This window comes from Arvicola amphibius, chromosome 4 (assembly GCF_903992535.2).
Source record: "Arvicola amphibius chromosome 4, mArvAmp1.2, whole genome shotgun sequence".
In the NCBI taxonomy this organism is placed as follows: domain Eukaryota; kingdom Metazoa; phylum Chordata; class Mammalia; order Rodentia; family Cricetidae; genus Arvicola; species Arvicola amphibius.
The window spans coordinates 34258391-34329326 of NC_052050.1; the positions used below are offsets into that span (position 1 = coordinate 34258391).

General features: G+C 47.5%; 1 protein-coding gene and 1 non-coding gene across 2 annotated transcripts; both read left to right on the forward strand.

The window, feature by feature from the left end:
• The first annotated feature begins 818 nt into the window (after positions 1-818).
• On the forward strand, positions 819-957 carry LOC119813855. The gene has a single exon (XR_005285299.1).
• A 3654-nt stretch (positions 958-4611) lies between these two features.
• On the forward strand, positions 4612-58989 carry Ypel2 (yippee like 2). Its single transcript, XM_038327150.2, has 5 exons — positions 4612-4841; positions 25332-25645; positions 53590-53633; positions 54890-54998; positions 57396-58989. The coding sequence occupies exons 2-5, from the start codon at positions 25529-25531 to the stop codon at positions 57483-57485; spliced, it is 360 nt and encodes a 119-aa protein (XP_038183078.1). The 5' UTR covers positions 4612-4841; positions 25332-25528; the 3' UTR covers positions 57486-58989.
• Positions 58990-70936: the final 11947 nt, after the last annotated feature.

Below are 70936 nucleotides of genomic sequence, written 5' to 3' on the forward strand. Positions count from 1 at the left end.
AAGCTAAATTGAAAAAGTATAACAACAGGTTTATTTGAGCAAAGCAACTCCCAGATGGGTTCTCCAGTCCCAGAGATTGGGGCCAGAGAAGTCACACACCTGAATTAAAGCAAGATTATATAGGCTGTAGGTGAGGGTGATGACGTGTCTGTCACAAACTGGGTTTCTGTCTACATATAGTCAAAAGCTGAATGCTTTAGACTGGGATGTGGGCAGCTGATAACTTCAGGGGAGGAAGCTGCAGTGGCCACCATGAATGTAGAACTGGGATTTTTGGTGCCTTCCCTTTGTTCAGAGACTTAGTAAGTGGGGTTTGGAGAAAGAGAGAAAGACAGAGAGACTGAGAAAGGGGGCTCTCCAGATCATGTAGGGGTGAGCAGGAGGTTCCAACCGAACACTAAGGACCTGAGTTTGACCCTTGGAGTTTAGGGGCAACTTAGCCAGAAGTTCTCAGGTCAGGTAGCCTGGAGCATACAGCGAAAAGAAAGAACAAGAGTGATCTACTCAACAAGGTGGCAGCTGGCACGTGAGGGCTCTCCGGTAGCGGACAATGCTTATGCCATGTCTCTCTAATCTGTAATCTCCCTTTGCTTTGAATGAAATTATCTTGAAGGGCTGGAAGGGTGGCCGAGAGGTTAAGATCACTAGCTGTCCTCCCAGAGGATCAGGGTTCCACCCACTGCATCCACATGGGGGGGGGCTCACAACTGCCTGCAGCTCCAGCTACAGGCAATGGAACACCTTCTTTAGTCCTCCGTCAGCACCACACACACGTGGTGGTGCATGTGCACACAGTTATACACACTAAAAAACCAGTTAATAGAAGTTTCAGAGTCAATTATGTAGACAAATGAGAAAATATCTTTGGTCTGCAGAAGGCAGAGATCCTACATAAATATGGATGTCTCTGTCTGACTTGGACAGCTGGCTAAGGCTGATCATTCCCCTCTGCACAATTTTTTGAAATGCCACTCTAAATATTATATTGTTTCCCTTATTATTTTGCTCACTATCTCTGTGGATTAAGTGTACTGGATTATAGCAGCAAACAAAACAACAAAAAAGAAGAAAGGAAACCAAGTACAGCTACTTCTTTAATCTCTCGCTACATTTCTCTTTCTACTTTTGTAAAGCAAACAAAACCAAGGTGGAATTAGAGAACTGAGCCCCACAAGTTGTTTTTTCACGGCTTCTACATACATACACATACACACAGAGCAAAATAAATATGCTTTAAAAATCGACCTTGAAGGCAGAGGCAGGCGGATCTCTGTGAGTTCGAGACCAGCCTGGTCTACAAGAGCTAGTTCCAGGACAGGCTCCAAAGCTGCAGAGAAACCCTGTCTCGAAAAACAAACAAAAAAAAAAAAAAGCAAAAAATCGACCTTGAAAAATGAAAAGAGAAGCCAGCCATGGTGGCACATGCCTTTAATCCCAGCATTCCAGAAGCAGAGGCATGCAGATCTCTGTGAGTCAAGGCTAGTCTGATCTACATACTGAGTTTTTGTCTCAAAAAACAAAACAAACAAATAAATATAAAATGAGAAAACAAAAACAAAAAACCAAAAGTGACTTTGTTCACAGCAATAGCAGCACACACGTGGCAAAACTGGGGACACAGGATTGATAATCAAAGCTAACGGAAAAGAATGGGTGAAGGCTTTGGGAATGAATAAACTTGGCTTGGCACCACACAGAGGAGTAAAACTCCCTGAGACAGCCAGCCTGATAATATGCCTGTGAGACCAGGAACCTTCTAACTTTTATTGCCACAGTTCTTCTTCTTCTTCTTCTTCTTCTTCTTCTTCTTCTTCTTCTTCTTCTTCTTCTTCTTCTTCTTCTTCCTCTTCCTCTCCTCCTCCTTCTCTTTCTTTCCTTCCTTCCTTCCTTCCTTCCTTTCTTTCTTTCTTTCCTTTTTTTGTTTCTTTGTTTGAGACAGGGTTTCTCTATCTAACAGTCCTAGCTGTCCCGGAACTAGATCTTGTAGACCAGGCTGGCCTCACAGAGATGGGCATGACTCTGTCTCCTGAGTGCTGGGATTACAGGCACGTCCCACCACCGCCCGGCTTCTTTTTTTAAACTGAGTCTTTTGGCTCTGAGTACATTTGTTGCTGTCTTTTGTACACATTGCTTCATCTCTGTTGCTGCCCTCGGGATAAATATCTGTCTAGTCCATTGCTTCTTTCCTCTCTATAGGTTCTCAGAACACAGTCTCATCAAGCAGGAAATGGTACTGAAGCCAGCAGTGAGGAAACCTACTGACGGCCAGAGAAGGTGTTTGGGTTTACAGAGGAGAAGCAACTTCTAGCATAAAGGCCAATTACCCCCCACCCACCCCCCCTCCGCCACCCGCCGCTTCTTGGTTTCTGTTCTACTCACAAAGCTTGGCCCCTTTGCCTGGGAGGAGGCAGATCAGATCTGGCTTAATCTTTTTTTTTTTTTTTTTCTTTTTTGCCAGCAAGCTGATTCTATTGTTTTCCAGCGGGTGGTTCTTGTTGCCTCTTCAATTGCCTGCAATCACACAGCACGCCTGCAGGGGTCCTCAGAGCACCCCACACCACTCGGGTCTTCTTTAGCTAATGTTATCTTTTATTTAAACAGAAAACAGTAGCCTTCAATTTTGTTACATAACATACCAGTATCCTAGGGTGTACAGGATCTACTTTTAGGGAGTAGGGGATCTGTAGATACAAATATATTCACTAATACAATATTGCAGAAATGTAACAAATTTGATTTTCTAGGTTTTTGTTTTTGGTTTTTTTATTCCAGACAGGGTTTCTCTGTTCTGGCTGTCCAGGACAACTCATTTTTCAGACCAGGCTGGCTGGCCTTGAACTCACTGAGATCTGCCTGCCTCTACTTCCCCACCGCCCAGCTGATTTTTCTGGTTCTTTATTTGAAACTTGAGAGTTGGAAGGGACTTCAGAAACCATCTTATTTCAGCCTCCTTATTTATTTTCACAGTAATAGGAATTGATTCTAGAGCCTCAAGCACAGCAGGCAAGAGGCCTGTGAGCCCCATCTCCAGCCCCTTATTTCAGGCTGTGGGAACTAAGGCCTAAGGACACAAAGTAACTTATCCAGGAGGCAGCCTGGGCTGGTAATCAAATCTGAAGAATTTAATATATGTCCTTAAAGCTTAAACCTTTCAAGTTTGTGATTAATTAGCTGAAGGCTTTTTGCACCCAGAATTTAGACTTCTCAAAGTAATCAATTGTAAACAATGACGGTGTTCTTACACTGAAACTGTTACCTACCAGCGATTATGAGACAGTTTTGGTTTTACTAACTTTGGGACTGCATTTATACCTAACCATGTGATGTCCATTAACTGAAGACAACTTGGTTGATTGAATGTATATTAGAAACAGCTGGGTGGAGTTCCAGGTGACTTTTTGAGTTACCTGTGGATCTACCCAAACACCATACTGGGTTTATGCAATAATTACTGCAGGGCATGAGACAGAAGTTACCTGGGCCTCCTGCAGCACCTCACAGCCAGAAACGCACTTTTTTTCACCTAACCTAGGCAGGCTAGGAACTGGTTTCTCAGTTGAGCATGACCTTGAACTTCGGATCCTTTTTCTGGCTCCACTTCACAAGCACTTGCATGATAAGGCATGGACTACCCTGCCCAACTACCATGTATTTTCTTATTTTCTCCTTTCTAAAATGTTAATGAAAACATGTTTTTGCTCCCACGCCATGCAGAACCCCAGTGGAAAGGCTAGACCTGCTCTGTCCTCTGTCTCTGGCAGGAATTCTTTATCAAATTGACCTGTTTTCCTGCTGGAAGACTCTGCCCCACTCCACCCACCTGGTACCTCCCTGGATTTCCCGACTGTCAGGAGTTTATTTTTTAACCTTCTCTTCCTTGAAAAGCACCACCCCACTGACCCAGAATGCCGACTCCTCCTCTTTGGTCAGTTTGACCATTCTTATTCTACTTTCTGGTTATGTTAAGCGACCTCATTAACTTCTGAAGACCCTGGAAAACCTATTGCTATAGGGCACCCCAATTTCTCTAAAGTCCTTCTGCATGCTCTTCCACCCCCAGTACTGGGATTGAACCCAGAGCCTGGCACACACCAGACCGTCCTTTTCTGGTTTTATCTGGTCGAAATGACTAGCGGGTCAGAGGGAATTGTCTCTCTGTTTCTGAGCAGGGCATGGGTGGGCCTGCTGAGACTGCTCCTATCTTATTAAATCCACTTGCCTTGAAGTCTGAGGGCCACTTCTGGTAACTTAGGCTCTGGGTCAGGAATTAAAACCAAAGGGAGGAAGAAATTACTATCTAGGTTTTCCAAGAAGTACTGTAAATCCCACGTCCCATCGTAGCCCCGGGTCCTGGGAATCGCAGTAAACCCAAACAGCCTCCGGTCTCAGAGAGCTCACCCATCCCAATCCTCTCTCCTCCCAGCCCCGCCCGCTAGCTGCCCGGACTGGCGGGACCAGGACCTCGCCACACTCCTCGCACGCGCGCCCCACCAGGGCAGAGGGGCGGGTGGGGGTTGGGGGCGGGAGGCAAGGGAAGCAGGGGCGGAGTTCCGTCCTCCGCTGATTGGCTCCTCGCTGATGGGCTGCGGCCGTGCCGGACCAACCGGTGGCGTGTTGCTATGTGCTGAGCCGATGGGATAGGCGCGGGGGCGCGTCTGTCACCCGGCAAGCCCCCGGCCCGGACTCGGAGGGATGCGGAGCGGCAGTGGCGGCGGCGGTGGCGGAGACTGTGGCTTTAAGAGCGCACAGGGAGCGCCAGAGTCAGCCGTGCAGTCCTTCGTCGCCAAGCACACCAGAGCAGCCGAGCCTGGCGCTGGCGGGACCGGGCAGCTTGCCGCCAGGTAAAGGGATCGCTGGCCGGTTGCGCGTGGGCGTGGGGCGCTGTCCGCGCGGCTTCGAGCTGTTCGCCTTGGAGGCGGTCGGGCTCCCGCACAGCACGCAGCCCAGCTCGGTTGGGGCGATGCTGGGGAGGTCCCTCGGGATTTCCCCAAGGGTTCTTGGGGCGCCAGGGGCGGGGAGCGGGCTGCCGCGGCCACGTGACCGGTTTGTTTACAAACACTGGCGCGCGCTCCGAGTTCGGGGCTTGGGGAAGACAGCGAGCTGACTGGCTGTGGTGGAGACCGGCGTGTCTGGGCTCTGCCACTTCCCTTGTTTGGCTTGATTTCCCCCGCGGGTGGCACACGGTGACACCGGGCTGTGTGGTCTGTCTCCACCGAGACTCTTGGGTCTGGGGCACACGGCCCTCAAAAGTCCCCGGAGTGCTACGCCAGCCCCCGGCCGAGGGAACCGCAGCGAGTTCCTGCCTGGACGCTTCCCGGCACCTCCCCAGCGGCCTTGCCAAGGGGTGGGCGCGAACTCTGCTGCCAGACCCGCTGCGGGGGCCTCTGCGGAGGGTTCCTCTCCGGAGCTGGCTCCTGTCTCTCCCTGCTTCAAGTTTCACCTGCTTGCTTGCTGACTCCTTTCGGGTGATGATTTTCCTGAAAGAGTGGGGGCACACGACAATACTCGCGTCTTGTGACTGGCACTAAGGAGGGGGACCACGCCTGCTCCTTGGACCCCTTGTGCAAACAACTGCCTGCCACCTCTTGACCTCACTTTTACCTAGCGTTTTAGAAAGCTGAGTGGGCATCCCCCGGTTTACCCAACCGTCCACATTCCGGCCTGGACATGGCAAATTGGTCTACTCAGAAGCTCTGCTGGGTGTTTGGGTTTTTTTTTTTTTTTTTTTTTTTTGCCTCCTTGTTGATTGATTTGTTGTTGCCACGTTGGAGTGTCTTTGAGCTACTGAGTTGGAAAGGCTAAGGGCTAACAAGGGCCCTAGCTACTAGTCTTTTGTCCTGTCGTTCTAGCAAGATGGGCTCTGCCCAGAGCTTTGGACAAGACTAGGATTACTTTTCTGTATCCCATTTACAGAACATTAGAGACACAAGGGAATTACAGAAAATCTCAGGCTTGTAGCTCTGCGATAGTCTGGTTTGGGGGTTTAGAATCTGATCAATAAGATGGGGTTCACACTTTCCCACCTTTTTGCCACACACTGCCATAGGCTTTACCTGAATCCAGCCAACTTTATTTGCTTTTAATGCTGATAGTCTTACCTCCAAGGAAGTTTCATTCTTTTTAAATAATGTTTTTAAAATTCTGTAATTTACAAAATAATGACTTTATTATGACATTTTCATACATATGTGTCTTTGTGCCTGGTTCATACTCAACTATGACAATTTCCCCATTTTTGTCCTGTGCTGTGAAGTGAGTGGCAGTGAGTTCTTTACACTAATAGCAAGCCCAGCATGAGGAGAGCTGGGTAAACTTCATTTTGACTTCTACGATTTGCTCCCTACTTCATGACAGGGTCAAAATGGGATGGAGTAGGAGCCTGGGCTTATGCCCTGCCTCAGTTGGGCTCTGCCTTCGCAGTTTAGAATTCAGTAACACCATTTCTTGGATCTGATCTCTCTGCTTGAATTGAGGTAGGGATGGAAAATAAAGTTTTCCTAGCTAGCGATAGTGGTATACAACTAAGCCCTGAACTCTTGGAGGTAGAGGCAGGGGAATCACTAAGGCTAGCCTGGTCTGTATAAAGGGATTCCAGGCTAGACAGGGCTATGTAAGGAGATGCTCTTGTCTCCGAAAATAAACAAAAACCTTTCAGTTCTTTAGAACCACTATGTTCAAACTTTCGTGGGATCCGCAGTAAGGAATATGTGCACTGGTCAGCTATTGAAAGTTTTGGGAAGTGGTAACTATTACCCACAGTACTTGCAGTGTGCTGGGATGTTTGTTTTCCCGCTTCATTAGAAAAAAATCAACTGGTGGTCATGACTCATTAATTTGATTTCCTAACCAAATGGGTCACGACCTTCAGTTTGAGAAACATTGGTTTAGGGCGGAGGTCCTCTAGCCTGAATGCACGATGGCTAGAGTAGGGTTTAGAAATAGAGTGGTTAAAAGAAATGCATATGCGTATCTGTATTTCCTGTACATTAAACATATATGCATATGTATAGCGTGTTAATTACTCCTCTCATACTACAGCCCAGGCTGGCCTGGAACACCCTGAATAGCCCCAACCTCATCCTCCATAGTGTAGAAATTACAGGCATTAGGCCCCACACACCTGCTTAGAGTTGCTAGTTGGGGGTGCCCTTTGTTAACAAGTGGCCATTAGAGGACAATGCAGGGACAACTCCCTGGTCTCCCGGGAGTTGATGTGAAGTGCAAAGTCAGGAAGCTGTCCCATACTTGGGTGCAAGCTTTCAGATCACTCAGCTCCTAGCTGTCGCCCTTTGAAAGGGGCCCTGGCATGGTGGCTACACCTTTGGTTCCACCACTCAGGGGGCAGAGGCAGTCAGATCTCTTGTTCTGCATAATAGCTTGTTCCAGAGCCGCTGGCACTACAGAGTGGGACCATGCTCAAAAACTTAGGTAAACAGGCAGCCCTTGCACCCTGCTCCACTCCAGCTCCCGGGAAGCTGCTGCTCCTGTCTCTGTAGCACTGGATGCTTCTGAGTGCGTGGGGGGTTGGAGATGTGAGCGGTGCTGACGCTGACGAGCTGCTGTGCTCTTCACAAATTGTGTGCGTTTTCGTTGTCATAATGATGTTAATGGTTTTGAGGCAGTCGGTGCCTGGGGGATTAACAACTGGCCAGCAGAAGAAAGGTTTGATTTTGTTTTGTGTCTGGCTGGTATTCCAGACTGTGTAGCCCGAGGGAAAGGCAGGCTGTGACTTTATTTTGATTTGGGGGTTTAGGGGTGGGTGGGTGGGCGGAATCAGGGACTTGTCTATCATCAGATGTTAATAAGAGACTAAAGTTCCCAGCTCTCTTGCCTAGTCAGCTGTCTCTTTGAATTTGCATGGGCACAGTGTGTGCAGGTGGGTCTTCTTAGTCATTTGGTTCCTGATGCCTTTACCTCTGCCTTTAAGCACAGACACACAGAAACACGCCAGTGGAGCTATACAGTCAATTTCGCTTACTTTGTCCAAACAGGTTGGTGGAAGAGGTTTCTTTGAATTAAAGCTGTAGTTTAGCTTTACAAAGGACACTTAATTATCCAAATTCAGATTCTCCGGTCCTTCTTGGCAACGAAGTGCCTTCTAGGAGAGCGTTCACTGGGAGATTGTTTAAATTAACTTTAATAACACTCCATTTGGCCTAGCTGCTCATATTCAGCATAGCCAGTTTTGAGCACAGAGAAAAAATGAAAGCAAGAGTGGCAAGGGCTAACAAGTCTTAGGAAAAGCAGAGGGGAAGGATTGGAAAGGAGATCAGGCACAGTTCCCTTTGTAAACTACCTCAGCCTTTCTCCAGGTCTACAAACCAAACCACTGGGTCCTCTTGACAGGTACAAAGCATCATCTTGAATTCTAGCCCACAGTGATGGAGAGAGGCCATCAGCGCCCTCCGGCCCGCCTGCCTGCCAAAGGTATTTTGTTTGGGCTGACAGGTTTTTGGTGATGTTCTCCATAACAAAAGGTGCTGTCTGCTGGGGTCTGTGAAAGATCGCGTCTTCCCGTATTTCCCTGTGGGCTGCAGTAATTTCTTCCTCATTCTTGTCAGCAGGGTGCAGCTTCGTTCTCTGTGCCCTCCCCCCCCTTCGCCCCACCTTATCACCTGCCTTTCTGCCCTCATTTCTGCTGCAGCGACTTGGGCCTTTCTGAAACATGCCATGCTCACAAGCTGTCTTCAGAAGGCTTGCTCTGTGCCCAGGCTGGCTTTGCCCTCTTGGTCCTCAAGCCTCTACCACTGCCTGCTGGGATTGTAGGTGTACGTCACCACACCCAATTTTTTTCCCCTTTCTGGGTCACAGCATTTTCTTTTCAAAGATTTTTTTCACTTGTATGAGTGTTTTGTCTGCATGTATTTATGGTGCCAGATTAGAAGAGTATTACATTCCCCTGGAACTGGAGTTCTGATGGTTATGGACCACCATGTGGGTGCTGGGAACCAAACCCGGGGCCTCTACAAGAGCAACAAGAGACATAATCTCTAACCTTGCTTGTTCATGTTTGCCTTGGTTTTTTTTTTTTTTCTTTTTTCTTTTTTCTTTTTTGTTTTTGAGACAGGGTTTGTCTGTAGCTTTGGAGCCTGTCCTGGAACTAGAACTTGTAGACCAGGCTGGCCTTGAATCACAGTACTGCCTCTGCCTCCCAAGTGCTGGGATTAAAGGTGTGCACCACCATCTTTCAGCTTGTTTGTTTTTTCTACTGTTCCTTTCCTTTTCCAGAGGAAAACCCGCCCCTCCCTGACTGGTTACCAGCAGCTGCTCTTTGCCCACAGGCTTTTTTAATCCCTTAACTTTGTTTTGACAGGGTCTCTCCTATCTGAGGCTGGTCTTGAAATTTACGTCTGGCCTCTATCTCCCTACTGGTGTAATTACAGGCTGAGTTCACGTCTTGCTGGTCTCCCGATGTCATGCATGCTAAGCTACATCCCCAGCCTCCAACTTTCTTATTTTTAAAATTCATTTACTGTCATGTGGAAATTTATTGTTTACTTGTTTATTGGAATGGAATATTGAGCATCGATTCCCTGCTGATAATACTTGGCATTCAGCAGGTACTGGATAAATAAATACCTGTTGGTTAAAAGCGTAATGCCCAAAGAAGCCAGCCAAGCTTTAAGCTTTAATCTCTATAGAGCAGGAAGCCTTTTTTTTTTTTTTTTTTTTTTTTTTTTTTTTTTGAGGCAGGTTTTCTTTGTTGCCTTGCTTGGCCTCCAGCTCACAGAGATCCACCAGCCTCTGCTTCCCTAGTGCTGGGATTAAAGGTGTGCAACTATTTCTAAGAGAATACGAGAATGAAGAATTTTTTTGTCTCTTTCTTGGAATGAAGATAGTATTTTCTGATTTTCTTTCACACCTTGCATTTTCCGCAGTATTTTTTTTTAATTCCTTTATTCCATTTATAGGTTGCCAGTCTCTGAAAGCTCCACAGTCTCTCATTGTTAATAAACATCTCTTGCCTCTTCCACTGACCTCACTCTGGTCCGCGCTGGGTTTTCTTTTCTTTTTTCCCTGACATGCATTAGCATTTCTATCAGTAATCACACATTTCATTAATACCAGCAGGCCCTACAGTGGAGATGAGGGCCTGGCTGTGGAATCAGAAAGAACCGGATAATTAGCTCTGTGACCTTGGGCAATCTAAATCTTTGGTCCTTATTTGTAAAATGGGACTAATAATAGTTGCTATCACTCAGGATTTATGAGAGGATTAAGTGAGAGAATGCAGGGGAAACCAGGCCTAGAGCTTGGCACCTAGGAAGCACTCAGGGCTTGCTATTAATAACAGCATTAATAATATGGGGTAGACTCATTTCTGGCTGGCAGGAGTCCATTCCCAATCAATTGATCTGGCAGTGAGTGGTGGGCAACTACCACGTCTTCATTTATATTAAGTAAATAAAGGTCAAAACCACACGCCGGACAGAACCAGAATGGAAATTATATTAGAGATAAGGTCTCACTGGCCGGCTTGGAACCTGCTGTGTAGAGCCAGGCTCATGATCACAGATCCACCTGCCTCTGACTCCTGAGTGCTGGGATTAAAGGCGTTCACCACCGCGTCTGGCAGGAATGCAATTTAGAGATCATCAAATTGTATACAGACTGCTCTCCAACTCTTCTTCTGAATCTTGAGATGGGGTCTCGCTGTACTTGGGCTGTCTGGGAGCTCACTAGTTCCAGCTGGCTGCTTTTACAGTAGCTTCCTATTGAAGACTTAGTGTCTTTGGAAGAAGGAATATTGGAAGCTTTAGAAAAAAGGCATACTGTGAGCTGAGTGGTGGCAGAGAGGAAGGAGGCAGGAGTAGGTGGGTCTCTGAGTTCAAGGCCAGTGAGTTCCTCGCAAAGCCAGAGCTACACAGAGAAGGCCTAAGTTGAAACAATAAAACCCAGAGATATGATATACCACCATAAACAATCTATCTACCTGTGGCCTTGATTAATCAAGCTGGGTTGACTGGAAGCGCTTACTGAGACCCTCTCTGTCTTCTCCAGAAGTGCTTTCCCTGAGAGCCTTGCTTTCCACAGAAAACACAGGGGAAGGAGCTTTATATAACTTGTTTCTGAAGTTCTCAGGATTTATATTGTTGAAAACTTGCTACAGCCTCCTATAATGTCTCCTTTAAGAAGTTGGAGGGAGAAATTCTTTTAGAACACAGTGCCAGGAAAAGCCTTGGCCCTCCAGAGGAACTGGTATGCTTTTTTGTCTTGAGAATTGGAAATTTATAACTGCTCATATTTCTCTTTGCTTTGACTGCCAGGAGGTACAGAGCCAAAAACTGTGGCTTGATTTAACCAACTCAATAGAGGCCTGCATCTTAATATTTTTTTTCAGGGTTAACCTTAAAATTTTTGTTTTATTTCTAATTTTATATGAATGACTTGTAACATTAGGTTCAAACTCGATATATGCTGGATTGGGAATTAAATCTAGTGAGATCATTTTGTTTTAGAAATCTAAACCTTGAGGCTTAAGCAGGAAAAAAGAACTTTCTTGGGTAAAGTACAGCTCAGTGGGTGCCGGGAGGTGGAGGCAGAAGCAGCGGTAACTTGGGGTAGCTGGAACTGATCACGGTGTTAGCGATCTATAAACTGGCTTGGTGGCGCACATCTGTAATTCCAGTACTTGGAAGGTGGAGGCTCCTGGTCAGCCCAGGATCTGAGAAAAGTCAAAGCCCCAAGTACAGATCATACCTCTGTTTCTCAGGTCAGAGTTCTTTCTAGTCCTGCATATTTTAAGGGAGTACCCCCTTCTCACCTAGCCCCAAATTGCCCAGAATGTTTCAGTCCTAAGCAAAACACGCTTCCTTCCAGATGGTAAAGGAGCCTTTTCCATGCCAGTGCATCTCTCCACTGTGGTACAAAGTTGCCACCCGCATTTCTGCTGCATGGCTGTTCTGTCTTCCCAGCTATAGGGCAGCCCTTCCTTCTGGTCTTGAGAATGGGTCATGTCCTGGCAAGATTGCCAGCTCAGAAAGAAGCAGGCCTAGAGTTTTCGTGTTTCTGGCTGGGAAAGAAAGTTGATGTGAAATGGCCGATGGGTACCACTGGGCTCGGAGAGGGTCTCTGGGGGAACGGCAGTTGAACTTTCTATCAGATTGGCTTTATTTTGTTTTGGTTTATTTAAAACAACCCAAACACTGACTTGCTAATCATTGCAGGTTTGTTTTCCAGTTCCTTTTGGGAATATAATACCTGGGGCTTGGGAGCTTAGCATTGGCCACAACTACTGGTGAAGAACTTCTAACTTGGGCTGAAATGTAATCTTGGTGTTCTTTGTTTTGTTTTCATGGGTAATAATCATTGGTCAGATAATAAGAGCTGGGGGGGTCATAAAGATGAGTTAAGACATGCACTTGTCCCCTCCAACCAGTGATGAAGGTATATGTACAAGTAAGCAGGGTACAAGCTAGAAAGACTTTATGGGGACAGGGAAAGAAGGGTGAGCACTTGGAGGTGAGCCTAAATAAAGAGGTTCTAAAGTGAGGGCAGAATGTGCTCAAGAGTGCACACTGGAGAGTGTGGGACCGCTGCCTGGGGACCCTTGCTGTGGTAAGGGACAACTTGATGGATGTGAACTGTGACTCTGTTCTCAGGAATAGAAGGAAGTCGGAGAGCTTGGAAGAGTGGCTCGTTGGCACATAGTTACATTACATGTCCTCAGTGGAAAACCTCTAGAGATATTTATTCATCTCATTTTCTCATTCCCCCTCCCTCCACCTCATGTGGTCCAGGCGACTTTGAACTCCTGAATCCCCTGCCTTCACCTCCAAAGGCTGGGATTTGAAGATGTCTGGTTTCTTCAGGATTTTAGGAGAAGGTTGTCAGGTTGTCTGCACACCCCACTAAAGCCTCAGACTAAAGACTCCATTAATAAGAACCGAAGCCAGTTTGATCCTGTGCCTGATCTGTCACCTTCCCTTCTGGTTCAGGCTGTCCCCCCCACCCAGTCCTTTCCCTCCTGCTTTTCCTCAGCTTTGTAAGGATTATTTTATATGTGTGGACATTTTGTCTGTATGTCTGTCTGTGCTCTGTGTGTGCACCTGGTGCTGAAGAGGATGTTGGATCCCCTGAGATTGAAGTTACAGATGGTTGTGAAGCCATCATGTGGGTTCTGGGAATTGAACCCAGGGCCTCTGGAAGAGCAGCCAGTGCTCTTAACTGCTGAGCCATCTTTCCATTTTAGCTATTTATTGTTGAAGTATTGAATCTGATAGTATTCCAGTGACACCTCAGGTCATTATATTATACATATTATATTCTAGCATATATTAAAAGTATGTGTTGCAGAACTATAGTCCAGGCATTTGGAGGTCAGAGGATTGTTTCGATTCTGAAAGGCCAGCCTCACCTCACCCCAACAAAACCAATAATTTGTGTGTGTATATAAATTTTATTTTTTTTTTGTGGTGTTGGGAATTGAACCCAAGGCCTTGTGCCTGGCAGGCAAGCATCTGTTGCTGAGCTATATTCCTCAGTCCAAGGATTAGACTTTAAAAGCTTTCCTTTGCATTTTGAAGCACTTCACCATCCCTATAGCTATATTATTATATCTATACATCTCTAGCTCTGTATTTTGTTTTTGTATTTTGAGGCAGCTTCTTTCTTACTAAGTCTCTCAGATTGGCCTTGGTTGTGCTATCCTACTGCTTAGCATGTAGATTCTTCAATAGCTTAAACTCTGGAGGACACAGGGACCAAGGTGACATTTCCCCAGACTTCTGATTTGAAAGAATTCATCCCAGTACTAGGGAAAAAGGAACATAAGGTGCTGGAATTCAAGGTCATCTCGAGCTACATCACCAGATTAAATCCTGCTCAGGTTGGCCTTGAACTTCCAACCTCTCCTCAGCCTCCCAAACGCTAGGGTTTTAGGCATGCACCCCCACACCCACCTAACTGAGCTTTCCAAGTTTGTACTTCACGTCCGGCTCTGGGATGACCCACAAACTAGCTTTGTGGAAGCTTCTTAATTGGAAAGGCTGAATTGGCAAAGTGCATGTGAGTCTGTCCTCCATGCAAAGGAAAGCAGCTTTGTTTGTGAATAAGGTCTACCTGCCGTTCGCATAGAGAGGCCCAGAAACTCACCAGAGTCCTTCCCGGGTTGGCCAGCTCATTGTCTTAGGCATCCTTTCGATACTTGCTCTTCCCTTTCTCGCTCTCAATTTTAAAAGTTCAATTTCCAGATTTCAGCGTGGAAAGGCCAGGAGCTCAGCCACAGACAGTCTCTATCTAGAATGTGGGATTTATGAGAACTAGGGATAAAAGCGAGAAAGCCAAAAGGCACGCTGACAGCTCAACAGCAGAACAGTATTGGCAGGTCTGGGATGGATAGCTTGGAGTTAATTGGGGCCCAGCTGTGCCCTGGAGACCCATCCGAGAGAGAAATCAAGGTCGTGACAGCGCCTGTAGCCAGAAGACATTCATTAATCCAGCAGATAGTTGAGTTTGGGAAGCCCAGAAGCACCAAACAATCACTGATGGAGCTGGATAGTTCCTGAGCCTTGGAGTTCTGAGGGGAGGGGACCGGACTGGAGCTTGAAGGCAAAGGGAGAATTTTGAAGAGAGGCCGTATCATTTCCTTTGGGGAGTAGGTAAGATGGGAGTCACACTGGGTCTCCCTGTTTAGCTAAGGTTGGCCTGGAACTCACTCGCTTTGGCCTCAAGTGTACGGCAGTTTTCTTGCCTCTGCGTCTTGGGTTCTGGGATTCCAGACAAGACCACTGCTAGCCCGAGTCTCTTGTGGTCTAAAGCTGTGTTCTCAACAGAGTTTCTAAGTGTCTGTTTTCCATTATAGTTCAAGTCTATCCCTGTCTGGGGCACAAGTATGGGTAGTGCTCCAGGTCACAGAATATAGAATGAATGTTCCTTGTTTTATTTTAACCAGGATTGCCATCTGGAAGTGTAAAGGCTGACACTAAAGGGTGGCAGAATTGGCCTGGAGGAAGAAAGCTGAAGGGTTCTATGCCCGGCCTGAAAGGCCATGATGTACAGTTTAGAACCTGTAGGTTCTGTGGGATCCCCTGGGAGAGGGTGTCTAGAGCAGCCCGAGGGCTTCTAGGGTTCAGAAGGCACATACAGCCTGGGTTAGGGTCATGTGGGAGCTCTCATGGGTATGGTGGAGTAGTGGAGTATGAATGAAGGCTCAGGGAGGCAGATCAGAGACAGCGTTCCAGCAGGCAGGTAAATACACAGAGGTTCACGCTGCTCATCTGGGCTATGACCTCACAGTGCTGAGTCTCAGTCACCATCTCCCAGTCCTGGTGACTTGGCCCCTTCAAGAGTCAGTTGCCTTTGTTGGAGTAATGCCCAGAATTAGGTATAAGACTTGGGAGGGTCTGTAAGAGTGCAGGAAGGCAGGCAAGCGCAGGATAAGGTTTAAAACCACCAGCATGGTTCCTAGAGTCGCTCATTGCCCCCAGTTAACCAGGTTTCAGGACTCCCTAGTGTGCTGAATGCGGAGCCCCAGAGAAACCACCGTGGAGGATGGGTCAGAAAGAAAACTGGACCTTTTCAGGCACTTTCATGCCTTGGTGGGATAAATTCTATCTCAGAGAAGGACATTCTTTGTGGGCTGGGATACGGGGCTGCCAGCTCTGCTTAGCATTTGATTTGTGCTGGCTATTGAGGGGTGAGCAGGTTTTTACAGGGCCTGGGAGGTAGATTAGAATGTGGCAGGTAACTGGAATAATTTGAAACAGTGTAGTAACTGATGTGGTCTGTTAGCCAGGCTTGGAGGGAGTGGGGAGGTGATAAAAATTGGCTCAGGCTCTTGGTACCACCAGAGGCGTTTGGACTGTGCCCTGTAATCTGGTAGGAAACTGGTACGGGTTTTGAAATGCGAGAGGGATGTGCTCAAATTGTGTTTCAGAAGTAGAATTCTAGAATGAGCTGGAGGAAGAAGAGCTGAGTCAGGGAGTGAGGATGGACGGTAGCCCGTGGTGAAAGGATGGGGCTCATAGTGCTACTGCCGAGGACTGCCATGGATGAAGGAATTACACACAGACAGGTCTGGGATGTAGCTCAGTGATAGAGTGCTTGCCGGGCATTTCTGGCCCTGGTCGTGATTCCCAGCATTATAAAAAACCCAGCTAATTAACCAAGCCATACCAAAAAGCAAAACAAAAACAACAACAACAAAAAAAACTAAAAGTCAACTGTTTAGGAGACATGAACTAATAAGTAAAGGAAAAAAAGCTGCCTGCTTGGTCAGTGGGGTCTTTAAGGAGATGGAGGCTGAACATCTGCCTAGCGTGTAAAAGAACTGGGTTCAATCCCTAGTGGTTCACAACCATCTGTAGCTCCAGTTCTAGGGGATCCAGTGCCCTCTGAGCTCTGCAGGCCCCAGGCAGTCTCTGCACATATAAACATGAAGGCAAAACACTCAATACATATAAAAAATCTAAACAAACTACTTATGAGTGAGAAGACTCTGTGTGCAAGCCTGGAGAACTGTGTTGTCCTTGTGCACATGCAGGTGCTACAAGCATATATGCACATATCCATGTATACACACACTTACTCACTAATAAAGTTACGGTTTAAAAATGCAGTACCTGCAGGGAGTTGAACCCAGGGCCTCATGGGTAGTGAGTGCTTGTGGTGGTTTGAAAGAAAATGGCCCCCAAAAGGAGTGACACTGTTAGGAGGTGTGGCATTGCTGGAGGAAGTGTGTCATTGTGGGGTAGACTTTGAGGTCTCTTGCTCAAGCTTCCTCAGTGTGACTGTCAGTTGACTTCCTGAGCCTGCAAGGTGTCGCACTCTGAGCTCCAGCACCACGTCTGCCTGCACGCTGCCATATTCCCCATCATGATGAAACTGTAAGTGAGCAGCCCCCGTTAAATATTTTCCTTTGTAAGAGTTGCCATGGTCATGGTGTCTCTGCACAGCACTAGAAACCCTAAGATAGTGTTCTCCAGTGAGCTTTATCCCAGCCCATGGTGTCAGCTTTGGTAAGCTTCATTTGACGTATCTTAGGAGTTTACCAGAAGTGCCTGTTAGAAGAGAGGTCAGCTGATCGTTGGTGGCACTCAGGAGGCAGAGGCAGGCAGAACTCACAAGAGTTCGAGGCCAGGCTGGGATACAGAGTTCCAGGACAGGATCCAAAAGCTACACAGAGAAACCTGTCTCAAAAAACCAAAAAAGGTGGGCAGTGGTGGTGCACGCCTTTCATCCCAGCACTTGGAAGGGCAGAGGCAGGTGGACCTCTGAGTTTGATCCAGGCCAGCCTCAACAAGAGCTAGCTCCAAAGCTAGAGAAACCTGTCTAGAAAAGAAAAGAAAAAAAAGATCAAAGGTGCAGAAGCAGAATGCACAAGCTGAGTGTCTGGAGAGGGGAAGGCTGGGAGAAAGAACGTCGTGATGGAAGCAAAGCCTATATTTCTTTGTTTTCAAGAAAGAGGGTCTTGCTCAGGCTGACTGGAGCTTGCTCTACTGTTTAGGCCGCTCTTAAACTAGCAATCTTCCTAAGTGCTCGGGTTATAGGCATGCACCACCTTGCCCAGCTCGGGTCCATAAAGCTTAGGGGGGGAAGGAGCTGCATGCCTCACCGCGGCCGAATAGTGTGAGCCGTAAGTGAAGCATTAGCGCTTGCACCTCGCCTGTTATACTGGCCCGTATTTTTGTTACTCAATCTTGATTGTGATTTATGATCATCGGGAAGCTTTGCCGGGAACTTCTGTGGCGTTAACCCTGGGATCCAGCAAGGCCCTCAGCAATCTGAATTCTTGACCTGCTCTCTTTTCCGACCTCCCCCTCCCCACCCCCACATCCCCACTGAGCCATCCTTTGGTGTTCTCACAGAGGGATGCTCCAAGCAACAGTCAAGATGGTCACATGGTATGAACTCTTGTGATCTTGTTTCTGAGACAGGGTCTCACCGTAGCCCAGGGTGGCTTAGAACTCACTGTGTAGGTTAGGCTAGCCCTGGACTGTGCCAGTCCTCTGGCCTGAGTGTTGGGTCACCGTGCCTGGCTTATGCTGGGATTTTGTGTATTAGATTTCTCACTGTCTTCTCTGTTCTCAACAGGAAATTTTCAAAAAATCGGTATACTCAATTCCAGGATACTTTATGAACCCTGCATGTTGGGTATTTTTTTTTTTGCTTTCCCTGATTGTGAGGCGTGCAAAGACAGATTTGCATTTGAAGTCCAGTAGCATAGCAGTTTCAAGAGCATTCATTTCAGGCTGGGCCTGACCGCCTTATCATACATGTGCACATGTGGTGTATGTACGCCTATATTTTAAAAAATTCTGTGTGTGCGTGTGTGTGCCATCATGGCAGGGAACATAGTGCTGGAGAAGTAACTGAGAGCTTTATCCTGATCCACAAGCAGAGAGCAGGGCACAGGAGGCCTGTCCTGAGACCTCAAGCAAGCCTACCTCCACTGACAAATTTCCTGCAACTGGGCCATACATCCTAATCCTAATCCTTCTCAGATAATGCCACTCTTTTGTGACTAAGCTTTCAGAAAGAAGCCTGTGGGGGAGCCATTCTTCAGACCACCCCAAAGCCCTAATTTTGCTATTTTGAAAAAAAATAAGATTTATTTTATGCGCATGTGTGAATGCTTTGCTTCCCTGTATGTCTGTGCACCATGTGTGCCTGGTGTGTGCCAGAGGTTAGAAGGCATCAGATTCCCTGAAACAGGAGTTAGATGGTGTGTGTCGTCATGCGGGTGCTGGGAATTACACCCAGGTCCTCTGTACGGGCACCAAGTGTTCTTAACTTCTGAACCATCTCTCTAGTGCAGCTCTTGGTTTTTTGTTTGTTTTTAATATATTTAAAACTTAGATTGTGCATTTGAAAGAACATGCATTTCCTCCTCCAAACACCTCCATTCCCCCACCTCCCTTCCTTTTAGAACTCTACCCTAGTCAAGTGCAGACCTTTAATCCTAGCGCTCTGGAGGCAGAGGCAGGTGGATCTCTGAGTTCAAGGCCAGCCTGGTCTACAGAATGAGTTCCAGGACAGCCAGGGCTACACAGAAACTCAGTCTCAAACAAGAGTTCTTTCTAACTCTGTCTGCTCTCAGTTCCTTTTCTACTTTCATGACCTGTGTATATTTTCTAGATTCCTCATATGAGAGAACTAACTTTTTTTCTTAATTTTACTAACTGATCCTAATTTTGTAACTATTTTAAATCCTAATTTTTTTTGAGACATGATCTCATTCTGTAAACCAGAATGAAGTCCAGCTCCTACTTCCTGAGTGCTGGGATTAAGGGACGCACTACCAAAACTGGCCCTGTATACAATTTTGTAAGTTATCTTAAATCCATTTTGGAGCTGGGATTTGTGTAAGGAAAGAACAGAAGCCACCAGATTTCAGCCAAGTGGCCTTAAGTGTCTTCAGGTAGAGTTTTTTGCATCATTTTCTATTTTGCGGTTGTAGACACAACTTGTAGTATTTGATCTTCTTGATAAGCAGACCCAGCTACTTCTGCCCAATACCTATTGGAGGATGTTCAAGGGAGCCATTTCTTTTTCCACACAGATGTGCTAGCAGATGTGAGCTTCCCCAGGTAAAGTGCTGCACTAAGAGCCATGCCATACATTGCTCTGCTCACAGATGTGGCAGAGGTGCCATCTGCGGCCACTTCTGAATGGACTTTCTAAGACCGGCGTGCTCTGTGAATGTGCCGAATTGCAGGCCTTAAGAAAATGAAGGTTGGTGGATGGAAAGTGCTTTATACTGTAGGACAAGGTTCTACTTAAACGCTAAAACACGGAATTAGAGGGGCTGGAGTGATGGCCCAGTGGTTAAGGGTACTTTTCAGAAAACCTGGATTTGATTCCCAATATCCACCTGGTAACTCACAGCCAGCTGTAACTCCTGCCCAGGGGCTCCTACATCCTCCTCTGGCCTCTGAGGGCCTTGCACACACATGCAGATAAAATACTTATATGCATAACATTTTTTGTTTTGTTTTGATTTTTTTTTCAAGACAAGATTTATTTGTGTAGCCTCAGATGTCCTGATACTAGCTGTGTAGACCAAGCTGGCCTCGAACTCACAGAGATCCACCTGCCTCTGCCTCCCGAGTGCTGGGATTAAAGGCGTGCGCCACCATTGCCTGGCTCGGCCACACAGACCTTTAATCCCAGCACAACAGCAACAGCAAACGATTGAGTCCCGATTTTAAAGAGAGAAGGAACAGTGGTGGCACATGCCTTTAATTCCAGAGGCGGAGGCAGGTGGAGCTCTGAGTTCAAGGCCAGCCTGGTCTGCAGTAGTTTCAGGACTGCCAGGGCTACACAGAGAAACCCTGTGTCAAACAGATAAGGAGTCCCAGATATCATATATGATTGTCGTGAGACAGATACCTGCTCAAATCAAGACTCAGCTCTATGTCCAGGTTGTGACGGATGCTGGCTTTGTTTCAGAAGGGGCAGGTCTTCTTGCTGCCCATGGCTATATAAGAGGTATCAATAAAATATAACACACTTTTTTTCCGGTTGAGAGATTTTTCTTTGTTTGGGGTTTTTCTGTTTTGGTTTTTTTTGGGGGGGGGGTTAAATTTGAGGCAAGGTCTCATTTTGTAGCCCTGGCTGGCCTGAAACTTGCAGTATAGATCAGCCTGACCCAAACTTGGAGTGGTCTTCCTGCAATGCCAGAATTGTAGGCCTGTGCCTTCACACCTGTCTCATGGCTGTCCTGGAACTCTCCTAACGCCGTGAGTCAGCCACCGGCACAGGAGCATTGGTGCCTTTGGTCCTGGGAGTGGGAACAATAATTCTTGGGCTCCTAGTTGGCGAGAGTGATTGTAGCTTATCAGGGTGGTTGAGAACCCTTTGCCTGGTATTGCGTTAGAATTCGTCTCTCACTCTATCGTGGGATTCGTCTCTTTCGGGATGAAGGTGCCGTTACCGCCTTTCAGGCATTTTGCCCAGTATAAGAAGAATCCAGACCGAATCCAAGTTTACCTGCCTCCAGGTGCTATGTTTTTTGCTATGTAGCCCAGACTGCCCTCAGACTCATGGCATCTTCCCGCCTTGGTTGCCAAAAGCCAGTTTTCCAGTACGGCCGCAGTCAGAACGGACAAGTGAGGGCTTGGTGACGGGCCAGGGTAAGGCTGTGGCCGAGTGCAGCAGGAGCGTGGAAGTGTGGATGAGGGTGCAAGGATGGGGGGCTGGACCCACACACATGTCCGGGCCAAGCGGCATGGCTTCCATTTCACTGGTCCCTAAGCATGGGGAGCCCTGCGCCATCTCATTGCATTCTTAGTTGTCTCTAATGTGGAGTGGGGAAGTGAGGGTCAGCAAGTTGAGGAACGTGCCAGATGTCACCCCGCTAGGAAGGACTAGAAGTCATTTGTGACGTTCTAGAGCCCACTTCTAGTCACCTCTGCCTGCTCTACCTAAACAGCACAGGCACATGTTAGGGACAGCCGTGTCTTTCCTGCGGCATTTCTGCCACCGGCCAGCTTCCGAGGCTGTTGTGGGATGCTGCCTGGCTTCTCAGGTTCCTTATGGCTTAGCCAAAGCCAGAGTACATGTCACTCTTCCTCCCCTTCACACCTGGGAGGTACAGTTTTGAATTTCAGTGGCTACTGCAACTCTCTGTGGGAATGGCCTGTCAGGAGGGTTCCCCATGCCTTTGGCTCTCAAGATGGTATAGCTGGGGTCTTTGTTTTTAATCATAATATTTCACATTTTTCTTTCCATGGTGAGCATCATAAGCCAGCTGGGGGTGGTAGAAAGTCTTCCTTTAATTTCTACTGTTAGTTCACTTAAAATGCTGTTTAAATTGTACACATACCCTAAGGCTTTTGATTATTGTTGGAAATCAATTGGACTTTGCAAAAATGCTCAACAAGTTGGACTCTTGTAATCTATGCACACGGTGGCACCATTAGCAGGGACCAAAGTTCAGAAATTAAAATGTGCCAAGTGCTGTGCCCGTATATGTAATTCATTTCTCTTCAGGAACATCAATGCATTTTCTTTTTTTTTTTTTTTTTTTGTTTTTCGAGACAAGGTTTCTCTGCAGCTTTTTTAGAGCCTGTCCTGGAACTAGCTCTTGTAGACCAGGCTGGCCTCGAACTCACAGAGATCCGCCTGCCTCTGCCTCCCGAGTGGCTCAATGCATTTTCTTTATTGAGAATTAAATCAAGCAATTTTTAAATTTATTTTATTTTACTTTTTTGACTTTTTTCCAGACAGGATTTCTCTGTATCCTTGAGTATTCTGGAACTCCTCTGGCCTTGTACTCAATTATAAATCCACAGGTGTACACATATATACACGCGCCACACATACAAACACATGTGCGCATACACACACACCGAGCTGGGATCAAAGGCATGCACCATACCCAGAGAGGGATTTTTCTTAATTCATTTGAAATAGAAGACCCACTGTAATCGGGATCTTTCAGGTAGGGAGATTCACCTTTAATCTGGGCCCCACCTTCTGCTGGAAGCCTATATAAGGATGTGGAAGAAGGAAGCTTTTGCTCTTCGCCTGTTTGTTCTAAGAGCAAGTCTGCTGATGCTGGAGACTCAGGGTTCAGGCACATGCAGGAGACCAGTGGAGACATCCAGCCTCTGATCAACTACTGGATTCTCAGACTTTCTGTTGATTGACAACCATTAGACTAGCTGGACTGCTGCGTGTACCACTCACTACCTGGACGAGCGTAAAAAGTTCGTGTGTGTGTGTGTGTGTGTGTGTGTGTGTGTGTGTGCACGTGCGTGTGCGCGTGTGTGTGAGTGTAGGTGCAGCACTGAGGTCAGAGGCATTGGATCCTCCTAGGCTAGAGTTACAGGCTGCTGTGAGCCATTTGATGCAGTGCATGCTCTCAACCGCCCTCTCTAGCCCTCTCGTTTCACTAGCATTCTCTCTCGCTCCCCTCCTCTAGGTCTTTCTAGCTGTCCCGACAGCTGAACATGGTAACATTTCTAATACTTTCTGTATGTCTTGCCCACTCCCCCAGGAAGAAGTCCCTTCTATAGGATGCTTGTGAGATTACTAAAGAACAATAATGTAAGACACGATAGTGCACAGCTTTAATCCCAGTGCTCTGGAGGCAGAGGCCTTTGGATCTCTTGAGTTCAAGGCCAGCCTGGTTTACAGGTCTCAGGACAGCCAAAGTTACATAGTGAGACCCTGTCTCAAAATACACCTCCCACTAAGAGGACAGTGAGTCTGCCAAAGACAAGGCAGATGTCCATGGCCGGGTCTTTCCAGGGTTTTCCAGCACCGTGCAGCTGGAGCCAGTACCTACATCAAAGCACTTTCTCTCCTTTCTAAGTTCAGAGTCATGTGAGGTATATTGCATGGGTTCATGTTTGTGACCTACTCAGCATTTACTGCATGCTGCAAGTGCTGTTTCTGTAGAAGGAGCTGTGAATGTTTTTGGATTTAGGGCATAGCCAGGAACCTCTGCCTGTGTACTTTTTTTAGGCTTCCTACAGAGGAGAAGTGAGAAAAGAAATAATTCTACTCCAGGGAAATGCATAATTGAGAAGCTGTCTGCGTGCATAAGAAAACAGCTATGGCCTCTGTAAAGCAGAGAGGCTGCCAGGGCCATTGTTTTCCCTTCTTTCCTTGGTGTTTGTGTAAGCCCCAGGGGTTGATGTTACTCATACTGGCCCCTGGGCAGCCAAGGCTGTGGACTTGAACCATTTGGCTTAGACAGCTGGGCATGGTGGTGCAGACTTGTGCTCTCAACTCTACAGAACAGAGGCAAGAGGTTCCAGGCCTGCCTGGTCTATGGGAAAACAAAACAAAACAAAACAATCCAGACTAAACAAAAAGAACCCTCCTGCTCCCACTCTGCTAAAAAGACTGGACTGGGTGCTGCCTCCACTTTGCCTCTTCTGGGATTTTTATCCTTGCTAACAACTGAACAGGAATATTGGAAATATTGAGGCTATGTCAGGAAAGCCAGCAGAAAAATGGGGAAATAGTAACTTAGCCCTTTATTCCCCACAGGCTGACCTGGGGTCCCAGACACACGTCTATCTATTGTGGCAAAGCCTGAAGCACTGTCTTAGGGCATCATTTCCCATTTCTGTCTACCGCCAGGATTCCTGTGTTGTCAGAATAACCCAGTTCTTCATCTTGAACATGGGAGAGACCGAGCAGAGAAGACATCCTGCCCTGGCCCTTCAGAAATCAGACAGGTCACACAGGAGATGTGTGTTGGGCATGGAGCCCACGTGGCTCAAGGATGCTGGGAAGAGAGTTGCTGACACTGTTGGATAAGGGCCAGGGACCACTTTTATCTTCATGGTAGTGCTGGGCAGTGGTATCAGAAGTGTCGCGCGCAAACATGATGGCTGTGGTGGGGAGAATGAGAGGGGTGGGGTGGGAGCAGCCTCCCATGGGAGACTGGGCTCTAGGTAGTGGATTTAGAGGAAAAAAGCACAGAATGGTTTACAGGTTTCTGTTAAGTATAGGTGGATCCCAGAAAGTCCAGTAAGGGAGAGCTTGTTTTATTTGTCTTCCTCCCCCATTTCTCTAAATCATCGAATCTGCAAAGCATGATGCAAATGTTAATTAACACTCACGGCTCTCCTGGGAAGACAGGCAAGTGGGAACGCCTGCCTCCCCCATTAGTGAAGTCCAGGGAATAGACAGGTGCCGGAGCCTCAGGTAAGCAAAACTTCGGAGGCATTCTTTCACGTGGCTCCACTGGGAGTCCCATCCCTCTCCCCCATTCCAGTGAGAAGGCTGAGACCAGGTAGGAGAGTCTTCTGCAGAGTTGGAAAGGAATTGAGATCCAAGGTCATTTATGTTTTTTCAAATGTTATGCTTGCTTTAGGTCATTTCTTTGCCTTTTAAAATACACAAACACATACACTGGGCATCTTGTCAGAGCAAGGTGTTGCAGAGAGAATCACTTCTCGCAGACAAGCTGGCTACCACCCTTCGGGGCATTGCTAAGTGGGAAGTCCCACACTTTATTCCAGCTGAGGCTGTTGTGTGGTTTGCTTCCCTGCAGGTGGTGGCTTCAAGTGTTGGCGTGCTCCTGGAGTCTGAAAATAGATGCGATTTCTGGGCTGTTGGATGTGGTGGGTAGCTGAATAGCTACCGAGTCTGGGGGTGTGGGTTCCTAAGTGGTCTTCCCTGGGGGCTGCCAATATCCCATCTTCAGTTCTGTGCTCAGGGATGCTGAGGATGCCAGTTTGCTAGGCGCCTGTGTCATTGAAAATACTGTGTTATCTGACAAAGCCTCACATTGCAGTGGTGCAGGGTGAGGGGGTCAGAGATGAGTATGGGTCTTGTGAGGCCAGCGTCTGCTGATCCCTCTCAGGCGCATGCGCTCATCTTGTTGGAAGCATTGCTCCATCTGATGATGGTGTTTTCCTTTGCCGCAGGCTGCCGAGAACCAGCTGTAGGCCTCTGCTAGAGAGTCCTTCCTCTGACGACGTCACCAGTGTGTGGAGCCTGCCGCACACCCACCCCCTGCTAAACCACGGCCTTTACCTGTGTCTTCCGGTGTTTCCCGTGCGACCCGTCCTGTGGGAGTGCCTCGTGGGCTGCCCCAGAGTTCGCCCCGCGCTCAGCTGCACCAATGGTGAAGATGACGAGATCCAAGACGTTTCAGGCATACCTGCCCTCCTGCCACCGCACCTACAGCTGCATTCACTGCAGAGCTCACCTGGCCAATCATGACGAACTCATTTCCAAGGTACTGGTGTCACGGAAGGCCTCTCTTGCCTCCCAGTAAGGGTGCATTTCCTGCTCCTGCGGTCACAGACTTACAAGCGCTCCTACAATCTAGAATGTTTGCATACTGTCTTTATACGGAGAGGGCCGACCTGCAGACTGTCCACTGAGAATCAACTCTGAATTGCAGGGACAGAGTAGTGGATCAGTTTGTATTTGTTTTGACTTTTTTGAGACAGGGTTTCTCTGTGTTGCTTAGGAACTGGTCCTGGAACTCTCTCTGTAGACGGCACTGGCCTCGAACTCACAGAGATCTGTCTGCTTCTGCCTCCTCTGAGTACTGGGATTAAAGGCGGCATGCGCCACCACCGCTCAGCTCGGAGCAGCTTATTTTAGAAGTTAGATGTCAACCTTGTTGGAGGCTTTGGGGCCTGGCAGCTCACAGTTTTGTGGTCCATCAGAGCCTCTGTATGTTAGGCAAGAACTCTACCACAGAGCCGCACTCCATCCCCGCTGTTAGCTCAGATGGGAGAGCCCCTGGCAAGCCCCAAGGAAAGTGGCGAGGCTGAGGCATTGTGAAAACTTGTCCTTTGGGGAGGAACAAAAGTGGCCTGTTGAAAGGCTGAGCCGCAGGCCTGAAGGAACCTCTCTATATAAAGTGATACAGAGTGACATTTGATCATAGCTAAAGAACGAGTCCCTGTTTTCCCAGAGGTGCCTCGACAGCTGCTTCTGAAGTTGGGGCTGGGGGATACTAATGAATAAACTCGGGTTCTCAATTGTGTAATACAGGAACTGAATACTTTGGGCAGTATTCTCAGGGGAGCTATCTCCCTCCCGGCCCTGGGTTCCCAGGGGAGGAGAAACAGGTTTTACTAGGCTCGATGACAAAGAGAAAAAGATCGTGGGAGAATTCCCCCTTTAATAGCATCTTTCCTGAGAAGCTAGCCTCCACACAGATACTTATGCAAAGACTCTCTTGCTTTCTTCTCCTTGGGTTTGGTAGTCTCAGCCCAAGAGAGCTGACAACTCCAGCTAGAGCTCAGAACATTCCTTTTCCCGCTGGCTGACTTGACTGGCACGTGAAGGCTGACCAGATAATCAGGTCTGCAGTCACAGATTCTGAAATGAGGGCCTAGAACAGAATCTGCTGTTGTGGGTCTGTTCCAAGCTGCCTGGTAACCTACAAGCTCAACCTCGATGCCCCAGGACCCCGGCAGAAAGTCCACCTGTTCCACTCTGCATTCCTGAACTTTGCTACTTACACTTAAGCGAGCCTTTCGCTATCTACCGTATCGTCTTGGTGCAGGTTTCTTTGGAGTTTTGGGGGTAAACCCTTGACTGGAAATTGGGATGTGGGAGGCCATGTCCATGGAAGAGCTAGCCAATCTCCTGGCATGGAATGTGAGCCAAAAGCTCGTGTTTGAGCTGGCGCTGTCTCCCTTCTACAACCTTTTCCTGGAGACATTTCCAAAATAAGTGTTTCTATCTAGGGAGACATCTATGGCACCATTTTAACCCACGGAAGAAGTGTTGGTGGTGTAAGAAGTCAAGGCTGCAGTGCACTTCAGCATCTTCTGTGTACTGACTAAAAAGTGCTACCCCACTAACCCTTGTGACTCCTTAAGGTGAGGGGAAGGTCACGCCATACCAGCAGGGAAGCTGGTTTTGTCTGGAGAGCTGGAAAGGTGGATGGAAGTTGGATATTCTGTAGAGATGGCAATGGCCTTCGAGGTTATCTCTACTGCATTTGGTCAGGTGGACAGGGCCTCTGGTGGTCTGCCACTTCCTTGCTTTATTTCAGTTAGCCACGAGACAAAAGCGGCCTTCTGTGGATATGAAGGTGGGGGTCTCAGGCCTCTGCCGAGAGCAGCCCCCCTTTCTCATGTACCCTTCCACGTCCTTCTGTTATGTTCTGTCTGACTTAGTCCACAGATCAGAATTTGACCCATGGCAAAAACTCAGTAAGTGATCAAATAAACGGGCAGATGGGGCCCTTCGGAGATGAGGCAAAAAGAAAAGCTTGGTTGGCCTCCTGTCCTCCTCACTACCCACTCCCGGGGCAGGAAGGCTCACAAGTCCAGGCCAAAGTCAGCACAGGCCTTGATTTCATTGGCTGCAGCCAGTGCACAGATGGGGTACATCAGGGCTGGATGATTTAAAGAGTTGGGTAAAATGCCTGGCTGGGAAAAGAGCGAGGGAAGTGTGCTGGGGAAGGTACAAAGCTTCCTTTATTCCGCTCTGCCACCCCCAGCATTAAATAATCTATACATTCTTATGCACATCTGCTTAATGGAAAGATCATTGCCTCGTCCCCCTCCTTGGAAAAATGGGCCTTTTCTTTTCTCATGCCCCCTCCTCCATTTAAGAAAGTTCAAGGAGAGAATGTCCCTCCTGTTCTCCCTCTTGACTTAATCTCCTGTATGGTTTCAGAGTCTGCCCAGTAGGAGTTGAGGGCTGGGCAGCAGATAGCGGGGGGGGGGGGGGGGGTGCAGTGGAGCAGCTAAATGAGGCTTTGTACATGAAATGGGGTCCTGAGTCAGAGAGCTGGACCTTTGTTTGGGGGGCAGAATAAGTGAGGCTGCTTTATTAGCGCATGAGAGGCAAAAGTCTAGAGCACAGAGTGAGCCTAGGAGGAGCAGGGCATTTCAGGCTCCCTTCCTATCAGCATTGCTAAGCCATCAGGGAAGTACAGCATTGTAAAGTTTACACAGCCAGAGTATGTTGATTCTGGTGCTGGAAAGCTGTGCTGGGTTTGCTTCCTTCCCAGCTCTCTTTACAGACCCAGGAGGTAAGCTGCCAGCCGCCAGCTGCCCAACCTCTGAGTCTTTCCTTTCTTGCTCATACAATGGGCAAAATGCTATCCGCTGTTAATGGAGTCTGACATCTGTGAAGGCTAACAGACACATTGACCTCTCGCACTTCTGGAGGCGGGGAAACCCTGGATCTGGAAATCTGGCAAAGTCAAGGTTGTCTCAAGGTTCACTTTTCAGTTCACAGAAGGCTTCTTGTTACTGTGTGGCCTTCCATAGTGGGAGGGGCAAAGGATCTGGCTTATTTATGTATTCTCATATTTTGTGTATGTGTTTTGAGAAAGTCTTGCCGAGTTATGTCGTATGGTCTTCAAATTGCTGGGCTAAAACTGTCTTGCTGCTTTGACCTCCCAGGTATCGGCATGTGCTACTGAGCTTGGCTTCTTCTGGCCTCTTTATCCTGACAATCATCTTACTTATGAGGGCTCTGCCCTCATGGCCTAATAACTTCCTAAAGGCCACATGTCCCAATACATGTATTTCAACACGATGGTGGGGCGGCGGCATTCAGACCATAGCAGGGGGCAGGTAACCAGCACTTAGTGTGTGCCTCCCTAGCAAGGCTTACCTCATGGGGTCTCCACACGACTCAGATGAAATCAGGAGTGCATAGGTGGTTTGTAAATACGAATGCAATATGAAATGGTTCCATTTCTTCTTGGTCTTCCCGTAAAATGTAGAGTAGGGGGAGTACGTTGGAGGGGTATTCTGGGTAATAGTCACGTGTTTTCCATTAGGACCTAGTGCCTGGGCATTGGATGTACAGAGGGGACAGTTGGGAGCCTAACATGTCCATAGGAAGTAAGACAGACCTTTGGTCTGTGGGAGGGGAGACCTTTGAATTGATAGAACCCTCTGGGGAGTGTGCCAAGGCTCCTACAGCCTTTCTTAGAGGGTGTTGTGGCCCCCATGCTGGGTGTTTTGAGTTGGCATGAGGAATTGCTCACACTGTTGTTTCTTAATGTTGGCAGCATAAAAATACACCGGCTTCCACCGGAGCAGTGAGTCCGTATGCCTTAACCTCCCAAGCAGTCAAGATCTATAGGCCCCTGCCACCAAGTCCAGTTTCACAAAGTTTTTGTGAGGAGGCCTTCCCTTGCTGTTCGCCTGCCAGCCCTCAACTGAGCGGTAGGGCGTTTGGAAACTTGTGACTTCATTCCGAGACTTGATCCTTATCAGAAGGGCTTTGTGGGAGGCTGTTGGGTGGGTGTCCGGGCAGGTGGAAGGAAGCAATATTTTGCTCACCACCCAACCTACTTGTTACTGTTCTGTCGGCTCTGTGGGTCTGATTGTTTTCTGGAGACAGGTGTTCTAGGACTGCAGACTGTCTAGTCTTGGTGAGGAAACTGTTCAGGGTGTGGCAGTGACCAGCCTCAGGTCACGGCACTCTGAACCAGCGATCTCTATCTCAGTCTGGGCCTTGTTCTGTGCGAAGGGCCCTGAGCTAACTTGCCTTCTAAATAAGGCTGGGAACTCGGGAGGCAGGTTTTGTTCCTTGTGGGGTTCCTCGGGCTGGCTGTGGTGGCATTTGGACTCTCCTCCCGCTAAGAGATTTTCTGTGGCATTTCTTTGAAAAGAGGGGTGGGAGGGCGCTGTGTGCTGATGCTGTATTGATCTAGTGGCCACTAAAGGGCTGTCCTTAGTTTCCCACCTGTGCCTTTGAGCCCTAGTGTTCCACACCTGTGGTTCCCAGCAAGCCTTCTACCTCTCACTCCAGTGCAGTGGCTTAAAGGTTGCAGAGCTGCTGGGGTGCTGATGTGGTGCAGAGATCTGTCCCACCCTGCTGACCGCCCTGTCAGGCAGGACTTTGTTTCTCCTGGTTTCCGCTGCCCACCATTCTGAGCTTTCAGTACTCTAGCTGGGCGTCAGAGGCACATACCTTTAATCCCAGCACTTGGGAAGTAGAGGCCAGCCTGGTCTACAGAGCAAGTTCCAGGACAGCCACTCCAAAGCAGTTGTTCTCAACCTTCCTAATGCTGTGACCCTTTAATACAGCTCCTCACGGGATGCTGACCTCCAGCCATAAAATTATTTTCATTGCTACTTCATAACTAATTTTGCCACTGTTGTGAATTGTAAATATCTGGTATGCAGGATATCTGATATTCGACCCTCAGGGTCATTTGACCCCCAAAGGGGTCATGACCCACAGGTTGAGTACTGATGTTCTAAAGTATTAAGGTCCTGGGCTGAGGATGCATCTAGCATGTAGGAAGCCCTAAATTGGATCCCCAGAACCAAAAAATTAGTCTGCGTGTAATTCCAGCACTAGGGGTTGGACACAGAAGGGTTGGGAAGTTCAGAAGTCATCTATGGCAACATAGCAAGTTTGAGGCTACATGAAATCCTGTCTCAAAAGAGGAAAAAAAATCACATGAAGAATATAGGAGAAAATAAAATGTCTGTCTTTCCTTTTCTTTAAGCAAATCCACAAGCAAAGTAGACGTTGGGGTGTAAGATTGGTACTCATGCTCCCCCTAAAGTACAGCAACTCCTGAGGAACATGTCCACGTCACAGGGCCGTGGGCTTGGCTAGCTCACAAAGCATGTGGAACTCTCACTTTGAGTGTGTGTGTGTGAGTGTGTATGTGTGAGTGTGTATGTGTGAGTGTTTGTATGTATGTGTGTGTGTGTTTGCCTGAATGTATGTGTACCTAGTGTGTGGCCGGCACCTGAGGAGGGTGCTGGATCCCCTGAATTACTGGAGTTGTGGGCCTAAGCCGTCATGTGGGTGCTGGGAATTGAACTCTGGTCTTTTGCAAGGCTGACTAATGCTCTTAACTGCTAAGCCACCACTCCAGCCCCTTTCGTTTTTTGTTTTTTTAATCCAATGGATATATGCTCTACTGGATTAAAAAATTGAAATAAAATTAGTATTTCTATTTTGACAATGGGGAGGAAACAGGATTGAAGCTTGTTCTATAAATATCTATCTCATAGAAGTTTTTTTAACTAGGGCTCCAATTCTACCCAGTAATTAAAGGGCTCTCAGAATCAGGAGGTTGAACCATCATTGTGTGGCCTAGTTGTGGGAGTCTTGTGCCTCTGAGTCTGTTTTCCTTTTTCTTTTTTAAGTTTTCTCTCTCTCTCTCTCTCTCTCTCTCTCTCTCTCTCTCTCTCTCTCTCTCTCTCTCTCTCTCTCTCTCTCTCTCTGTGTGTGTGTGTGTTGGTGCCTGTGCTTTCATGTGAGGCTGTAGTCAGTTTCATTGTCCCTCAGCTGCCACCCCCTTTTCTCCCACAGACTTGGCTGTCTGACTAACCCGGGTGACCCGGGAAACCTCCCTGTCTCTGTCTCCCAGTGCTGTAATTACAAATGAATAACACCACATCTCTACCACCACCTCCACCCCCACATCACCACCTCCCTACATCCGCACCCCACACCTCACACCTCTGCATGTCACACCTGCATCCTGCACCTCCGCACCCCACACTCCACCCCTCCCACACCGTCACCTTCCCCCTCACTTCCACATCCCACACCCACACACCCCTCCACCTCCCACCTCCACATTCCCACACCCCACACCCCTCCACACCACCTCTGCACCTCCACACCCCACACCTCCCTCCACACCTGACACCTCCACACCCCACACCTCCCTCCACACCCCACACCTCCACACCACCATGCCTCTCACACTTGGCTTTCTCTCTTTCTCACCCACCTTTTTTTCCCCTTCACATCCAACTTTTCACATGCTTTGTGGAATTCAGACTTAGGTCCCCATCTTGTGCAGCCAGCTCCGTATCTTCCTAGCAGCAGCATTCGGGAGCTACACCCAAAGCTTATTCCAAAGGATTTATAACCGGTTTGGCTTCGTAAAGGGAATCACACTTCCAACTTTAAATTATTTCCTTTATTTCAAGTGTTGACTCCCCAAAAGCTCTGTCTCCTAATGAAGTATTAGCTCCTTCATCCTTCTCCAGAGCTGTCTACTGACCCCCTAAGGTGTTTGTGCCTAAGATGTGGGGCGGGGGGGGAGGGGTCAGGTAAAAGAGCTGAACAGAAAAATCTCTGAACCAAGTGATCCAGTGACTTGGTTGGATTTCAGCACTTGGTAAAGCTGTTTGGAACTGGAAACACTGTGCCATGTAGTTGGTGTCTTCAGGATGAGATGAGGCTTTTCCTGTCATGACAGTGGGGACCGGGCTTGAGTCTCTCCTGAGACAGTTATCATCAGTGTGCTGACACCTGTGTCCTATCAGCCCATGTGTTACTTGAGATGCTTATGATGTCACGTTATCGCCCAAGGTGGCAGATTTTCTGTTGGTAAAAATATTAGCGCCACAAGGCAGGGTTTCAACTAGGGAGTCACAGTCTAGGGTCTGTGGACTGACTGAAGAAATCCCTGAAGTTACATGTGTAAGTTTGTACACATGTGTATTTTTTTGGATAATAACTTCCGTCCAGTCTTTGAGGTTACAAGAAACCATGTAAACGCCTATCTGCAAGAGTAAGGGTCTGTGCATACTGGAAGAGTTGCCCTTGAACCAGGGGTGGTGGCACTGCCATGGAATCCCAGCACTTAGGACACAAAGGCAGGAGGACATTGTAGAAGTGGGTGGGGTGGCAGCATGAACGAGGGCAGTGGAGAAAGCCTGAAGGGGAAGCCAATCTTCTGGATTAGTTAAGTGTGTGAAAACTCCAGATTGGAGTTAGGCTTCATCCTGTTGGTGGTGGATGTTACTGGAGACAGGGTAAGTCCTCTGTGGCCAGCTTGCGATCCATGTTGCTGTAAGCTGAGCTGCTAAGGAGGGGCTGGAAGGCAACTTGATTGTGTCCACAGCTGTGCTGCTGAATGTTGTGGAGCTGCATGGTGATTCAGAACCCACTGTAGAGCGCTGTTTGGCAGAAAGTGTACAGTTAGTGGTTGAAACCATGAACTCCTTCCCTTTTTGGAGTGAACCAGAGGAGTCAGTTCCGGTTCTGCATCTTCAGCCAAGCGTCAGACTGGTCCCTTAGTCATGGTTGCTCCCTGGGAAAGTGAATGACCTGGCATGTGTCGTGCTGTTCACCATTCTGTTTTCTGGGGTGCTTCTGGGGACTGGGGGCCTAATGATGGTCTTTTTGTTTCTTGCTGCAGACTACAGGGAGCTGGAATGCAAATCTGATCCAGTGGGATCCTTTATGTGTAGGTATTTTAAATAGCAAAAAGAGATGCTGATTTGAGCAAATGAGGCATGTCCTGCAAGCCTGCTCTGTGGCTTATAAATGCATGCCTGCCAATTTTACCCCTAAGATATGTGAACACTTAGTGAGGTCGCAGGTACTTAAAAGCGTGTGTTTCCACTCAAAATACACAGGGAGAGATGTATAATACATAACATTATATGTATCACATCACACACACACACACACACATATATTATATATATGTATGTATTTTGAGACAGGGGGCAGGGTTTTGCTCTGGAGTCCAGGCTGGCTTAGAATTCCCTATATAGTGTAGGCCTTAAACTTGTGGTTGTTTGTCCTCCTGTCTCAGCCTCAAATGCTGAGATTACAGGTAGGCATGAACCAGTCCTTTTGGGAGAGACTTTCTCAGGAGTGCTAATGCTCAGGAATACGCTGCTGTAGGACTGCCCCCTCCTGTGGTTTTGTGTTAGCCCAGGCTCTCCCTCTGGCCTCTGGAATGATAAAACTGCTGGTTTGGCCCCTGCCCAGACTCCCCTGCTCCCATGCCGTCTGTTCGGTGATATTCCTTTTCTGTTACTCGTGCCCTCCTCCCTCCTAAAGATAGTCTTGCTAGTTTCTCTGCATTGCCTTAGCCTGCCTGGTGCTAGGATTATAGGGTGGAGTCCCAGACCCAGCCTGAATAATACTTCTTTAAACACTTGATCTCGGAGCTAGGGAGGCGGAGATAGAACCAGCTCCATCCCTGATCCCCGTGGTGAGAACTGGAGATCTTAGCAGGTGAGATGGAATGTTGGCCTCGCCACAGAGGGCGAGGGCAGAGAGTGGTGCTGAGGAGAGCGGCCACTGTTGACTATCTGTTGTGTGTCCACCTCCCCAGATGTGCCGTTCCTCCTCATACTTACCACATCCCTTCTAGGGAGGCATCAGGTGGCTTGCCCAAGGCCAAGGTTACAGAGAAGTCAGGTAGGCCATTTCAGATCTCCCCAGTTCTTCTTGCCACAACCTGTCTGTGTGGCCCGGGCTGCTCCTTTGGCATTGGCTGACCTATGATTCTGTAGAAGTGTTGGTGGTAGATACACCCTGTGTTGTCGACATAGCCCGTGCCTGGGGAATCTTCCTTGTTTCTCCACTTAATTTCCACACACTGGAGTTGGTGGGTTGGAGCAGTGGGGGTGGGCCCTGGCATGGCACCTAGGGCCTCACCTGCACTAGGCAGGCTCCTTGTGGCTTCTTGAAATCCCTGGGCCTCTATCCATTTTCAAAGATCACATAAGAATTTTTCCCAGGGAGCTCTGCCCTGCCTGTAAGAGTCCTTCCCCAATTTGAATTGTTATAGACCCCACTCCCACCCCCAGAGTCTCACTGTGGTCCAGGCGGTTGGGGTCTAGGACCCTAACTCTGGCCTCAGCCTCAGTTGCTGGGAGAAAGGGTCCTCACTAACAGGTGTGCTTTTAATGCAGACTTTTTAATGCCCCCAGAACTTTCAGACCAGATAGATACCTTTGAGCCTGAGCTTACTGCCTTGTGCATAAGTGCTTCTAAGTGCTGGGCGTAGCCCCTGCCTGGGGGGAAATGAAGGTGTCATCCTGGGATCTTCCAAGACTGCTCCACTGTGGCTCCCCTTTTCTGCACACATCCCAATAAGTGCAGTAGTCTTCTTCGACCTCCCCCGCCAAGGTTGCAGTAAGGCGTGAACCAGCCCACCAGTGTTCAGATCATGGCTGCTCACCTGGTAGTTGTACAAATTAAGTGACTTTGGCATAAGCGACAAAATAAGAGGGATATGTAGAGATATATGGTTGGATTTTTTTTTTTTTAGGGAAATTAAATGAGGTGGTAGTGTTCACCGTGTGCTTAGTAGCTTAATAGCCAGCAGTAGCTTCTGCCGAGTAAAATCAGATGGAACGTGGCGCTCAGATACAAGGGGGGGGGGGCTGGCACTTTGTATCCTGTTGTCTCGCGGGAGGCTTAGCCACGCTAGCCGTCAGTTATCCCCAGTCATCTACTGAGGCCTTTCCAGTCTGTACTCTCTTTTCTTTTACAGTTCTAAGGTAATTAAATAGCAGCACCTAGCAACAGGGCCCTTCCCTTCGGAGGCCTTGCCTCTAAGCAGCAGAGGGGCTCCCATCTTCCCTGATAATCTGTCAAGTGAGGTTGGCTTTTTTGTTTTGCTTTTGACCCACATTTCAGCCAGTTACAGAGACTTGAATCCACTGTGACATCTGCCTTGACATCTGGAAGAGGGTTTCCAGGCTGGTGTTAAGTCCCTAGCTGTGAACTGCTCAGTTGGTTTGCTTCATTCTGTGAGGCTGCAGCGTGGGGGTTGGGGTGGTTCTTTTGAAAGGAGCCATTTTCTTTATCTTAAAAAACAAAGCAAAACAAAAACTGATATCTTTGTTCCCAAAGTTCAGCAAAACTCCAGAGGGGAGGGTTTGACCTGGTGATCCCTAAGTATTATCTTTGAGGTCAGGGCTACCATCAAACTCTGTTCTCTCCTCTCCCTGGCCTATGGCTGGTGTCAGGAGGAGGGGGGGCGGAGTGGTAGAGAAAGCTCCACCAGCTGCTGCTAAAAACAGCAGCATCTACTTGTCCACAGACACCCTCTCGAGACCACAGTAGCATCAGGGGCCGTAGCAGGTGGTCCCCTTTCCCTATAGTTCCTCTCCCTTTGGGTCTGTTTTGGGAGGCAGTCTATAACCATCAGAAGAAAAACTGCCCAACTTTGAGGAACTAGGAGCCCCTTTTCCTTCCTGTTAGAGTTGGCCCCATTAAAAGCATTTTTCATTTTTCTTTTCTCTTTCTTTTTAGCATCAGTTTCTCAACAGATGGATGGGGAGAGAGATGTGTGTGAGCTGCTGCGTGCTGTAAGCCCTGGACTTAGCTGATAGACCCAGGGTCTGCAGTAGCAGACAGATAGAAGCCTTAGCCTGGAGGAGTGGAGTGGTCCATAAAACCTTTGGCTACTGGTGGGTGACAGCCACACTGGGGGGGTCCTCACTCTGGGCCTGACCCCGGACGTTATCTCGGGTACCCAGAAGCCAGTATCTTTATACTGTTTTCCGTTCAGATTGTCTTTACCTGAGATGTCCCAATGCATTCAGCTTCCTCCTGCCAATCCTAGAGTATCAGGACCTTGGTCTGTCTCAGTCTAGCGAAACTGCCTGCCGTTGGCTTCTGTTTGTGGAGACTGTCTGTTCTCAGGGCCTCTCTTTGTTGGCTAGTGGCTGTTTGGTCCCCAACTCTGGACCTGCTAAAAAGCTGCCAAAATTTCTTCCTAGTGGCCTCCTCTTCTCTCTCTGTACTGAAAGCTCCAAATGACAGGTACGGCACTGAGGTGGGTTCTTTATTCCAGACAGATTCACCCAGGAACCCTGAGGGGTAGATGTAGATGAAATCATACTTCATCATCCCCCTACCAGGAGAAAGAAGAACCGCAAAAATATATCTGTGGGGGAGGAGAGCGCCTCCCTGCCTGTCTGCTTCTCTGTGAAAACAACAGGCCATTCTGCCCTGGGCACCGAGGGGTGGGGGTGCTGGGTAAGTACATGAGGAAGAAGGAAAGCCGATAAGATAAGCCCTGGCACATCTAGGTCACCAGGCTGCTGCCAGCCACCTGTGTGATTGGTCACCTTGAAACCAAGGGAGGGTGGGGGGGTGGACCTTTGGTTCAGGGCTAGACTGGCTGACTTCCCATGCCTTGGTTTAGTCAATAAACATTTATTGAGCACCATTAGGTACCAGGTCATGTGCTAGGTATTTCAGGCTCCTGTATGTCTCTGAGAGGCTTGTGGATCCCAGGCTTGCAAAACAGCGCTAAAAAAAGAAATGACTTCATTCAGAAAACCGAGCTTGCAAAAGGGAGTTGGGGGTGGGAGTGAGAGGAGCCTGCCCCAGGAGGGAGGGGCTCTTGAAGCTTGATCTTCTCTTCTCCAGGTTAAAGTCAGGGGTCTGCAAGACTCTATAGAAAGACCAGATAGTAAACATTAGGCTTTGCCGAACCCATAGTCCTCACGGCTAACCTCTGTGGTACTGGAGAAAACATCAAGAGGCAGCCAGCCCCTGAAACCTCCTTTACAAAAAGCACGAGTGGCCCAGGCTTCCAGGCTTTGCTAGTGCAGATGTTTGTTTTGAAATGCCTACTGTGAAGTGAATGGTGGGGACAGTGGTGGCCCCACAGGACTAACACGGCAGGGACAGTGCAGGAATTGAGGCAACTATGGAAAATTCCATTCCGCTGGCTCCGCTTCATTTTTAGCCACTGAGCACCCACAGGTTCCCACCATAGGTTAAGCTGGTGACTGAGCCAGACAGTGTTACCAGGCTCACTCTAACGGGAAAACATTACATAGCCCTATTGGGTAAAGAGTCAGCGGCACCATTCTCAAAACCCTGAATGGAAGGGCCAGCTCACTTCTGCTTCAGGCCTGGCTTTGCACGAAATTTTCAGCACTGTGTTGGACAAATATCTTTTTTTTTTTTTTTTTTTGGTTTTTCGAGACAGGGTTTCTCTGCAGCTTTAGAGCCTGTCCTGGAGCTAGCTCTTGTAGACCAGGCTGGTCTCGAACTCACAGAGATCCGCCTGCCTCTGCCTCCCGAGTGCTGGGATTAAAGGTGTGCGCCACCACCGCCCGGCCTGGACAAATATCTTAACCTCACTGATTAAGCATACAGTGAGCACTGCTGTGTGAAACGCTGGGGTTATAGAGGTGGCTAGAATATAATTAATGCCTGTAGACAGCGTGTGTTTCTAGTGCAGAAGACAAGCACCTAAGCTGTTATAAAATGGGTTGAAACACGGGCTTTCTTGCGCACCTGATCATTCTGTATACTGTATAGATCTGTATACTGTATAGATGGGTACGCCATAGCTACATGCACGTGACGGGATATCCCTTCTGCGCAGAGAGATTGTGTTTCGGGTCAGCAGGTGTGGGTTTCAGGGTGCACAAGGCCGTGTCTCTGTGCCATAGGGAACCACTAAACGACTGTAGGGAAGGAACAATAGGATTTTATTAGAACTGGGCAAGAATAGTATATAGTATGGCCCGCTTCAGGAAAATCGGCCGCCCTTCTGTAGGCGTGGCCTGGAGCTGTGAGTGACTCGCATTGTTGACACTGTACAGCAGCTGGTAAAGCATCGATAATGTGCCGTGGCTGTTGATAATTAATAACCATCGGGCTCCATCCTCTTTCCAATGATGCTGTCAGCTAAACAGGAGTCAGGTAAATCATTTGCAAATGACAGGAAGCCAGAGAGACTTTGAGTGGCAGACCTACAGTGACTCAGAGGCTCCCAGGGCCTGGGCCCTGTCGTCTAGCATGATGTCCCTGACTTCTTGAGTAAGGGTACCTGAATGACTAAAACCTGGTGATTGTAGCCCCTAACTTAGAAGCTTTTTTTTCTATTTCTTAAATATATAACATTTATTTGTGTGTGTGCATACAGTGAGTTTGTCTGTGCAGGAATATGTAGAAAGGCCGAGGCCTGGAGCTAGGCCTACCGGCTGTGGGTCCCTGAATCTGCCTGTCTCCCAGCCATACTTCCCCGCTCCTACCCCACTCTTCTGCCACCCACCGTCACTGGGGTTATCGGTGTGTGCTGCCATACCCAGCTTTTCTGTGGATGCTGGCTCCTCCTGCTTGCACACCGATCAGCTTACCACTGAGCCATCTCCTTAGCCCACATTTGACTGTTTAAAGACAAGGACTTACCATATAGCCTAGACAGGCCTTGAACTCTAGATCCTTCTGTCTTACCTCCAGGTGTGGATAAGCAGGCCTGACTCTATTTATTTAATCTTGCAACTTTTATTTTTCCATGAGTGGGAGGGATAAAGTGTATATTTGGGCATACCTGCTGCGTCCCACATGTGGAGGTCAGAGGTCAGTAATCTCCCTCCACGTGTGTCCTGGAAGTCAGGTTATCAAACTTTATGGTGATCACAGTCTCACCAGTCCCTATTTGTTTAAAAGTGGGGTTTTCTGGCTCTGCTTGGGCACAGGAGGGGATGGAGAGGGAACACATGATCCTTGGCAGGGGTGGAGAGTAACCAGTCTCCAGTTGTTTGCTGATTAACTCCCCGCTTTCCTGAAACTAGACCAGAAGAGGAAACCAGGAGTCAGCAGGGCTTGGGAGTCTTAATTAACTGTGGTCCAACTAGGTCAGGGGAATGTGACCTTTGGAGTGTTCCCCGCTAACCCCCTAGACATGTATGCCCCAGCTCACTGGAGCAGAGTTCCCCACCACTGAGGGGTTGGGATGCCAGCATCCAGCCTGTGAAGCACAGACCTGCCTATTCATTCCCTTCCTCCCCACACGCTGGCCCCGCGGGTGCTGGTGTTGAGTTGCTCTGCTGCTCAGTCTCCTGTTTCACATCCTTAGGCTGAGCTCCTGCAACCAAATGCTGTGTCAGCTTCCCTTTCCCACTTGTCTCTCACTGATAGATAAGGCTGCTGGGGGGAAGGGGAGGGTGGAGAGACGGCTAGCACAAGCCCCCATATCTTTCCCCCCCGCCCCCCCCCCCTGCATAGGCCCCTTTGTCAGAGGGCACAGTACCCTGATGCTGGCAGATGGAGTCTGGCTTGGCTGGGACTGAGGTCTTACCTTTGGATGGGAACGGAGGTTGAAGTTTGCATCAAGAGACAAGGGAACTCAGTTTGAGGTGTGAGCCTCGAACAGAAGGGCTCCCTGAACCACCAGGCCCCTTTCTGCATAATCTCCCTTGGTCCTGCCAGGTTCCCCGGTCCAATCCCCTGAGCTGCACTGAAGTGAGACAAGACTGTGGCAGAAACAAGAGGGAGAGGAAGCCAGCGGACAGAAGGTTCCTGCTTCTGGATGCCTGGTCCTTGGGAACTGAGATGGAGCATCTCCTCTTTCCCTATACTGAGTAATGGATGAGGTTTCCGCCTAGCTGCACTGGTTTCAGTTTACCTGACGAGACAAATGAGAATAAAGACGGCAGCAGTGAGGAAGCCTACAGTGTGGAGAACCCATGGATGCCTAGCCGGAAGTCCCTCCTATTATAGAGATCACCAAGTTACCTAATAGAATTCATGACCCAATCAGTCTTAAGGTACTTTCCCCATGGCTATCAAAGATGACCTGTGGGTCCAGTCCAGAATGACAGAGTCTCAGCACCTGGGCCTCCACGTCTGCACTGGTCTTGAGGACCCAGTGTTTTCAGATGTGTATGGAAAGGTGGCAATTAGATATTGGTCTCGGAATAACCCCAGCCTCTGTCTTCTCCCAGGAGGCCTAGCCCAGGGAAGAGGATTAAAAATAGATCTGAGTAGTACTTCCTGCCTGGCAGATGGCTGACAGCAAATGCTAGAGCTTGTGGCTGACCTTTCTTCTGAAATCTGCTCCGTGTTTCCATGATGCTAATTGAGTCCCTTGCTAGACCTAATCAGAGACTTGGTAACAGACTGCAGAACACCAGGGCTTGCTGTCCTGGGTGTGCTCAAGGAGCAACATGAAAGCCCTGCAATATGGGTGAAACTCCCACTTCTCGGGCCCACTGGCTGGTCCTTGTTTAAAAACTAACAAGCTCTGCTTTGGGATTCCCTGCCCGTCTGATAGATCGCCACACCTTCTCCACCCCATCAGGGATGTTGAGGACTAAGGGATGAAGATGCCCGGTGTTTTGAAGTATAGACAGTAGACAAGGCTCACAGAAGAATGTGGATGGCTGAAAAGGGTCAGGGTCTCTCTTTGGGGTCTAAGAGTGGCCCAGACCTCATCTACTTTCCTCACCCTTGGAATGCAAATACTACTACCTACATAGTCCCAGGGTTATCATGAGAATTATGAGTACCTAGGGGCCTTCAAGATGGCCCAGAAGCTAAAGGTGTCTGCTGCAAGCCTGATGACCTTAGTTTAGAACCTGCAACTTAGTGGAAGGAGAGACCTGATTCCTGGAAACTGTCCTCTGACCTCTATGTATACACATTCACAAAATAAACGAATACATCTAAAAAATTGCTTAAGACTATGCCCCAAGGATATAAATTGTGGGAAATATAAGGGGTTGGGTCTTTATTTTGCCCACAAATAGCTCCTATCTGTACTCATTCAGGTGGCTGAGGTGAGATCAACTAGTTCAGGGTTACCTAGGAGATATATATATATATATATATATATATATATACACACACACACACACACACACACACACACACACACACACACACACACAAGATCCTGTCTTGTATCTGAACATTTGTTTGGACCACTTGCTTGATTTTTGTTTTTGTTTTTTGTTTGTTTGGGGACAGGATTTCTCTGTGTAGCCCTGGTTGTCCTGGAACTCCCTCTATAGACCACGCTGGTCTTGGAACTCAGAGAATCCATCTTCCTGAGAGCTGGGATTAAAGGCATGTGCCACCACGCCTGGCTCCACTGTTGGTTTCTATAACGTGCAACAGGGAAGGCTGCTGGGCTTCTGACTTTCCTGGCTTCTTAGATTTAATCCCCTTTTCCTCTCCGAGGAGCCCCCTCGCCTGTGAACAGCTCCAGACTGTTGCTCCCATCCTCTCCGGGCCCCAGCCATCTTTAAACTTTTAACTGTGTTAGCATGTTTTATTTATGTGTTTTAGGCCTGTCTCCTGCTTGGCCAGATTGTAATAAGCACCTTCAGTACACAGACGACTAGTTAAAATCCTCCATGGTATCCAGCAGGTCTTGCAGATGTAAATAAAGAGCACTAGTATAATCACGTGACCATATCGCCTTCTGAGCCCCTCCCTTACTCCCTGGCCATTTAGACATCCTCAGTTCTTTACTTTCATAGACTGCCCTAGACTGGCACCTTTCCCTTTGACTAGGCAATGTTTTCCAAGGGCCTGATAATTCACAGTGAGCCTAATACTTTCATGTTGGCCCAGGAAGAAAGATGAACACCAGATTATATGGCAGGAATTTTAGTTTCTCCATCTGAGTGCTGAGAGCCCAAAGCCAAGGGATCATCAGATAGGTCAGCCAGTGAAAAGCAAAGGGGACGTTTACCACCATGAGCGTGGAGTGGTCTGAGTCAGAAACGTTCAGGGTGCCGGGTGGCTGTTCTCTAGAGACTGTGGACTCGGGGGTCTGCTCTGAGAAAAGAGACCTTTCTCAGCTCCCTCATTTCACAGATGAGCACCGGGGACATAGACAGGCTATGGAGTTTTTCCTAGCTTAGGAGCCAACAGGCTGGTTATTCCGATCTGGTTATGTTTTATTTCTGGTGAGCCAGCAATGCCAGGAGTTCATTGTGTGTGCCTCTTGGCCCTTTCTCAGCACCTTCCGCGCTCTGCCTGGTTTCTGTGGTCCACACTGGGACTCTTACAGCCCCCACCATGTCCTCTTCCCCTTTCCCCAAACAGGGTCTCTCTCTAGCTCTGGCTGTCCTTGCTGACTATGTAGACAACATCTGGAGCTCAGATATCTGCCTGCCTCTGCTCCCCAAGTGCCCCACTACACCTGGCTCAGGCTTTTTTCTGGCGTCCATGCTGGCCTGGAGTTCACTGCACTGCCTAGCCAGTCTCAATTTGTGGTATTTCTCATGCTTCAGCTCCTCTCAGATGCTGATCATGACCTTTTAAGTAATATATCTGACTTCATGCGTGTATCTGCTGAACTGGAGATGGGAACATGCTAATACAGTAGAAGCTGGACAGCTGCCACCGCAGGAAGGAACATATTCATTAGCTTCTTTTAGTTCATCTGACCAACCTGAAGTGCAGTTAATTGTCGTAAGACTTTGTACATGGATTAGCATTTCCAGGAGGAGTTGGTATTTGACATTTAGAGCTGAAAATGAGGTACAGAAGCTTAGGGCACGGGCAGGGAAATGTCAAGCCAAGTTAGGTAGAGAAAACGCAAAGGATAGTTGAAGGAAAGTAGACACTGTCGTTCCGCTGTAGAGAGAAAGAACGTGGAACCAGAGACACAAAGCTCATGACAAAGTGCTAGAACCAGGAATCAAAAGCCTAGCTTACCCAAGCACGGTCATGTGTCAGCAGAGACTTTCTGAGAAATTTGTCCCCAGAGTTCAGCCTTGTACAGACATCACAGAGCACTTACACAAGCAAACCTAGACGGTTGTTAGGTCACCATGCCTTCTACTCCTAGGGGACTGTTCTCTCTCTCTCTCCCTCTCTCCCTCTCTCCCTCTCCTCCCTCTCTCTCATTATATAGCCATGGATGGCCTGCAAGTAACCATAGACCAGGCTATGTAGATCAGGCTACCCTAGAATTGCTTCTGCCTTCCAGGTAATGGAATTAGTTATGTGCCAGCTGACTTAGCTATACTCTATTACACCAGACTGCTGGATGTCTAGTTCATAGACGCTTGATGCAGACACGCAGAACTTCAGATAGGCAGCCCTAAGGGAAAAGGGCTCACTCAGCTCATTTAAGAAATTTGGCAGTGAAGGGTCAATTGGCTGAAGAAGGTAGTGAGTTTGCTCTAAAAGTATTGGGAGATCTGGTTGGGATAAGAGCAAGAGCCATGTGGGTCTGTGAAATAAACAAGAGGAAGTCTTATGTGTTTGGAGGGCTTCCAGGATGCTCAGAGCGCAGCCCACTACGGGGGCTTTCAAGGGACTGTGGTTACTGACAAATTTGCTGTACAAGGCCCAAGCAGCCTTCTTTGCCAATGAAAGGATTTTTAAGGAGCTAAAAAGCTAAAAGCCAACTTCTTAGCTTTGAATTATTTATTTCAAGTGTTGTGAAATAATCTTTCAGTAGTGAGCTGGAAAGCTGTTTTTAGCCCAGGGTGCAGAACATCCCCTGGGTGGTCCTTAGACAGACTCACACACCATACATCCATAAATCAAGTTTTTTGTTTTCTTTTTCGTTTATTCAAGAGCAACCAAACTCCGAAGTGGTTCACTGGAACACAACTCATAGGGAGCTGACTGGTAAGCCAGAATTTGAATTCATTAATTTTCAGCGCTTAATCCTGAAAGCTTGAACTGTGTGTTATCTTCCTTGAAGGTAAACCCACTTGAGCGAGAGTTAAATTTAGACTATTAAGTAAACATGGCATCAGAGCCATGAATAGCCTATGAGATTTCATCAGTTCTGACAGATTGACCCATCCCTCTCTCATTAAAGAGATGTAAAGTTCTACGCCTGCAGTACAGGACGGTTAGTACTACCGCTACGGTTCGCGAGTCTCTGGGCAAGGGACTGGAGGTTGAAACACTCAGACACAGAGTCAAAGGTCATCCTTGGTACAAGAATGCCAAGTTTATTGTGCTCAGGGGAAGCTTATATAGGGCTCTGGCCCACGCCCCAGCTCTCCGGATCTAGCAGCTGCAGGCTGCTCAGAGCAGAGGAAAACAAGTTGTTTGCTCAGAGCAGCTGCAAGCATAGGAAAGACAAGCTTTCAGGGAATTCAGGATCCAGGGGTCCACAGCCCCTAATTGCTCCCAACAGAGACAGCTTTCCCCAGTGAATGCCTGCTAGGGAAATCTTGGGACGCTAAGTCAGCCTTAGGCTCACAATGACCTTGACTTAACGAGCTGAGTGAACCTGGGAGGGTCCCAAAGTGACTTTGAGTGTTCCTTGTTCTGTTTTGGAGGTGAAATCTGTAATGTTCTCTCCACACCTTGGTGCCCAACATACATTTGAAACTAATTCCCTTCTTTTTAGAAAGTCACTTAAACCATACACTTGTTACCCCATCTTCGTGCTCCCCCAGATTTTAGAGCCAATTGCCTGAGTCTCTCATGTTGTTGTTTGACTCTAGGCATATTCCTTAAACACTTTGTGCTTTCTACATCCTTAAAGTGGGGGCGATTTAGCCTCACTATATTGCTTAGAGGACTGGCTGTGTTTGGATCACAGTTTGGATCATGCCTGGTCCATGGTGAGTACCAGGCCAGTGTGAGCCATGACTTATTTCCAACCTTTTCTTTTTTTACTACATTTTAACTTAACAGGTGTGGTTCTTTCTCTCCATCAAGTATTGGCCCTAAGGAATGAACTCACGGTTATCAGACTTAGCAAGTGCCTTAACCCGGTGAGCCACCTTGCCACCCATTCAGTCCTTTTCATAAACCATTTTAATCTCATGTTACTGACTCTGTCCAATTTCTCTGAGTGTTTTTTAGAAATATTTAGAAAGCAGTTCCTTCTGTATTGCGTGTAGCTTACCTTGGAAGGCACTGGGCGCCTACTGCAATAGGAGTCTGTAGGTTTTAACTGCTGACTCAACGCCTTCCTTAGTATAAGGACATTTCATTTGCATATGCCTCATTTACGTTGGGAACAGGAGTCTTTTATATTTTGATTAGTATATTTAAATATACTGATATTTATGCTTTGATCATAGTAATAGCAGTATTTAAATGATAGCAACCCTGAATTGTTTGCAAAGGCCCGAAGGATTTGAGAGGAATTTGAGTTCCAATATGAATACTCTTTGTTAAAAGTTTTTAGCTTTATAGTTAAATGGCATCAAAAGTAAAGCAAATTCAAATTTGATTTGAATCTGATGCCCAATAGCCGGCTGCCATTACATCGTTCCGCCACCCCCAGGGGCCAGTTCAGAAAATGTCATCTTCCTGAGCAGGCCTTGCGAGGATGACTTGCCTGCCTTTGTCCTGGGGGACAGGGTGTGTGAGTTTGAGCACCCTCTACACTATCCGGTGAAGAATGAGCATGTGCCAGGCCTTACTTCTCCAAGGGGAGAAGGGAGGGAGGGAGGGTCATGCTAGCTGGCAGCATCTGTTTTTCTCACTGCCTGGTTGTTTACTTTGGCCTCTACCACTCAAACCTACTGCCACACACTCAGAATCTTACCCTGCCTTTAGCACAGCAGAGAACAGCCACAGCCGCCAACTCCATCTGAGGCCCTGGGATGGCGGAGGGACGAACCTGTAGAGTCTGGAGTCTGATCTCCCTGAGAGCACACATGAACAACATCCCTCTTAGCTAGTATAGATTGTGGAGTAGGTAGTTTTGCAGATCCTACATATGGATGTCAGAGACTCAGAAATGCCTTGCCCAGGGACATGCCGCTAGGGAGAGCTGGTCCAAGGCTTCCCAAGCACTGAAGCTGCCTGCGTCCTCTTTGCCAGACACCAGGCAGACATGACTGGGTGAGCTGGGCACCACCTGTCCTTAGGCCCAACCTTGAAACTACAGGACACCTGGGTCAACAGGAACCGGAAATGAAAAGTCTCACCAAGGCTGAGATCCCTAACTATGTCATACCTTCAGCAGTAAATCAGGCACTCGGGGCTCTTACCACCTTTTGCAAATACAGTGATCATGAATTATTCCGTGCACAGCAACTATTTCTTCCTTTTGAACAAGACCCTTCAGCTGGGCAGTGGTGGTGGGTGGTGCATGCCTTTAATCCCAGCACTCGGGAGGCAGAGGCAGGTGGATCTCTGTGAGTTTGAAGTCAGCCTGGTTTACAAAAGTTAGTTCCAGGACAGGCTCCAAAGCTACGGGGAAACCCTGTCTAGAAAACCAAAAGAAAAAGAAAAAGAAAAAAAAAAGTGTTCTCTGCCCCTTCTTCAGTGAGACCCATAGACCACAGGCACAGAGGCAGGACCTCAAGGAAACCATCCTGTTGTCCCTTTCCTTTTGTTTGTTTGTTTGACACAGGGTGTCCCTGTGTAACTCTGAGTCACATGGTACTTACCACGTAGAGCTGTGGATAGTTCTTCCAGGTGCTGGGATTATAGGTATGTCACACCACTAAGGCTGCTAGATCCCTATGGGAAGTTTTTTTTTTTTTTTTTTTTTTTTTTTTTTTTTTTTTTTTTTTTTTTTTGGTAAATCATAAAGATACATGAATGGCTTTGTTTTATCCCAGTCTTCCTGGTGACCTATGCCCAGTGTGGAAACCACAGCCAGGAAATACCTTCATAATTAACCACCTCCCCATTTCCATGTGAGTCCATTTCCTCAGTTCTTATCGTAGAGACGATGGAAGAAATCCCCTGTAGTAGTCTTTTCCTCTTAACTAAGCAGTCAGCTTCTATCAACTACACGTGTGTTTCATTCTGGAAGTTTCTAGCATCATTCATTATTACCACTTTTCTCACTTACCCGTATGCTTCTTTAAGGGTGACGTCCAGGAGGATCTAGCTTTGTTTGGCTTGGGTTCCAGCCCTTTGCAATGGCTGTGTTTTATTGTGACCTCACGGACACTAACGAATAGACAGAGAAAAGGATGAGAACGAATAATAGGAAAATAGCTGACCTGACCCTTTCTCATAACATGCCACATCTGTTTCCTGCTGGGTACGGGGAGGCGCCAGCCACAGTTCCAAGGGAAAAGGTCTTACTGATCCTCCTTTGTACCTATATCTACATACTTGGCTCCCATCCTGATGAAGCATTTGAAAGCATTTCAAAGGTTAGTTTTAACTACCTCATAAGTATAGTTAGTGCCTCATGCAGCTCTGTAGAGGTGGGGAGGAAACTGGCTGCCAGGGGCTGGGGCGAGAGAGAGAGAGAGAGAGAGAGAGAGATGAGATTTCTTTCTGGAACGTGAGAATGTTCTGGAATTAAACATAATGATTGTAAAACCCTAAGACTATACCAAGATCCACTTAATTTTATATTTAAAGACACATTTCCACCATCCTTTTTATGTCTCAAAAGTATTTTTGAGTCAGAATCTTATATTCTAGCCCAGGCTGATCTGGAACTCACTAGCCTCATTCTCATTCCCCTTCTCTTTCTCTCTCTCTTTTCTTTTCTGGTTTTTCCAGACAGGTTTTCACTGTTTAGCTCCGGCTGTCTTGGAACTAGCTCTTTTAGATCATGCTGGCCTTGAACCTGCAGAGATCTGTCTGCCTCTGCCTCCCCAGTGCTGGAATTAAAAGTGTACGCCACCACTGCCTGACTCTTTTCCCTTTTCATGATGACACTTGAGTTGCAAAGATGGGAAGCCCCTACCTTTCAGGTTGGTAAGAGAGAGGCAGGAGAGCTGCTAAAAGCACTTGGTGCCCTTGGAGTGGACCTGGATTTGGTTTCCAGCATCCACATGGAGGCTTAGAGCCATCCGTAACTCCAGCCATTTTCAGGGGATCTCATGCCCTCTTCTGACCTCTCTAAACACCAGGCACACATGTGGTGCATATGTACACACACGTACGTATACCAGACACATAAACTATTTTATTTTTAATAGTCCTCAAGAGAAGAGCCTTGGAGAGTTAAAAAGTCAACTTCTCTTCCCTGAGTTCCTGAGAAGCCTTGATTGGAAGTAGAACTTTTTACTGTTGGCGTCATCTACCTTGTGGGGCTTGCTGGTTTTCTTGTTTTGTGGTCTGGTTTGGATTTTGAGACAGGGTTTCTCTGCAGCAGCTCTGGTTGCTCTGGAACTCTTTGTAGACTAGGCTGGCCTCAAACTCAAAGAAATCCACCTGCCTCTGCCTCCTGAGTACTGGGATTAAGTGTGTGTGCCCGGCCGCTTCCCCCTCTTAACTGCCCTTTGAAATAGGCATAATTTCCATTTATAGATGCAAATGAGAGCCAAGAGAGGCGCAGGTGAGTGGGGTGTCGCGGTCCAGGAGCCTAGGTCTTCTGGAGTGACAGAGCTCCTCCTACTTTACCCAGAGGAGCAAGTGCTCAGTCTATTGCCAGAGGTTGTACGTGCTCCCCACATCCCTGCCTTCTGCTACCCCGCCCCCTAATGCTCCAGTGTTCACTATTTTTGAGGCAGGGTCTTGCGTGTGACCCAGGCTGCCCTCCCTGCATTCCTGCTGACCCTGCCTCCCAAGAGTTCGGGTTGCAGGCATGTGCCACCACACCCAGCTTCAGCAGCTCCTTACTTGAAAAGGAGTTGCTGCCTTCCAGACGTCCAACAGGGCCAGAACTGAGTGGTTTGGGCCCTTTCTGTGTTTTTGAGCCGCCTGGAAGGGCTGGGTCCACCGCTGGTAGTGTACTTTGAGGGACAGAAGAAAAGTTTTGTATGCCCGAAACAAAACAAAGCCTTTGGTGCCAGCCTGCACACCAGCCTTGGTTGACACACAGCATGGAAAAGAACTGCTTTGTTGCCTGGCAGTAATGACAGCAAACAAATGTGTCTGACAGTCTGGCATCTCCTGGTCTCGGTTCTATTTGCCTTGTTTTAATTGCTTCCTTAGCTCCCTTTAGCTTCCCCACCTTCGGTACCACCCTCACCCAAGGGAACACCAGGCTGTGTCAGGTTGTGCTGGGCTGGGCTGGGCCAGCCCTATGGAATACAGTGACCCAGCCAGGCTATTCTTGTCTGTGTCTATTTGCAAGAAGCCTGTTGTTCTCCCTGTCTGTTTTTCTCATCATAAATGTTGGGTTGGCAGGGTCCCCAGGGTGGTGGAATTCACAGTGGAAGAGCATCCAGACTTCCGCCTCAGAAAATGCAGCTGGCTGTGAGTGCCAGGCTAGGGAGACAGTGGTAGATTCTGCTTCTTGGAGCGTACCTGAAGACATACTCCCACCAGAACAGGTCCTGCTTGGGTCCAGCACCCTTGGCAGGGCCTGGACTTCTGCCTGCATACTCTTACCAAACAGGCCTGGAGGATCTCTCCTGGCATACCTGTGAGCCACCTTTGAGCCCAAGGAGATTGTTTTCTTTGCCATGCATCCTACCTCACAGCCCCTGCTCTCTAGGAATTTTAATCTGTGTCAGGCTCCAAGTAGTTACTCCTGGGCAATGCCCTGGAGCAGATGGGCGTTCACAGTGCAGCGCTCTCTTGGCAAAATGCTTGAGCCTGAGTTTACTGTCCGTATTCATGGGTGCCGTGAGTGCGCTGCTATAAAGTATATATGATGTGAACTTTTTATATGGCGCCTGGAGAGATGGCTCAGCGGTTAAGAGCACTGGCTGCTCGTCAGAGGTCCTGAGTTCAATTCCCAGCACCCTCTTGGCAGTGAGCAAACTATCCAGTTCTCTCTTCTAGTGTGCAGATAAAACATGCATGTACATCAGATGCATAAGTGCATAAGTAGAGCCTTTTCTTTTCTCTTTCTTTCTTTCTTTCTTTCTTTCTTTCTTTCTTTCTTCCTTTCTCTTTCTTTTTGTTTTTGTTTTTTCGAGACAGGGTTTCCCTGTGTAACAGCTCTGGCTATCCTGGTACAAGTTCCATAGACCAGACTGGCCCCAAACTCAGAGCTAACCTGCATCCTGAGTGCTGGGATTAAAGGTTTTACCACCATCACCCAGCAACATGGATAACTCTTAAAAGAACTGTGCTAGGGGCTAGAGAGATATTTCCATGGTTAAGAGCTTTTGCTGCTCTTACAGAGGACCTGGGTTCAGTTCCCAGCACCCGCATCAGATGGCTCACAGCCGTCTATAACTCTGGCTCCAGGAGGTCAGTACTCTCTTTCCTGTCCTCTGGGCGTCAACTTACATATATAGTCATAGATAAAATATCTTAAATTTTTGTTGTTTTAAAATAATTGCCAAACAAAAAATATTACACGGTATATGAGTGACAGAAAGCATTGATTGCCTGCAGAGCTGTAATGAGAAAGGGATGCAGAGGAGAGACTCAAGGAAATCCCCTGAGGCACGATGAATAGTCCTTGATCTCTGTCCTTTGTGTCTGTCTCAGTATTGTTACCCTGGCTAACCTGGAACACTCTTAGGTAGACCAGGTTAACCTCAACTAACAGCGAGGCAGGGTGTGGTGGCACGTGTCTTTAATCCTAGGATTCTACTATCCTAAAGAAAATGCACGTCCGCCTTACAGACAGATGCCAAGTGATGTTCTGAGGTCATAGAGTAAATCCGCATTTGGTGACTGGTTGTTTGAGAAGAAAGGAAGGTGAGAGGGTGAGTTAACACCAATGAGTTTCATATAAAAATGTATTGTAGTCTAGTGGGCCATCCCAGTATACAGAGTGAGTTCCAGGCCATCCAGGGACTGGCCTCACTGTGTGAATAATGAGGGGTGTGTGTGTGTGTGTGATCCTGCCTCAAAAAAACAAAACTGAATTTCTGAACTGCTACTTATAAACCGATGCCACCAGGCCTGGTGATTATCCTTCATCTTGATGGTGGTGATAGCTTCACAGGTGTACAGATATCAGAACACATGAATTCATGCACCTTAATAGTATTTAAAGAAATACAGAGGCAGTTCATTGGAATAGTATTTAATATCTGCTGACTGAACCGGATGTAATGGCTCATACCCATGATCCTATCAGCTCTGGAGGCTGAAGTAGGATTACTGGGAGTTCAAGGCCAGCCTGGCCTATATTGAGACTCTTCAAAATAAAATCAGCAATCATGGGGTCTGGAGAGGTGGCTCAGTGGTTAAGAGCACTGATTGTTCTTCCAGACGATCAGGGTTCAATTCCCAGCATCCACATGACAGCTCACAACTGTCTGTAACTCCAATTCCAGGGGACCTGACACCCATGGCAAAACACCAATGCAATAAAAATAAATAAATAAATAAACATCCATTATGTGCCAGATTCACATGTTGTGTTCTGGGGATCGAGAGACTTGATGTGGGTCGTGCCTTCTGAAACTCACAGCATAGTTGAAACTAAATCTAGATTCAGAGGAGGAGGAACGCGCATGAACTAGGAAGCCTGAGCACAGGTGTTGGTGGCGCAGCTTCCTGAGCAGGTCGGAGAACCAGATGGGCAAAGCTGTGCACATTAACTAAGCAGTGTGGTTGGGCTTGGGCTAGAGTAAGCCATACAGTGATGAAGCAGCAAGAAGAGGCCACTAAATCGGCAGCTTTTGTTCCCTTGGACCCTTTGTGTACAGTCTAGGCTGTCACCAGGACCTCCATGTTCAGTATTTGAGGTCATGTTACCCGGAGCAGCTTCGCTGTGCCTGGGAGGTCTTTGGCGATGTTTCCGGAGACTTGGTTTGGGTGTGGGCAGCAGCTGGGGAGCATCTGCTTGCTCCTTGAGCTGCACCTGGGCGGGAAGGCATCCAGCTATCCAGCTGTTCTGTGGCAGCTTCGCCACAGGAATGCTGCCTTTCTCTGTGGCCAAAGACACCAACTTCCAAAGACCTGTACTTTGACAAAATGACTGTCTGAGGCACAGTGCTCTGAACCCTGCTGGCTCTTCTCGTCATCTGTCAACTAGGTGCCCCAGATTTCTTCAGAGTTCCTTGTTTCCTTGTCCGTTTTTATACTTTTTTTTCAGAGCTGACTAGGAAGTTAAATTCGGATACAATTGTCATATCACATTAAAAATGCAAGCAGCAATACAGAACATGGCAGGCTCATGTCAGCCAGACAGCTCAGTGAAACTAGAGATGGGAAACACGGGCAAGGCTTGAGCTAATGAAAGTAGATGCCAGCTTGCATGGCAAGCTCTGGCTCCTTTCTGTCCCATCCCCAGTCACTCTGCCACTAGACATCCAGAAGGCAGACCCAGCTAGAGGTTGAAATGCTGCGGCTTCTGCTGGGTAAGCATCTCTGAGACCTAGAGACCAAACCACTTACTTCCACACCGGAAGTGGAGCCCTAGACTCCTCCTCAGGACCCTAACTGCTGTGGCAGGTGGAAATGACCAGCACCAGGCGCGTGATGAGAACAAGTTCTTGTGCCGGGCTCTGAGTAAGAAGAGGACAGACTGTTGCCCCTGGCTTTCTATGCCGAGCTGCTGTGTGAAGCAACGGCTAGCACAGATGGCTGACATCAGCTCAACCCGGGAATGGTGGTGTGCATTAATCCTCTCAGCGAATTCGCTGTCAGGCAGTGTCAAGAACAGAGGGGTATTTAGTTACTCAGAGTTCTGTTGTTGTTAAATAAAGATCATGTTTCTCAGTGTGCCCCATGGTAGCGCTGGTATTTGAGGATGCACCAACATGCCAGCTGGCTGCTTAACCTGTACCCCGTCCCTCATCTCACCTGAGCTGGTAAATTAGCCCCCATGTGGGCTGGCTTGATCTCTGTTGAACTGTTTGTTCTGCCTTCACCTTCTCCCCCATACCTCCTGCCAGTTCCCTTTTGTAGGGAAGGTCAGGTTTGTGATTTGGGGTCTTTTCCCAGATGGGCATAGGAGGCGTGGATGTCTAACAATTGGTTTGTTTTCTTGTATTTCAGTCGTTCCAGGGAAGTCAAGGACGAGCGTACCTCTTTAACTCAGTGTGAGTGTCTCTGAATGGAGCATCTGCTTATTGGGTGAAATCCCTGAGGGGCAGGAAAAGTACTCCTCAGTGATTGGGTCATGATCTCTGCCTTCTCAATATTAATAAGACTCCTAGGGCCATTGGCTAGTAGTCAGTGTCTGTCAGGTACCTTAGGTGAAATTTTGTTGGCAGCCCCTCCAACTATAATGTACTCACTGCAGTGCCCAGCACTGGGTCTTCACACAAGGAAAACACTGGGGCTTCTGTCGGATCTTCAGCACAGAGGTCAGCCTCCTGAGATTCATGATTGGGGGAGAAAAGAGGGGTGACTAGAGACTGTGGAAGGCTTCATCCCTTCTGCTGAGGATGTCTACACAGCCCATTGTCAACCATGGACACACGAGTCATAGCCTCTGACTGGAATAGGAAGGCAAAGCTCACAGACACTTGAACTATGTAAGAAAATCTAGCACGGCTTGAAACAGGTGTCTTGTGAAGGAGCCGAGCATGTTTGGTAGTCTAGGCCCCTCACCCTTATGCTAAGACTAAAACACATGGGCTTGCTCGCCAGCTTAGGCATCATCAACTTTTTGGTTTTCCGAGACAGGGTTTCTCTGTAGCTTTGGAACCTGTCCTGGAACGAGCTCTTGTAGACCAGGGTAGCCTTGAACTCACAGAGATCCATGAGCCTCTGCCTCCAAGTGCTGGGATTAAAGGTGTGTGCCACTACTGCTCATCCCTCTGGAACAGCCTTCTGGAACCTTTTAAGGACCTGTCTCAAGGCTGTAAACCTCACTGTACAATTGCCAGATTAGGGGAGAAGAGCTGTGCCCAAAAGCCTGACGGCATGAGTTGGATCCCTGGAAATCCTTATTGTAGATGAGAACCCACTCCCGAAGTCATCCTGGCCTCCACATGCACCATAGCATACATGTGTCCCCCCAGCAAATTAATGTAATACAGTTTTTCTTTTAGTTACAAGATTAAAAATCTGTGTCAGAAAATTTAAACCCTAAGCAAACTGTCATCCAAAGCTGTTTTGGTAAACTTGCAGAATTTAATCTTGCAGATCTAGTATTTATTCCCTCAGATATTTCCACATGGCTACCTTTGAGAGGATGTTTTCATTTCCGCTGTAGACCATTTTCTTCTCAGTGCTGGCTTCCCTGGGAGCAGTCCTGTCTAGTCAGTTTTTGCCAGAAGCTCAACTTGAATGACGAATGGTTGTTTACCCGTATGACTAACTACCCGCTCTCTTTCTGTCTTTGGCGTAGAGTTAATGTGGGCTGTGGGCCTGCAGAAGAGCGGGTGTTGCTCACAGGCCTCCATGCGGTTGCAGACATCTACTGTGAAAACTGCAAAACCACTTTGGGCTGGAAATACGTAAGTACAAAAGGGCCTGGGTGGAAGGGGCCTGGAGCGGTAGATAGCAAAGGGCCTCCTTTCTGAGGGCTGTTCTCTTCCACAAGGTTCCCTCAGGCCTTGACAAGTAGCTGACTCCTCCAAGCTCAGTCCTTCACCTGTTCTGCGAACACCTCTGTTGGTGCGCATGTATACATTTATATGAACAGGACTTAGTAACATCTAAATGGGCACTGTGTGGGGGGATGTGTTATGTAATAACAGCAGTAAGAAGTCTCAGTCAGCAAAGTGCTTGCCCACAAGTGTGAGGATTTGAGTTCTGATCCCCAGCACCATGAAAAAAAATAAGTTGGGTGCAGTAACATGTTTGTAATCCCAGAGCTCTCGGTAGTTATAAACCAGGAGAATACTTGGGACTTGCTGGCCAGCCAGTCGGTGAGTTCCAAGTTCAGTGGGAGACTGTCTCAACAAAGCAACTGAGGAAGACATGTGCCATTAACCTGTGGTTAACACACATCCTCTCCCCCTACCCCAGTCTCTCTCTCTCACTCACATACACACCCAAAAATGTGTACACATAAACAGATATACATATGCAGAGAAAGTAATAAAAATACTGGCTATCCAAACCTGGTACTGCACACTTGTATTCCCAGCACTCAAGAGTTTGCAGCGGGTAGATGGTGTTGCTAAACTAAAAAGTAAACAGCCAAAAAGAAAAATACAGGCAAATGCTTCCACAGCCTCCCTCTAAGTATTGGAATGATGTTCAAACCTGGCTCCGTCTCTTAGGTGGCTTTATGGCCTCATTCTCTGCTTTTTAAGTGCTAATGAATATAGTAGCCCCTGGGCATGGTAGGTGGTGGCCGAAGGATCTTGGCCAGCCAGCCTTGCTGAGGAACTAATGAAAGCGCTAAAAGTATTGACGATTATTGTGGGGAAATAAATTATGAGCAGTGGGACTGTGGCAGCAGTGGTGTTAGGTCTTGCCAGGGACCAGACTGACCTGCAGCTTGGGTCCTTTCTCTTCAGCCCGCCGCGAGCTAGAATTACAAGACGACTACCATGGGGTTCCAGTTCTGATGCTGATCATCTGGGGACACGATTATTCTGCTTTTCCTCTGTCTTGTGACTACATTCTCCGGGTTCCCCTCATGCTCCTCACTTTATAGAACAATTCTTTGGTCAGCAAGAGAACTAAAGCCCAGGGATTCTGAAACCCCGACAGGGTTTGGTTTCCTGCTGTAGAGGCTTAGGCAGAAGACACAATTTCCACTGCTCTGTACCTCAATCGTTCCCTGAGTTATGGCTCCAGGGACCAGTGTTCTCGGTCGTTGATCCTACACCCAGGCAAGATGGCTTTCTGTGGGGCTCACTGAGGTTCCACAGAGGTGTAAATTTAGGAAGTGATCTGTCAAGTAGGTGGAGCAGAGATGGGATAGGGCGGGACAGGTTCTGTTCTGGGGTTTATGTCGCCTCTATCATCACCTTGGAGCACAGCCGAGAAAGAGACACACACTTGATTCATCTAAGGTAGAAACAACAAGAAAAGGAAACAGGACGAGGCTGGCCTCATAGTACTTGTTTCTTTTGCTATCCCACCTAAGCCAAACAAGTACATTTTAAAATTATAACCAAGGCTGGAGAGATAGCTCAGCAGTTGAGAGCTGCTCTTGCAGATCCCAGATGACAGCTCACCACTGCTTGTAACTCCAGCAAAATACCAATGCACATAAAATAAAAATAATCATTTTTTTTTAAATAAAAATATCATTTTTTAAACCTTCATTTAAAAAAAGATTATAACCAGGCTTCCCTGTGTTCCTAGAAACTAGTGGAAATAATATAGAAACTTTAGATACATCTGTTGGGCAGACCTCTAGTAAGCTTCAGAAATCTGGGTTTCCTAAGGAGCTCATGAGTGAGTGTGTGTGTGTGTGTGTGCGTGCGCGCGTGCGCGCGCACATGAAATTATAACAGGGAATACTATGTAGCCTTACCTGGCCTGGAACTCAGAGAGATCTGCCCTGCCTCTGCCGCCCAAGAGCTGGGATTGCAGGCTTTGTTTTTGTGTTTTAGATTTTGAGACAAGATTTGTCTATTACGTGGCTCTGACTGTCCTAAAACTTGATATATAGACCAGGCTGGCCTCAAACTCCAAAGATCTAACTGCCTCTGCCTCCTGAGTGCTGGGATCAGAGATGAAAGAACTTACCAAGATGGTGGCATTGAAGCAGAGGTTTAAAAGAAATTCTGTCACGGTACTGAGGAACTCAGAATGCTTGTGTGCTAGCATCTTCAGTAGACCTGACTTGCTCTCCTGGTGCCTCTCATCAGCACCATCCCTGCCTCTGTGCCTCAACCGTTACCTGTTTGCCTTTGATCACTCAGTGTTTTTCCTCTTCCTCTGTTTTATAGGAACATGCTTTTGAAAGCAGTCAGAAATATAAAGAAGGCAAATACATCATTGAACTAGCACACATGATCAAGGACAATGGCTGGGACTGACCCGACAGCGTCCATCCGGTCCAGCATCCACATGAATGCCATCCAATCGAACATTCTACCCAAGCGTGAGAGAGTGACTGAACACTTGGTTCCATCCATTTAGGGGCCTTGCCATCAGGGGGCGCACTCCTACCCTGACGCCATCTTTTTCGGTGACTGGCCTCTGAATCGCCGTCTCTCTGTCTCTTTGCTTTGTATCTGTTTGTGAGTTGATCTTGGCTTCTCTGTTCCAGTGTTGGCTGAAAACAAAATGACAAACAGAACAGATCCTTGGCCGTGTGGGGCCGTGTGGTGGCGTCCACCTTGAACAGGGGCCCCCAGCCCATATGAGAGCTGCCTAATGGCCTCTTGTCAGAGCAGTGGCACCTGGGCACGAGGAAGAGCAAAGATGAACCTGAGAGTCCTGGGGTTGGGGAAGGGGCAAGAGGGTGGAGGTAGAACAAAGCTGTGCTACCCTTGGGGACCTGGCTTGAAATTATCGACTCTAAAGGACAGAGAGAAAAAAATACCTCATGGCTGTGTTCTCTATGACAACAAACTTCTGCCCTAACATCAAATGTGCCAGGATAGCAGATTAGCACAAGAAATGGCCCTGATTCTAGCTGACAGGGCACGACCCTGGCATTCTGGGCCGCAGAATGTCCTTCTGGGGGTGGGGGTGGGGGTGGGGTAGGTAAAGCCCAAATGGGTTTTAGTGACTCTGATGCCTCCCACCCCACCTGTGGGCAATCACCTTCTCGGTTTCTTTCACTGTTGCAGTGAAGGGAGAGATGCAAGATGCAAATATTCCATTTAGCCAGCAGCACCCTGAAATCCATAGTGGAGGAAAGCCAGGGAGCACGGGTCGCAGCCTGGGAACTCCTGATAACGAGCAGGAGAAGTAAAAATGGATAACTAGTCAGCAGTTCTCTTGGGAGCAATGCAATGAGGAGAGGTTCGGGGAGGAACAGTTTAGATTCGAGCCAGTCTGGGCTCGGCACACCTTTCCTCGGTGTGCAGTGGCTTCCATGGGATTAGCAATTCTCTGTGCATAGTGTTTCTGGTTTGCTTTTTTTCTCCAGTTCCACCGTAACCTAGGAAGCAAAGATCCATGATTGCATCCCTCGTGCCTCTGTTATTTTAGACCTGAATGTCTTATGTGGGGAGAGTAATCTTTTGACAGTGTAGTCCTGCAGTGGGGAGGAATCATAGGTTCACTGTTGCCCCCTCACCCATCACCCCACCCAAGCTTTGCATTAGCTATGGGGGGGAACATTCCCTGTAAGTCTCAAGAGACGAAAAGGAACTTAGCGCATTGAATCAACACTGAACGTTTTACCACAGTTCAGCTATTATGTGGCACATGGCTGAAACTCATTTGAATTAATTTCATTTCTTAGGCAAAAATAATGTTAAAATACACACATAGTAGGTAATTCTCAACATTGTTCTCCAACTAGGCTGGTCCTACAGGAAAATGCACTTCTTAAAAAAAGCCTAATAAAAGAGTTCATGGGAATAAGAATCTGTAAAACTGGTTAACTCAGACTAAAGCAGCTGACCCAGGGCATTTTCAGATATCATCTTCAACAGAACTAATTTCCCAGAGGGAAGCTGTGGTTCCCTGGCTTTGTCCCCCGTGTCCTGATCTGGGACTTGGCTCTGCCGTGTTGGTGGTGATGGTAAGGTGGCAGAGGCAGGTCAGGCCTGTTTAACAGCAGATCGCTCCTCTTGTGGGACATAAGGATTCCTAGAAACAGGATTTTGTTCCTCCAGTCTCCTTGTCCAGAGCCTTGGAACATTAGCTCCACCTCCCATTCCCCACCACCACCACCATGGACTGCAGGACGGACTGAGCCTCAGAAGGACTAAGTTTTGTTTCCTGAAAACCACTCGGTGGCTCCCAGGCTCAAGTTCGCAGTGACACACATTTTTCCACTTTCACATTCCAAAACTGTCTCCAGAGTCAAGCCTTGTCGCGTCCACCCCCCAAATCCTGCCCGAGGGAAGTGGCCTTCATTTAAGGATTTGATTACACACACCCTTTGCTCAGGGAATATCCCAGCTCTACTAAAATCCTTTTTCTTTTTTTAATGGAGGGTGGGGGTTAAACCTAGGTGGATAGTTTTTCCTTAAAACTAAAATTAGTGAGGCGTAGAACTCATATGTGATGCCCTGCCATTCTCAAGGGTCAGAGAAGGAGACCAGTGTGCCACTGGGTTTTTTTGGTGGGGTCCTTGATCATCTTGGACCAGAGCAAGCTCCAGTAGGAGCCTGGTTCTGGATTTTTCTTGAACTGCTGTCTGATGAGCATCCAGTGGATGTCTGGCACCATACTTGGTGCTGAAAGGGAGTAGCATGTCGGTTTTTTCCATAGCTACGTTGGGGGTGGGACCAAAACCCATTAGGCTTCTCTTTGTGGCAGTGACACCAGAAGTGCTTCTTATGCCCTTTACTCCATCCGCGGCTTGTCTGCCTAACGCTTAGCAGTGTGACCCTCGCTCCATCCGCGACTTGTCTGCCTAACACTTGGCAGTATTAGAGTGCACAGCTGAGCAAGGGAGACAAGTGCGCTCCAAGCCTCGGTCAGTTTCTTTATTTTCCTCACCAAATTATTAATTCAGCATAACCAAAGACCTCATCCATTCACCCCACTTAGGTTCAGGGAATTGGAGTTGATTGGGTGACCTTGGGCAGGGGTGGGTGAACAGTGAAGAGAGAAAGGGAGGGGCCTCAAGTTCTGTACCTCAGCCCACAGCTGCCTTCGTTTTGAACTGAAGACTAGCTGGCCAGCTCTCATTCCGTCTCACCGTGCCACTGTAAGGTGATAGGGCTGTGGCCACCCTGGAGTACGTTCACCCCCTCCCCCATATTTCCCTAGGCTGCTAATGGGTGAATCAGCATGAGTCAAGGGTAGCCAAGCTTGATGCCCACGGGTTCTCCGCTGGGCCTGGCTGAGTCCCGCCCCAGCACCTAGACAGTCAGATCATGTAGATAAGTAAATCTTTGCTGGTAGATCAGTGTGTACTAAAGCGGTGTCCCCTTTATAATAAGGTTTTCAAGTCTCTTGTGAAATATACTTTTGTAAATAACTATTTAATTTTTTAAATAATATATTTGGTGCTGTATTCTCAGATCCCCGGGAGCCGCTCTTGTTTTCAGTTCTATGGCTTCCTCTGTGTTTCTTGAAGTACATTTTAAGGGAAAGAGTAATCACCAAGATTTTTTTTTTAAAGATCTGTCACTTTAACTTGGATTGAGGCTTTAAAATATTTTTTTTTTTTTTGCATTTTTTTTTTTTTTTTTTTTTTTTGCATTTTTGTGTTTGCGTTTTCCCCAGTGGAACAGACTGTAGTAAATTACCAGGTTGTGAACTGATACTTTCTTACCCTGTCTTGGCTAGAAAAGAAACAAGTTTCAGTAGTAACAACTTAGAAGTAATTGCTGTAGTTGGGAGAACTTCTGAGAAATTGGAATCGTGTGTGTGTGTGTGTGTGTGTGTGTGTGTGTGTGTGTGTGTGTGTGTGTGTGTTTTCTACTGAGGACACTATATGAATTACAGTTTACACCTTGGGCACGTAGAGTTTCCCTCTCTGGTTTCCATGTCTGAGTGGACCAATGGAGCAGGATTTTCTCTCCGTGAGGTGGAGTGTGCTCTGCTTCTAGAGCTGGCAAAACAAATCTGTAAGAATAAAGCGAAGTCAGGTCCATGCTTCTGAGATGTGAACAGATCAGTCACACATCCCAGGGCTCTGGTTGTTCTAGAAGCCAGGTCATATTAAATGTTAACTGGTTCAGGCTAAAAGGACATTGATAACACAATAGCTTTTTTTTCTTTCTTTTTTTTTTTTTTAAGGTCAGATTGCTTCAGGTTCAGACAGAGGCTGGCAAATCAAATTTTGAACATCACTTTTGTATTTAAAAAAAATCTGCCTCAATGGAAAATACATTCTAGTTCTGTGAGTGGGAAAGGTTGTTTTTAAAATCGTGATTGATTTCTAAAATTACTATACAGTCATGAAATGTACCAGAATAAAAGATAAAGCCAAGAAAGATGTTATTGTCCACAAGGTTCGCTCTGCCCGGTGTTTTTCAGTGTTTTGGTGAAGGCGGAATCAGTCCCCTTTTCCCAGCCCGCAGAGACTTGTGTACCACAGGTTTGTCTGTCTGTCTGTGTTTACAAACTGTATTGTTGGGTTTCAAATTGTGTTTGTTTCTCGTTTTTTGGTTGTCTTCGGTGGCATTTTTTTTTCCACAGGTCACTTTGCTCCAATAACAAAGGCGATTGTTTTTTGAGTGATTCGTCTTCACCTCTTTTCGGTATCTGTACATGACTCAGTATTAGTGAGAAGTTGCATTGTTTGTCATTTCCGATCTGTGTTGGTGCTCATTTGAGAAAATAAAGTTTTCAAATATTAACTCCGGGGCCGAACGCATCTGTTTTCATTGGCACAATGTGTATTATGTTAACATTTAACACTTACACTGCTGGGCCATCTGGGTCATCTGTCTGTCACTGGTCACAGGCCTGTTAGCTGAGTCCATAAAGGACATTTCTTTAAGGACAGCAAGCCTGTTCATGAGCGAATCTCAGGTCTCCTGTTCATCTCCTTTCAGCTGGCTTTAACGATCAGATGTGCAGAATGAGCTTTCTCCAGTTATCTATGCCATGATCCACCTTCTGAAAGATTTTCTGATGACATCGTCTTTAGACGGGAGATTGCGGTAAAGGCGCGGGGGTGGGGGTTAACCATGGGAGATAAATATCCAATCCCAATATGTGAAAAAAATAATAAATTTTTTTTCCAAAACAAGGTCTCTCTGTGTAACAGCCCTTATACCAGTCCTGGAACTCGCTCTGTAGACCAGGCTGGCCTCGAACTCACAGAGCTCCGCCTGCCTCTGCCTCCGGAGGCTGAGATTAAAGGCGTGCGCCACCAGTCACTTGTAGGTACCTGCTTGCACTTACATGTGCCAGTGCTTATTTTGCTCTACATTGAAACCCAAGGCTTCGTGCGTGCAAGGCTCTGCAGGGACTCCACCAAGCTAGATCCCCGCCCATGCTCTGTATTTTAAGCTTCTTCAGAGGGATGGGCATGGTGGTACACCCCTTTAGTTCCAACACTCAGGAAGCAGAGGCAGGCAGTTCCGAGTTTGAGGCAACCTGGTTTACAGAGCACGTTCCAAGACAGCCCGGGCCACACCTAGAAAGTGTGTGTGTGTGTGTGTGTGTGTGTGTGTGTGTGTGTGTGTGTGTGTAAAACAAAGCCCCGAGCTTGCTGCTCACAAGGGTCCAGCTATTGTCTCCGGACCCAGCTGCAACTGTCTTTTATTTGTGGCCGAGCATCATCTCCTTCCTGGGACCTGTTTTGCTTCAGTAGACTTCCTGTTATCATCTCGCTCTTGTTTGCCTGTTGTGGACAGAGGAGAAAAAAATACACGCAGCGGACGGCCAGTCCCAGGCCAGTCATCCTGGGCCCTTGTTCTAATCTCACTGCCTACAGTGACCAGGGAGGGGAGAGTACAGAGTGCCTGACCTGTGTGACTCCTGGTGCTTGCCTTGCAGAAGCTGGAGCAGGGGCCTTAAGCTCAGGCTCTTCCTCACATCCCCCACCCCCCCAGGACTTCTCAGCACCTACAGGAAAGCGGTGACAAATTCCAATTACAAGGGGCGGGTCAGGAAGCAGAACATCTGACTTCGCGAATCTTGGGTTTTCCCCTATACTGTTTCAAGCATGGTTTTTATTCTTTGATTTATTGTACTTTATGTGAATAAATGTGTTGCTAGCATGCATGTTTTTATGCCCTTTGGACCCTTGGAACTGGGCTTAGGGATAGGTGTGAGCCACCATGTGGATCCTGGGAATTGAACCCGGGTCCTCTGCAAGACCACGTACTCTGAACCACTGAGCCATCTCTCTAGCCCCTGTTGTATTTTCAGACAGGGTCTCACTATGTAAGCTTAGATAGCCTAGGACACAGGTACTGGGGATCAAAGGCCCAGCTCCCCTCCCCTCCAGCCTTAAACTGTCTGTGGCTTGTCCGAGGCACAATCTAGTCTGCCCCCCTTGCTCCCCACACCATTTTGCTTTCACAATAATTCTTCCATTTAAAGGTGAGGAAACCAAGGCTCTGAGACCCTTAAATGAATCCCCAGGGCAAAGCTAGGATTCTGTGGGCCTGTGACTGATGCCGTGACCTTGGCGCTTGGGAGACTGGGGTGGGAGGAGTTCACTGAGACCTGCCTGGTCAACCCTGTGAGACCACACAGTGGTGGCACACACCTTTAATCCCAGCACATGGGAGACAGAGTCAGGCAGATGTCTGAGTTTGAGGCCAGCCTGGTCTACAGAGGGAGTCCCAGGACAGCCCAGGGCTTTTATAGAGAGATCTTGTGTCAAACAAAACAAAAAATACAAATCAACTTATGAAAAAAAATTCTTTTGTAGCACCAGCTGCTATGGCGTTTCTGTATGGGACCCTTTTTGACAAGCTAAACACACATCCAGATGTCATGGTATTCTCTCTCCCATTCTCTGCTCCCTTAATCTTTGGCAAATTAAAAAAAAAGTTTACCGGGCTGAGGAGATGGCTCAGCGATTAAGAGCACCTGCGGCTCTTTCAGAGGTCCTGAGTTCAATTCCCAGCAACCACATGGTGGCTCACGACCATCCATAATGAGATCTGATGCCTGTTTTGGCCTGCAGGGTTACATGCGGGCAGAACGTGGTATACATAATAAATTTATTAATTTTTTTATATTTATTTAATTTTATTAATAAGTAAATCTTTTTTAAAGGGTTTATCGTTAAGCACAGAAAAAGGTTTAACATTATTTAAAATTTCTAAGTCCCAGGACTAGGAATATAGCCCAGCAAAGATTATGACCAGCAAGCAGGAGCCCCAGGGTTTGGTCCCCAGCACTGCACACCATGCTGGATAATGACAAGTCTTAAGTCTTTCTTGGAGACAACTCAACAAAATAAAAAGGGCTAGGCAGTGGTGGTGGCACACACCTTTAATCCCAGCTGTAGGGAGGATGAGGCAGGCGGATCTATGTGAGTTCTCCGCCAGCCTGGGCTACAAAACAAGTTCCAGGACAGCCAGGGCTACACAGAGAAGCCCTGTATTAAAAAACAAACCAAGAACAAAACAAATTTTTTTTTTGAAAAGCCAACTTTTGGCCAGCTGGTCTACCTGTTACCTGTACTGGCCAGGGCCAGGTTCAGTGATGAGACCTGTCCTAAAAAAATCTGGTGGAGAGGGGGAGACGGTGGCATTTGCCTTCAAGCCTGAGGACCTGAGAGAAATCCAGGCATTTTTTGTTTTTTGAGACAGGATTTCTCTGTGTACCTTTGAAGTCTGTCCTGGAACTCACTCTGTAGTCCAGGCTGTCCTTGCATCTAGCATTTTTTTTTCAGGACTGTTGATTGTTTTGTTTTGGAGGGAGGAAAAAAAACTGTTGCTTTCTATTAAGAATGATTAAAAAATAATAAAATAACTCAGCCCTTGCCCATATAAACGTGACCAAGATATCTCAATACCTGGCATCCGTGGGTGCCAGTTGACTTGTGAACAAGGGTAGGGGCTGACTCTGAGTATAACAGCCATGCCCATCAAACCAGCTATGACTGCTTCCAGGTGCCCGTGTGATTGGTTCTATTGGAGGCCCTTCCAGAAGGCAGTGAGGAAGGTCATGTGACCCTCACCAGCAATCCCAGCCGTGCCTACCTGCAGATCCCTTCCAGCTGTCTGTAGTACTGTCTGGTCTCAGGGGTAGGAAGGTGAAGCAAGTGTATGACATCATCTATGCAGTGACTGGTGGAGAGACTTTTCAGTGATATGGTTATTTGGGGGTCACCCACAGGGCTATAAGTACCTCCTCACTCATGTTTCTGTAAGTAAATCCAGCAAAGTTATTGCTTCCCAAAATTGGATCTTGGCGTAATGGTTTACTTTGGTCTATCTTTGGAACTCTATGGGGGGTGGGTAGATGTTTGCTCTGCCCAGGAAAAGATCACTAAACAGCAGGTTTGGTGCTGTACCCCTTAATCCCAGCAGGAGAAGGCAGAGGCAAGAGGCTGAACATTGAAGAGCAGCATGGGCTATATACTGAGATTTTTTTTCTTGAGACTAATTTTTTTTTTTTTTTTTTTTTTTTTTTTTTTTTGGTTTTTCAAGACAGGGTTTCTCTGCAGCTTTAGAGCCTGTCCTGGAGCTAGCTCTTGTAGACCAGGCTGGTCTCGAACTCACAGATATCCGCCTGCCTCTGCCTTCCGAGTGCTGGGATTAAAGGCACGCGCCACCACCGGCCCGGCTTGAGACTAATTTTTTAGATTAAATGTCATACGTCACATGAAGAGATTTCTAATTTCCAAGTGATATGAGAATCATTTTAATAGAACAGCCAGGATATTCTGAAGGCTCTTAGCAAATTATTGGAAATCCATGACAGAACAATTTTTGAGGAGGGATTAAAATAGTGTTAATGATTTATCTCAAATTCATGAACTCAGAGTCAAACCGGATATAGTGGTGGCTGCTTGTAATCCCAGCGCCTGGAAAGTAGAGGCAAGATCAGAGCCAAGGCCATGCTGGGCAGCAACTTTGTGGCCAGCCTAAATTACATTAAAAGGAAAACAAACAAAAACAAAGCATACACACACAATCTTCAGAGTCAATAAGAACTCTGGCTCTTGGGCTGGAGAGATGACTCAGAGGTTAAGAGCATTGCCTGCTCTTCCAAAGGTCCTGAGTTCAATTCCCAGCAACCACATGGTGGCTCACAACCATCTGTAATAGGGTCTTGTGCCCTCCTCTGCCCTGCAGGCTTACACAGACAGAATATTGTATACATAATAAATAAATATTTAAAAAAAAAGAACTCTGGCTCTTGAGTTCCGAGGAGGATGTACATCCCGACATCGCCTGACTTCATGCAGTGACATTCATCTCTGAGAAGTTCCTGCATACATTAACTGATTTCTCTCTGGGTCTCAGAGGGCCAGCAGCAACTCATGTTATTAAGTCAAATACACCCAGTGCTTGGGAGGCAGAGGCAGGCGATTCTCTTGAGTTCGAGGCCAGCCTGGTGTACAGAGTAAGTTTTAGAATAGCCAGGGCTGTTATATAGAGAAAACCTGTCTCAAAAAAACAAAACAAAACAAGCAACAAAAAAAAGTCAAATACAGTAACACCATGTAGTATCTGGCACACATAGACTTTGGTGCGTGTCTCCTTCACGTGGCATGGTTACTACTCGCCCTGATAGACACTGCTAGCAGGTAAGTCAGTATTCAGTCATCTAACCTAAGGTCTGCAAGAAGGTGACATCCATAGGTTACGTAATTCAGGGTTCTGAGCTTTTGAACGTATTAGTGTGAGACTCAGACCCTACGCAGACAGTCAGGCTTTTAATTCTTGAAAAGAGTGTGTGCAAAAGAAGGCAGGCTGGGGGCATGACTCAGCAATGGAGCACTTATCTAGCATGCACAAGGCCCTGGGTTCTACTCCAAGCACCATAGCTGGGGGCATGGCTCAGCAATGGAGCACTTACCTAGCATGAACAAGGCCCTGGATTCTACTCTGAGCACCGTTAAAACAAACTACATTAGAGAAGATGGAGGAGAGAGGGGATCAGAAAGTCCATCCTTGATTTTGATGGGCACTACTTTGTGGTCTTCAGTAAACCAACATTGGCTCATTATACTTCTGTCAGAATCCTGTCCACCAGTCATACTCCTCCAGCCTCTCCTGGTTCCCCTACTGGGCTAGAGGGAAGCCATATAAACACAACAGCTATGCTAGAGAATCAGAAAGGCTTTGTTTATGGCCTTAATTAAGGAATTTCTTGGGGGGAAATTTTGGTTTCTTATTAGCAGAAGCAAAAATGTTTCTGCAGAAAGTTCTTGTTGTTTATGTCTCCCCCATCTGCACCCCCGCCTGTTTGAACCTTAATAGAGTTTAAAACATACATTTGCAAATGTGGAATAGCTGTCCTTCATTTGGCTTCATTGGCTGTTGTAGCGCCTGCACTATGGGACGGTATGTGAGCCGGGAACTAAGCTGGAGACTTAAAAACACATGCACACACAGACAGACAGAGACACAGGGACATGGGTCATCCTTGATACAAGAGTGCCAAGAATGCCCACTTTATTGTGCTCAGGGGCAGCTTATATAGGACTCTGGCCACGCTCCAGCACTGGGGATCTTTCAGCTGCAGATCCACCAGCCTGCCATCAGGGTCTCGTGCTCAGAGCAGCTGCAGGCTGCTCAGAGCAGAGGAAAACAAGTTGTTTACAAGAAATTCAGGGTCTGGTGGCCTGCAGTCACCAACATATCCCCCTTTTCTATATAATTATGGGCGTGGCACAAATATGATAGCAATAAGTTGGAAAATACCCTAGTGAACATAGTCACTGTCCCAGTCTCTGTTGGCCAGGCTGGCTCCACCAGGCTGGGTACCGACTGGGCCAGAGCAAGCACCTCCTGCTGCTGCTGCTGGGAGGCATGCTCGCCACAAACTCCTGGCCGTACAACCGGGAACTGCAGAGCCTCTAGGCCTCTCCACGAGCATCCACAGCAGTCGACTGTCTTCCTCGCAAAGCTCTGCTCCAGCTGCCGGCCTCTCTGGTAGCGGGAACTCCAGGAAGCAGGCTCACGCTCAGCAATCGTGAAAGGGACCAGAGCTCACCACCTGCATGCCTGCAAGCTACTCCTCAGACCCACAATGGCAAATAGGCTCCTGAGCCCCGCTCAAATAATCATTTAGGGAATTTGGGCATAGTTCTCTCTCCAGACTACTTCCTGCTCTTTGGGGGTATTCACAGTGACATTTCAGGGGCTCTTGGTCCATCAAACCACACCAGTTAGAGGAAATCCACAGGTCCTCAAGCTCTGTGGAAACAAAAACAGAACCTCTTTTCCAAAGCAACATATCCTTAGACCCATAGTTTAAAGTCAAAATACCTTTTTTCGCAGAATCAAATGTCTTTCTCCAGTCAAAAAACCAAAAGAAAACACAATATACATAATCCAAATTCTCTGTGCACATTCCATACTTTCATGGTTTATAATCTGACTATCTATACTCTGTCTCTTTAAGACTTACTCAAACGCACATAACACACATACTCATCTTTAATCCACCCTCACCATTGGCGATCTCGCTGGGGCCTCCACTTGTAAAACTACACCGGTAACGTTCTGTGCCCTACTCACTACACGCTACAGGAACTAGGCTGAAAATTTAAAAATATACACACAGAGACAGACAGACAGATAGACGGGGCCACGGGGACATCCTTGAGACAAGTATGCCAAGAATATCCCCTTTATTGTGCTCAGGGGTAGCTTATATAGAGCTCTGGCCACACCCCAGCTCTGGGGATCTTTCAGCTGCAGATCCACCAGCCTGCCGTCAGGGTCTCCTGCTCAGAGCAGAGGAAAACAAGTTGTTTACAAGAAATTTGGGGTCTGGTGGTCCGCAGTCTCCAACATTCTGTACCAACCCAGCCCCCTACCATAGTCTCGATTGTGCTGCTGCTGGTGGCACAGCTCTGTCTTAAAACAAGATGTATGTATGACCCAAACTGCTGCTAATCGAATAGCAAACCTGTTTAACCTTGGCCAGGGCCCAATGCTTTACTGCCTTTACAGTTGGGAGGAGGTCTCCAAGCACCCACATCTCCTGGAGGCTCTCAGTCTTGACGTTGTTACCATGGCAACAAGACAAAGCCAATGTTCCAATTTCATTTTGTTTTAGATCTCAATGATATTATAAAAGAAATTGTTTACCAAGGAGAATGTCAGCCATCTGAGAGCGAAAACTGCAGGGGGAGAGGAACCACTGACCTTCTGGAAGGACCTGAGGGAGTTTCTGTTTAACAAAGGGGTTGGAGAGTCATCCTGGAAAGAGCTGCCTCCCAGATGACTGGCACAGGCCAACTGTGTCCAGAGCTTTGGACACTTCCTCTTGTATTGGTGACATAATGTTTAGCTTGAGGGAGGCTTGCCTTAAAGAGTGGGGTACATCAAAACTGAAGAACCTCTGCTGAGCCCTGCGGTGGTGGCACACACCTTTAATCCCAGCACTCGGGAGGCAGAGGCAGGCGGATCTCTGAGTTCAAGGACAGCCTCTTCTACAAGACCTAGTTCCAGGACAGGCTCCAAAAGCTACAGAGAAACCCTGTCTCGAAAAACTGAAAGAAAAAAAAAAAACCCTATGCTGTGTTTGCTGTGTTGAAGCTCTCTCCTGCCCATGTTTTGGGGATCCTGGGACAAATGCCCGGACTTAGATTTTCAGCTTCTGTACATGGATGGGTCAGTTACCCCCTGAGGTTCAATTGACTCAAAGAGTTGTGAAGACCATGTCAAGGGAGGCATACTAGTTCTTAGGCAGATCTGGGACCCTCAACCTGAAGTCTCTCTGTTTAGGCAGTAAGTAAGGGCAAATCTGCATGTGTGTTCATTAAAATGGAAAAACAATTCTGCAACCACACAAAGAGAAGTATGTGTAATATAATGGAAGTGTTCTCTCGTCTCTCTTTCTCTCTCTTCCTTTTTGGTATCACTTCCTAAACAAGTTTGTTACTTTAATATTTTTTTCCTGTTTTGGTGATGCTGATGTGACAGAGTGGGAACTGACAGAAAGTGTGCTGGGATGGACGTGTGACAGAAGACAGAAGCCCATCCTTCCTCTGGCATCATCTAAGGAAGAGAACCTGGTGGGAAACAGAGAGAAATACAGGCCTACCTGAAAGAATGACACCTACAAAAGACCAAAACCCTGGCTGGATGCTTTGGGCTCCCTCCTAAGCCCACTGGAGTGTTTCACCCTTTCTTAGTGAATTATCTCTACTTCTACCCCATCGGTCACTGAAAAGGCAAGGCTTTTTCTCCATCTCTCTTCATGGTAGCTACTGGGTTTTTCAAATAATCCATTCTAGATTTCTCTCTTAAACTCCATTAAAATTGTCCTTGAACTTCCCTCTGAGTTCATTTCTTTAAAAAAAAATTATTGAGACTAAGAACTGGGGGTGGAAAGATGGCTTAGCGATTAAGAATACTTTCTGCTCTTGCTGAGAACCCAGGTTCCTCCTAAGCATCAACTTGGCATGGGAGCTCACAACCACAAAAACTCATGCAAGCGGGCTGGAGAGATGGCTCAGAGGTTAAAAGCATTACCTGCTTTTCCAAAGGTCCTGAGTTCAATTCCCAGCAACCACATGGTGGCTCACAACCATCTGTAATGAGGTCTAGTGCCCTCTTCTGGCCTGCAGTCATACACACAGACAGAATATTGTATACATAATAAATAAATAAATAAATAAATAAATAAATAAATAAATATTAAAAAACCTCATGCAAGCATATACACATACAACTAATTCTATAAAAATATGCTTTTAATTAAAAAAACTGAGAACCTCAGTTTTCTCACTAAGTCTGACATAGAACATGGGTCCTTG

Bases quoted from the DNA above. Each gene is read 5' to 3' on its own strand.
- Ypel2 (XM_038327150.2), top strand. From the start codon at position 25,529: ATGGTGAAGATGACGAGATCCAAGACGTTTCAGGCATACCTGCCCTCC. The intron at 25,646-53,589 runs GTACTGGTGTCA...CTTGTATTTCAG, and splicing joins ATGACGAACTCATTTCCAAG to TCGTTCCAGGGAAGTCAAGG. The intron at 54,999-57,395 runs GTAAGTACAAAA...TCTGTTTTATAG, and splicing joins CCACTTTGGGCTGGAAATAC to GAACATGCTTTTGAAAGCAG.